Source organism: Silene latifolia, chromosome Y, assembly GCF_048544455.1.
Source record: "Silene latifolia isolate original U9 population chromosome Y, ASM4854445v1, whole genome shotgun sequence".
Lineage (NCBI taxonomy): Eukaryota > Viridiplantae > Streptophyta > Magnoliopsida > Caryophyllales > Caryophyllaceae > Silene > Silene latifolia.
The window spans coordinates 299,553,527-299,625,615 of NC_133538.1; the positions used below are offsets into that span (position 1 = coordinate 299,553,527).

The 72,089-nt window shown below is 41.5% G+C and overlaps 2 non-coding genes and 1 pseudogene across 2 annotated transcripts; 1 reads left to right on the top strand and 2 right to left on the bottom strand.

Annotated features, from left to right (window-relative positions):
* Positions 1-17,313: 17,313 nt before the first annotated feature.
* Positions 17,314-49,459, bottom strand: LOC141626683 (peroxidase 72-like; annotated as a pseudogene).
* LOC141635249 (small nucleolar RNA R71) lies at positions 28,211-28,319 on the top strand. Its single transcript, XR_012539948.1, has one exon. It is a non-coding gene; the product is annotated as a small nucleolar RNA R71 (small nucleolar RNA).
* Positions 49,460-52,995: 3,536 nt separating the features above from the next.
* On the bottom strand, positions 52,996-53,149 carry LOC141635394 (5.8S ribosomal RNA). The gene has a single exon (XR_012540087.1). It is a non-coding gene; the product is annotated as a 5.8S ribosomal RNA (ribosomal RNA).
* Positions 53,150-72,089: the final 18,940 nt, after the last annotated feature.

Sequence of the window (72,089 nt, forward strand, 5' to 3'; positions counted from 1 at the left end):
TTTTGGCGACTCCATAGATTAAAACTTGCTCTCCGCCTGCTTCAAGGAGACGGCCTTTCGGATATATAAGGCGGGGCCCTTGTAGCCATGATGTCAAGAAAGAAACTCATCTACAACTCCAAAATGTTGATGAGCAAACTGATTACATTCAGGCAGTATACCCTTCTTTTTCTTAGCCTGAACCTACCGATAAAAAGTCCTATTGTATGGAGGCAAACCCTGCCTTAGACAAACCACATAGCTCCGGTCAGGCACACAATAATGCGACCAGCCTTAATCTTTCGGATATGCTAGTATTGGATGACGAGTTTTCTAGTGCCGACTCCAAGAAATTTGAGGCTCAAGTGACAGTTGCCGGTTATAGGGTGAAACCAGAAGTTGGTCCCACTCTTAGAGGTATTCTTGCAAAGTATTAAGTATGGCGACATTGCTGCAAACTCCAAGGAATCGATTGAATTTCGGTCATTGTTGTTGGAGAATGTTTGTGAAATAGTCAAGAAACTAGAAGCTACGGAGTTTGTATGCCTCACAACAGTTGAAATCGAAAGTTTTCGGCTTTTGCTCAAGGATATGGAATTAGATGTAAATGTTGGATGGCTCCTTCAAAGACTCAATGAGCTTAATGGTGCAACGAAACTACTTAGAGAGTCATCCATGGTGAAACGGGGTAAGAAGTAGAAGGAGTCGGAAATAATAGTATACGAGATTGAGATTCAAAGGCTTCAAAAGAAGATCAAATGTGCACAAAATGCAATGGAATTAAGGAAGGAAGAGAAAAGGAAATTCGACAAAGTACTCTCCGACACCAAGTTCAAGTTGAAGAAGTATCATTGTGGAAGCATGGCTGAAGGTTTGATTTGAGTTCCAGCTCATAATTTATGAAGACTTACATCACTACATGACAATAGTAGCTTCAGTAAGGTGAGATCTTTTCTTTATGCTAGCTAATTAACAAAAAAAACATCTTTGATTTATGCTAATAGTACATCTCTGTGATATGCTCCGCCTAAGTTTGTCGCGGGAAGTTCGGATTTATTTACTTTCAGTACTGTATTACTGATTAATGAACGTCAGAAATATTCGACAATGGTCAGCTGTTAGAATGACGTTCCAAACTTTCCATAATTGTCTACCGTGAAAATTCCTCTTGCGACTAAGGCTTTATTGTTGTTGTGCTATATTTTCGAATGACGAGTTAAAAGGACATGAAACCTCACTGTTAGCTAAAAATGTAGCTATCCTTTAGTAATCAGCCACCTTTTTAACTACTGTTTCTGATGAGATTAGGAAAGATAACAATCCTTGTTTGATTCATAGGCGTCCCTTGTATATTTCCTACTCTCGTTTTCTTTAGTTAGGGGGTGTTTGGTTCACCCAATATAGGTATGAGGTATGGGTTTGGAATGAACCAAACCCATACCATGTGTTTGTTTGACAAAAATGAAGGTTTTATACCCATACCTCAAACCCATGACGTATGGGTTTCTCATATCCAGGGAGGGGAGTGAGTATGAGATTGATACCTATGGTATCAAATTAGAAATATTAAAAAGTGAAAAACAATTGTAAAAAAAATCTTTTTTATATATTTATTTGATTAAATTTTCTCTACATGATTTAATAGTATTAAAATTATTATTAAAAATATTGTATTTTGAATATTTTTTTAGCTTTGATTGATTTCTAACCCCATACCACTCAAAACATTTATTTATTGAAGTAACATTAAAGTTACAAAGCTTCGTATTATCTAACCGAAACATACCTTTTGTCACACATACATACTGTTTGGGCCAAATTCTGTATATTGGCCTAATAGGGAAGTAGGTCCATCAAGACTTATTTGATGAATTGGGCCGAGCAATCTAGTAACCACAAAAGGCTCGCGAGTAATAGAAGCCAGAAAGTTTCCAGGGAGATTTTAGGGAGATCAGGGAGAATAGATTCCAAGGTAGCGAATTAAGGAAAGAAGCCCAGTACGACCCGTATATTTTAGGGAGATCAGGGAGAATAGAGTCCAAGGTAGCGAATTAAGGAAAGAAGCCCAGTAAGACCCAGATACAAGGTTCCTTGATGTGCAAGGATTTGGACTTGACTAGGGTTTTTACCCTATAAATAGCCAAGAGGATAGAGAAGAAAGATCATTCAAGAAGAAGCATACAAACACAATACATCGTGCTAGCCATATTAATGCACCATCTCTCTTGTACTCATTCTCATATTAAAAGCTAGTGCAATCATTGGAAGGATAATGTCTCTTCTCGCGGTCGTTTCACACATTGGGTTTTCCGCATCACCAAAATCTCTTGTGTCATTCCGTCCTTGCATCTTTAATTTCCATATTTAGCATTCACGTAAACAATATCACTAAGATACAACGAATAAGACCGCATTAACCTTGCTTAACCTAATTCGGTAGAAAAATACCAAACAGTTTGGCGCCCACCGTGGGGCATTGTGGTCGTCATCGTTAGTTACTTAGATACATAATGGACAAGCAAACATCATCAGCCGGGTTAGGGAGCAGTCAGCCGCTGATACCACCAAATCCTATTCAGAATCCAGCATCAACGACTCAAACTCAAGCACCCGGACACACCTCAAGAGCCACACCCGTGGCAAAAGTAACCTTGCCCCTCAGGACTCCTGCTGTGGCGGCACACTCCAAATCAGACAAGGGACCTGGACGCTCAAATCTCACTCCACCACCGACTCCAACACAAACCTTGCTCAGTGGCATGGAACATCTATAGAAGGTGATGGAAAGCATGCGGGAAGATCAAAGGAAGGCAAAAGCTAAGGCGAAAAGGAGGAATAGGGAACTTTGGGCGCAGATCGACGTCCTGAGACAGCAGTCCAGCACACCAGCAAGCACGGAGGGTGAGAACCAGGCTCCAATGGTGGATCTCACCCAGGGAGCGTCAGGCAGCAGGAGTCGACCTCGGCAGATTCTAGCCGAGCTAGTGACCAGATTAGATCTAACAGCAGTACCGACAAGAGAAAGGATAGTCCCACATGGACTAGGATACCTCACACCGGATAGCTGGCAGCCTGCCAGCCATACAGAAATACAACCAGGTAACATCCCAGTTCGTAACCTCGTAATAACTAACCAAACACCAGGTGCAGGATCTGCAGATAATCCGCAAGTAAGCTGGCACCAGGGAACGCTCGTGACATCAGTCCCATTAGGCAGCACGCCGCATCAAAGTCCTTTGGAGTTCAGGTCAGGGAGCAGCATCCAGAATCAGCAGACGACAGAGAGACGCAACCCAGATTCAGGAAACCTAACCAACAAGCAGTATCTGGAGCTAAGGGAGATGCTGAGCAGGGTCCCAGAAATGCCACACTTGAGAAGGCATCACCCGATAGTTATGCTGACTCGCCATTGGTAGATGTAAAATCCATTGTTGCCATGCCAAAGGGATTCACAAACCTAAACATGACTCTCTTCGATGACACAACAGATCCCTTTGATCACGTGAGCCAGCACAAACAAAAGATGATGACAGTAACAGCCGTTGGACTTGTAAAAGAAGCCTGTATGTGTAAGGGGTTCGGTTCCACACTGTCGGGACCAGAACTCCAATGGCTTGTAAGTCTACCTAACAGGCCGATATCCACATTTGCCGATCTGGTGAATACGTTTACTCAGCAATTCGCAAGCAGCCGGAAGCCACAAAAGCACGCTGGCGACTTATACCGGATTGTTCAAGGTGCCAACGAGACCATTGGGGAATACAACACTAGATTCAATAATGAAAAGGTGGCAGTACGGGATTGCGACGTGTCAACAGTTATGGAAGCGTTCATAAGGGGTTTAGACAATGAGTCAGACCTATACAAGCAGCTGACTGTGCACCCTTGTCATAGCTTTGAATCGGTACAAGAAAAGGCAGCAGCTGCAATCAAACTGGAAGAAGACATCCTAGCTAGAGCCAGCATACTAAGTACGCCAAGCGTATCCAGCACGTCGGCCATGGAGAAGTCAAGAAGAAAACGGTCCACCAGAAAGAAGAAGGAGAGATATAGGCCATATGGTAGGGGAGTCAACAGAATCGACAACAGAGAAGAGAATCAACAACTCCCCACACTGGCAGAATATGGATTCACAACTGGCGTCGGAGGAATCCTAAAAGCACTCAGGGAGATGGGAGACGGGGTAAGGTGGCCTAGGCCACCGGTAGAGGGACAGTTATGGCGAAAAGACAGTAAGAAAAAATGCGAGTTCCATCGCGACATTGTGCATAACACGGAAGATTGCTACACTCTACGCAGGGAGATTAGGCGCATGTACGAGTAGGGGGAACTGAGCCACCTATTACCACGTGGGAGCAAGCAGCGGATAAGGTGGGCTCCGTAAAGCCCGCATCACCACCTACAAGCACCAAGATAATAAACGTGATAACAGGCGGCTCAAACTTAAGCGGATTGACATATTCGGCAGCCAAGAGGCGTGCTACTGAAACTAAGGGAGACAGATTAGAGACTTCCTGCAGAGTTTCCCACAGCGACCTGCCTGCTGTCGCCTTTGACGAAGAGGATATACATGACAGCCAGGAACATCATGATGCACTTATCATAACGTTGTCAATGGCCAATTGCACGGTTAGAAAGGTCCTGGTAGATACCGGTAGCTCGGTCAACCTAATCACGCTGAAAACCATAGAAAACATGGGGTTCAACGAGAAAGACTGGCAGAAGAAGACCATCCCGCTAGTGAGGTTCAGTGGAGAAACAACTAACTCATTGGGATAAATCGTGATCCCAACCTATGTAGGCGGAATCAACAAGCAAGTGAGATACTTGGTCATAGATGGACCATCTACTTACAATGTTATTCTTGGAAGACCATGGTTGCATCTGATGAAGGCAGTCCCCTCAAAGTATCATCAATGTGTGAAGTTCCCCACACCCTGGGGAGTAGAAACAATATGAGGAGACCAAGTGGAAGCCATGTGCTGCTACAAGAAGGCATTAAAGTGCACAACCAACCCCCCAGCATAACAATCACAGAAGCAGCACATCTAAGATGAATACATCGAGCCCCCAGCTGAGGAGCTAGATCAAATCAACCTGGACAAGCTGCACCCAGAAAGAACTGTGCTAATAGGGGAAGGATGCACGGGAGATCTCAGACAGCGCCTAATCAAGTTTTTACAAGCCAATACGGACTGTTTCGCGTGGTCCCATGATGGCATGATAAGAATAGATCCATCTATCATAACACACAAACTCAGCGTAGGCCCAGGATGCAAGTCCATCCAGCAGAGACGAAGAAAATTCGCAGTTGAAAGGAATAAGGTGATCAACCAGGAAGTGGATAGCCTGCTAGCAGCAAACAAGATAAGAGAGGTAAAATATCCAGAATGGCTATCAAACGTGGTAGTAGTACCCAAGAAGAATTGAAAATGGAGAGTATGTGTGGACTTCATTGTTCTTAACAAAGCATGTCCAAATGACCCCTTCCCACTGCCACACATTGACGCAATGGTGGATGCGACAGCTGGACATGAAATGTTAACATTCTTGGACGCCTGGAGTGGTTACAATCAAATCAAAATGGATCCAGCAGATCAGGAGAAAACAACATTCATGTCTGAGAGGGGGATATACTGCTACAACGTCATGCCCTCCGGCCTGAAAAACGAGGGAGTCCACGTATCAGAGGCTGGTCAACCGGATGTTCAAAGAGCAAATAGGAAGAACTATGGAGGTATATATTGACGATATGGTACTAAAGTCGGAGAAGGCTAAGGATCACATGCAGCATCTGGCAGAAACATTCAGCACCCTCAAAGAATATAAAATGAAGCTGAACCCTTCCAAATGCACTTTTGGAGTATCATCCCGAAAATTCTTAGACTACATCGTAACTCAAAGAGGAATAGAGGCCAGCACAGAGCAGATTAAGGCAGTATTGCAGCTAGAGTCACCAGAGAAGCCAAAAGATGTGCAAAGGCTAGCAGGCAAGGTGACAGCTTTGAGCAGGTTCATCTCGAGATCCTCAGACAAATGCAGGCTATTCTATGATATATTGAGGAAGAGCCAGAAATTCGAGTGGACCGCTGACCATGAGCAGGCATTCAGGGAGCTGAAACATCACCTCAGAACCCCACCGCCATTATCAAAGCCAGAACAGGGAAAACCACTCTTCCTTTATCTAGCTGTCACGGAGGTAGCTGTAAGCATGATCCTAGTCAGAGAGCAGAACAAGGAGAAAAAGCCAGTCTACTATATAAGCAAGTCTCTGCTGCCAGTAGAGACCAGGTACACATCTCTTGAAAAGTTGGTACTAGCACTTGTAATTGCGTCTTACAAACTGCGCCCTTACTTTGAGTCCCACACCATACATGTTGTGACCAATTACCCACTAAACTCTATAATGAGAAAGCCTGAGCTGTCAGGCATAATGTCAAAATGGTCCATACACCTTAGTGGGCACGACATCAGGTATGATCCAAGAACGCAAGTCGTAGGCACTGGCAGATTTCATGTCAGACTTCAGCCCAGCTATCCAAAACCTGGCAGACAAAGAAATCCTAACCCTCAAAGGGAACAAGGAGGTAGAAGTCTGGCAGATGCACATTGATGAAGCCTCCAACCAAAGGGGGGCAGGTGTAGGACTGATCTTGCGATCTCCACATGGAGATCTGATAGCACAAGCAGTGCGTTGTGAGTTTAAGGCAACTAACAATGAAACAGAATATGAAGCCTTAATATTAGGAATGCAGCTAGCTCTGGAGTTAGGAGTCAGAAACCTGCATGTATTCAGCGACTCCTTACTTGTAGTTAACCATGTGAATGATGAGTATTGATACCGTCGTTTAGTATCAAAAATAATATTTATAAAACCAAATTACTAAAAGGTAGTAATAAGGGTCGATCCGCAGGGAGGCAAGATATCTGTTTTAACAGTTCGTTTATTAATGTCACAAATTGGGTTGATTCGATTTCTAAGTTTAAACTACAGCAAGGTAATGGATGAGAGAAAAGCAAGGGAAAGGGATAGCTAGGACAATCGGTTCTCCGCGATTAATTAGTCTAGTAATCTAAGTTTAAGGTCAAGCAAATAGATCTAAGGAGTAACGAACGTCACCTTTCGGTCCTTAATTCGCCCTAAAGCACAAATAGCTTAGCTTTCGCCCTCACTACCACGCTCTAATGTATCGCTACGAGTCTCATCCTTTCCAATCTTTCGATCTAGGTCAAGGTTTACTACGATTTATAATCTAATTGCGTCGACTCAAAAAGACTATAACAATTAATTGTAACGAAAACAACATGGATCATATGAGCATTATCATAATAGATCGATTACTAATCTAACATAATTACGGTTCCCCTAATATCCTAGCAAGAGAATTAGCAATGCATAATTAATGAATAAAACATAAAAGAAGGGGAAGAAAATACGGAAATGAATTAAGAATAGAATAGAGTTTCAAGATCCGGAATAAGAAAGGGTCGAAACTGGAGAAGAGCTCCAGTCCCGTCTGATGTCTCCCATGTGTTTGGCGTGCAAGCCTATTTATAACAAAATAATGACTTGCTAAACCTAAATAACAAAACAGGCCAAGCCCGTCAAAGATTGTTGCTCGATCGAACACTTAAGGCTCTCGATCGAGTGATATTCCTTAGCATTCCTCTCGATCGAGAACAATTCCTCTCGATCGAGGACTTCTTTCCCTTTAATCACTCGATCGAGAAGAAGTAGCTCTCGATCGAGCAAATGGGCTCTCGATCGAATAGAAATAGTTCTCGATCGAGCACTTCTCAGCGCGTAATTCCTGCTTCGCGCACTAAACTTCAAACGGCTGCCATTTCTTCGTTACTTGTCCGAATCAAGCGATTTTTGGTGGCGTTGGAAAGCTAAGAGGATAAGCTTTCATCTCCAATTCGAATCACCTGAATATCCGTTGTAGAACTCGAGATATGGCTCTTTGAATTAAGCACTCGTAATTTGGAGTTCTTGTTTTGCTCGCCTAGCTTCTTTACTTCCGCGCACATCTCAAATCAATAGTTCCCAAGCTCCAATTCAACTCATATCCTAAATGCATGCCTATGGACATGTTTTAGGCTTGATTTACTCCTTTCTGGCTCATACCTGCAAATATGACAAGAGAACCCAAAGTAGATTATTCAGGGCATATTCGTAGCAAATTACTACTAAAATAGCATAGAAATGTGTGCATAAATGGTCTATAAAGACTATGTAAAATGCACACATCAAGTATGTAGCCAGGGATTCAAAGATGATAGCCTACCTAAAAGTGGCAAAGGTGCTTAAATAGAAATTCAGAGATTGCAAGCTCAAGCAGGTTCCCAGAGACCAGAATATGGAGGCTGATGCCCTAGCAACCCTGGGGGCAACCTTCAAGCCAACAGAGCTAGATAACATCCCCATCTCACATGTATTGGAGCCGTCAATCGAAAAATTAGAAGAAGTAGATAAAGGAGAACTGGAAGATCAGCATGATGGGACAACAGTTGTATCAAGCACATATGGCCAGCTAGCTGACCAGTCAAACGACTAGTCTGCTGATCAGGTAGATAACTGGGACTGACGAACGCCTTACTTGGATTAGTTGAGGCACGACAAGCTGCCAGATGACAAGAAGGAGGTAAGGGGTTTTAAAATGAAAGCCTCCAGATTCACACTAATTGACAATGTGGTTTTTAGAAAGTCACTAGCAGGACCCTACTTACGGTGCCTGGATAAAAAAGAAGCACATACCGTATTGCATGCCCTCCACAGTGGCAAATATGGAAACCATGCAGGGGGCAAGAGTATGTCAAACAAAACCGTCAGACAAGGCTACTTCTGGCCCACAATGAGGGTAGACTCAGCTGAATATGCCCGGAAATGCGACGCCTGCCAGCGCTCAGCGCCAATGATCCATCAGCCAGCAGAACCCTTGCATCCCATCATTTCCCCCGGCCATTCACGACATGGGGAATGGACATCGTGGGCCCTATACCTAGAGCCCCAGGGAACATACTATGGATGCTACCAATGACAGACTATTTTTCAAAATGGATAGAAGTAGAAGCATTCACGGAGGTAAAAGACAAACATGTCATCTCTTTTATCAAACGTAATATCATCTGCAGGTTTAGTATCCCGTCATAAATTATATGTGATAATAGATCACAATTCATCTCAAACGACACGAAAGGATACTGTGCTAGATGGAACATCTCTCTGAAAAAGTCAGCACCTAGGACTCCAAAGTCCAATGGGCAAGCTTAACGAATAACGAAATAAATCGCCCCTCCTCGAGGCTTTTGACTGAAAGCAGTTATTTCAGCCATCGACAGCTTCACTTCCGTCCTCCATAGTATAGCAGCAGCAAGGCAGCGGCCTATCATAGCATCCATCACGACTCTATCAGCTCTTTGTCGTGCTTTCTTCCTAGGCGGGATAGAATCTTTCGATCCCTTTCCCGGGTCACAACTCGTTAGACCTGCATAAGAAGAAATATAGCGATTTTCTTCCAAATTGCTCCCGAGTTGGGGCGGAGGCGTCAATTCAAAGGCGGTATATGAATTAACGGAAGGATGAAAAGTAGTCGTACTAATGTCAACAAAAGGAGTGATACTACCTTTCATTGAAGCGGTATGGTCTTCGTTCACCTTCTCATCGCCAATCTGGGCCAGTCGGATGCTAACTCAATCTTTGCCCGCGACTATCGTGCTCGATCGAGCAACTAAATCACTCGATCGAGACTCATCTTCACCAAATCCACTCGATCGAGCAATGGTAACAGCTCGATCGACCAAATTTTCCCCAACAGCAGTCGATCGAGAGCTTTGAGGAGCTCGATCGACCAGTTCTTCATAATATTCAGTCGATCGAGAGCTTTGAGGAGCTCGATCGACCAGTTGTTCATCAAAATCAGTCGATCGAGAGCTTTGAGGAACTTGATCGACCAATTTTTTGCTGGGATTTCCTTGTCAAATGTCGCAATAAAGTAATCGTCCTCGAAGTCCGAGTTGTACACATCAAAATCCGTCTCGACTGTTACCTGAGCGACCTGGTGCGTAAGACTTTCAATTGAGGCATTCCTCGATTGTTCCATTTGTTGCGATTGAAGAGTGAGTGACGCTAATAGCGATTTCAACTCGTCAAACTCTTCTTTGTTGACAGCGGGAGGGGTTGGTTGTTGCGGTGGTGAAAAAGAATAGGAGGGCTCTCGGAAGCCTCGTTGATAGTACGGATGCGGTGGTGCATAACTGCGAGGTGGGGACGAAACATAGTGACTTTGTTTATACTGTCGATAAGCATAAACCTGGTCACGATCTGCAAGGCAGTGAACTGCATCGTGTCCCACAGTACCACATCTCTCACAAAATACCTCCTGAAGCATCGCCATAGGACCTGTAGGACCTATCAAACAACACTAGCAAGGAAGATAAGAACTGTCTCAGGAAATAAAATTCCCTGAGACGGAGGGGAAATAAACGAAACAAAAAAAACAAATAGGGCAATTGCCTCCTCGACAACGGCGCCAAAATTTGATACCGTCGTTTTAGTATCAAAAATAATATTTATAAAACCAAATTACTAAAAGGTAGTAATAAGGGTCGATCCGCAGGGAGGCAAGATATCTGTTTTAACAGTTCGTTTATTAATGTCACAAATTGGGTTGATTCGATTTCTAAGTCTAAACTACAGCAAGGTAAGGGATGAGAGAAAAGCAAGGGAAAGGGATAGCTAGGACAATCGGTTCACCGCGGTTAATTAGTCTAGTAATCTAAGTTTAAGGTCAAGCAAATAGATCTAAGGGGTAACGAACGTCACCTTTCGGTCCTTAATTCGCCCTAAAGCACAAATAGCTTAGCTTTCGCCCTCACTACCACGCTCTAATGTATCGCTACGAGTCTCATCCTTTCCAATCTCTCGATCTAGGTCGAGGTTTACTACGATTTATAATCTAATTGCGTCGACTCAAAAAGATTATAACAATTAATTGTAACGAAAACAACATGGATCATATGAGCATTATCATAATAGATCGATTACTAATCTAACATAATTACGGTTCCCCTAATATCCTAGCAAGAGAATTAGCAATGCATAATTAATGAATAAAGCATAAAAGAAGGGGAAGAAAATACCGAAATGAATTAAGAATAGAATAGAGTTTCAAGATCCGGAATAAGAAAGGGTCGAAACTGGAGAAGAGCTCCAGTCCCGTCTGATGTCTCCCATGTGTTTGGCGTTCAAGCCTATTTATAACAAAATAATGACTTGCTAAACCTAAATAACAAAACAGGCCAAGCCCGTCAAAGATTGTTGCTCGATCGAACACTTAAGGCTCTCGATCGAGTGATATTCCTTAGCATTCTTCTCGATCAAGAACAATTCCTCTCGATCGAGGACTTCTTTCCCTTTAATCACTCGATCGAGAAGTAGCTCTCGATCGAGCAAATGGGCTCTCGATCGAATAGAAATAGTTCTCGATCGAGCACTTCTCAGCGCGTAATTCCTGCTTCGCGCACTAAACTTCAAACGGCTGCCATTTCTTCGTTACTTGTCCGAATCAAGCGATTTTTGGTGGCGTTGGAAAGCTAAGAGGATAAGCTTTCATCTCCAATTCGAATCACCTGAATATCCGTTGTAGAACTCGAGATATGGCTCTTTGAATTAAGCACTCGTAATTTGGAGTTCTTGTTTTGCTCGCCTAGCTTCTTTACTTCCGCGCACATCTCAAATCAATAGTTCCCAAGCTCCAATTCAACTCATATCCTAAATGCATGCCTATGGACATGTTTTAGGCTTGATTTACTCCTTTCTGGCTCATACCTGCAAATATGACAAGAGAACCCAAAGTAGATTATTCAGGGCATATTCGTAGCAAATTACTACTAAAATAGCATAGAAATGTGTGCATAAATGGTCTATAAAGACTATGTAAAATGCACACATCAAGTATGTAGCCAGGGATTCAAAGATGATAGCCTACCTAAAAGTGGCAAAGGTGCTTAAATAGAAATTCAGAGATTGCAAGCTCAAGCAGGTTCCCAGAGACCAGAATATGGAGGCTGATGCCCTAGCAACCCTGGGGGCAACCTTCAAGCCAACGGAGCTAGATAACTGGGACTGACGAACGCCTTACTTGGATTAGTTGAGGCAAGACAAGCTGCCAGGCGACAACAAGGAGGTAAGGGGTTTTAAAATGAAAGCCTCCAGATTCACACTAATTGACAATGTGGTTTTTAGAAAGTCACTAGCAGGACCCTACTTACGGTGCCTGGATAAAAAAGAAGCACATACCGTATTGCATGCCCTCCACAGTGGCAAATATGGAAACCATGCAGGGGGCAGGAGTATGTCAAACAAAACCCTCAGACAAGGCTACTTCTGGCCCACAATGAGGGCAGACTCGGCTGAATATGTCCGGAAATGCGACGCCTGCCAGCGCTCAGCGCCAATGATCCATCAGCCAGCAGAACCCTTGCATCCCATCATTCCCCCGGCCATTCACGACATGGGGAATGGACATCGTGGGCCCTATACCTAGAGCCCCAGGGAACATACTATGGATGCTACCAATGACAGACTATTTTTCAAAATGGATAGAAGTAGAAGCATTCACGGAGGTAAAAGACAAACATGTCATCTCTTTTATCAAACGTAATATCATCTGCAGGTTTAGTATCCCGTCATAAATTATATGTGATAATAGATCACAATTCATCTCAAACGACACGAAAGGATACTGTGCTAGATGGAACATCTCTCTGAAAAAGTCAGCACCTAGGACTCCAAAGTCCAATGGGCAAGCTGAATCTAGTAATAAGATCATCATGTATAACTTAAGAAGGAGATTGCAGGAGTTAGGAGGAAAGTGGCCAGATGAGTTACCACTAGTGCTATGGTTAGACAGGACTACGCCAAAGACGGCAACAGGCCAAACGCCCTTCAGCCTGGTGTTTGGCGCGGAAGCAATAATTCCATCCGAAGTTCTAGTTCCAACCCACTGGTATGGATGTATGACACGGGAACTGAACAATACAGAGATGATCAGGAGCCTGTACATGATAGATGAGCTGCGAGCAAGTGCAAAGATACGTCTGGCTGCCTATAAACAGCCAGTCGCCAAAAGCTACAACAAAAATGTAAAAATCAGGCTCCTGGAGGTAGGAGACCTGGTTCTCCGTGAAGTGTTCCAAAACACCAAGAATCGCAAGGCAGACAAATTCGCCTATAAATGGGAAGGACCATACCAGGTTGAAGGCGTTGTTGGCCATGGGGCATACAGATTGATGACCATGGATGGTCAAATTATACACAAACCATGGAACATACTTCACCTGAAGAGGTATCACTTTTGATAACAACTAGAATTTAGTGTACAGAGTTTTGTATTCAAAAACGCAAAAAAAAAAAAAAAGGCAGTAGGCATACTACCAACTTTGTTCTATTTCTTTTATGTTTCTTTGAACTCTAAAACTACTATTTGAGCCGTGTGGTCTGTAGCTTCCTGGGACCACAATTGCTCTGGCACCCCATGAGATAACGCCAGGTACTTCACATCACTCTGATGGACTTTTCTATTTTTAGGCTTCTTTGAAAACACCACTCTGCACTCTAACATCTATGGTACGTTGAAAGTGTTGCTAGCAGGACTGTCAACTGCAAACGCGGGATGACAAGACAAATGGCACTCCAACATGCCTAACCTAATTCTCCAATAGGAACACCCTTACCAGGCGGCTTATGGAACATACGAAAGGGAGCCTGGCTGACAGCTTAAAGCTCACCCAGCTACCCTAGATACCACCCCCAAATGTAGCTCTCAATACCGAGTACTCGATGAAATCAGGGCCCCAGCATGCATTCACAAACATATGGAGCGCAGGGATCTCTAAGCTACCCGAATCCTGCAACTTTCCATTGGTCCTAGAATGACGATAAACTTGCCAAAGGTACGCCCCTGTTGGCTTTAAACGTGATGAACACACCTTGCGTCATGAACAAGGTTAAGTAGACAGAATGCGGCATATGCCTATATCAGTCATTAGACTGACACGGCAGCTAGCTGAGTTTAAATCAGCCTTCTCAGGCGGACACGACTGGTCAAATAAACCTCCTAGGTTGACACGGCCACTACCAACTAAAACCAGCCAGTAGGCTGACACGACAGCTCCCTAAAGCTAAGTACATAAAATCAACAACTCATGATGTGAATAAAACTTGCTAAAACTGGGCAAAGATTATTTCAAAATACGGCCAAACACGCCACTAAGGCATGCATGGCCCTGAGTTCAGACAACCGCCGCCACGGCTGAAAACACAAAGCAAAAATGTCTAAAAGTTCTTACAAATCTGTGCCGCACAAGGCCAGACTACCAGTAAAAAAAAAAGAGACTTAAAAGAAAAAACTTTTAACTAGAGGCCAGGTCAATGACCTCCCTCTCAGACACCTCCTGCCTCCTCTTGCTGACCCTCCATTTCAGGTACAGGACCAGGTTACACGCCCTCAGTAACAGCTGTCTCTTGAACCTCCTCAGGAATAGCAGCCTCCTGAAAAGAATCAGCTTCCTCAGCAGCAGTCTGCTCCATCAACGCAGGGGAGTTCACCTCGCCGACCTCAAGCATCAGCACGCTCAAGTCAGGCTGAACAGGGTAGAGGGTCTCCAGTTGCCTCTCTTCTTCCTCTATGGACTGCAGGGTAGGAGGCTCAGCAAGCGCAACACGCATCGCGCTGATCTTGCCCCGTTAGGTAGCATAAGCAACAATGTTGGTGGCAAGGGAGATCAACTCACTGATCTTTTTGTCAGAGCGCTTGAGGGCATCAGAAAAGGTACTTCACACCTCTTGAGTGCATGCCAACTAATCAGCTTCCTCCTTTAACTTCTTCTTGGCTCCACTGAGCTCAGCCTTCAGCTCCGCCACACGCTTCCTCAGGTCAAGGCGCTGCTGCTCCAAGTCAGCAATGGTCCCAGAGAGCTGTTGATTCTTAGCGTTGGTAGCCCGACTAGTGGTTTGCACCACATTGATCATCTTCCTATTATAAAGGGATGACTAGAAAGCCCGTTAACAAAAAAGAAAGAGTTAGCAGATTTGGCATGGAAAGATCCAGAATAGGCAACAGAAGAGGAGTACGCACCATAAAGGCATTATGCACGTCATTCTCCGCCATCTCCTCAGGGGAGAATTCCTTAAACGCTTCCACTAGAGAAGGAAAAAGGATCTGGTCGATCTCAGGCCAGTATGGCACCCTGTCTATATTCCCAAAACCATCGGGAAAATGGGCAATGATACCGCCGCTAGCAGTGGCAGCAGGACTCGCTGGAGGGGTAGGAGGATGACGAGACAGAGGATTGACCTCCAGAGGCTCAGGACAAACAATTCTAGAATAGGTGGGAGGAGACTGAAAGGAAGCAGCAGGGGCACTCCTCTTGGATGTAGAAGGCACGTCAGGGCTCCCAGCGGCTCTCTTTCTCTTAGCACTCTGAAGGATAGCCTCTAGAGGATCAACTTTGGCACCTACAATCGGCGATACGTCAGGCATCAGAGGTGTCAAATAAGACAGTTAGCACGCCAATGTTAAATGACATACCAGAAGACATGTTGTGAGCTGATTGTCGAGGGTTGGAGGAGGAGGCAGGGAGCAGATCAGGAAACTTCCTGTCTGAAAGAGAGATGCACAATAATTTGTTGCGGGCAGATGCTAAATCACCCAGACGGATCAAGTTGCGGGGGCCTGCACAGAAATAGGAAGTAAGCCGCTAAGCATTGGAAAAACAAAAAGGACGCCAGGAGAGCTACTTACTCGAAGTTATGACCCAGTCTTCGAAAATATAATCGGCAGGTGGCTGAATGGAGGCCTTCCTCAGATAGAAGAATTCTTTGCACCATTTTTCATCCCTCGACTTCGACACATGCCTGAAAGGGGTCTCGCCACGACCGCGGAAGGAAAACTGGCCCCTTCCCAGCTTTCAAATCTCATACATGTGAGCCAGCACACCAAGACTGATATTGCTGCTCGTATTCTGACTGGCCGACAAGGAGTAGAGGAGAACCCTTCAAACGTTGGCGGCGATTTGGGCCATAGCAAAGCCGTTGGTTCGAAAAAATTTTTGCATAAGCTTAGGGAATGGGAAGCGGAGACCGTATCTAAAGGGGTAAAGGCATAAACAGACCCATCCCACACGGACCGCATCCGCCTTTTGGCCGGGCTCTGGGATGTCAATATCCACCCCGTCACCAAGCCCCAACATTTCTTTGATTATGGGGATGTCGGCGGTGGTCAGGGAAGAGTCACAGTTGTGGGGATGAACGAAAATATTGCGGGACGGAAAGGTGGGGTCTGGGTTTAAGTCAGCTGGAGTGGAGGATGAGGTGGTGTATCGAGTTTTGCCCATGGATAAAGGTGGAGAGAAAGGAAATTAAAAGAGAGAAGGGAGTACCTGATGAAGCGAAGCTCCAGTGGGATGGCGGAAGTCCGGCGAGAAAGCGGGGAGAAGAGGAAGGGTTTTAGAGAGAGTAAGGGTTTTAAATTTTGGAGTTAATAGAAGAGGTAGGTGGAGTGGTTGGGATTATAAAGGAAGAGGGAGAGATAAGGTCCGGGAAACGAGGAGAAGGAGTATGGGCAATGATCAGTGTTTGGGAAGCTGTGCAAACGACGAAGCGAGTTTTGAAGATTAATAATTCCTTATTCGATGTACCGAGGTGTATCTCACAAGGAATTAGGGGCAAACTGTTTAGGCCAAATTCTGTATATTGGCCTAATAGGGAAGTAGGTCCATCAAGACTTATTTGATGAATTGGGCCGAGAAATCTAGTAACCACAAAAGGCTCGCGAGTAAAAGAAGCCAGGAAGATCTCAGGGAGATTTTAGGAAGATCAGGGAGATTAGAGTCCAAGGTAGCGAATTAAGGAAAGAAGCCCAGTAAGACCCGGATACAAGGTTTCTTGCCGTGCAAGGAATTGGACTTGACTAGGGTTTTTACCTTATAAATAGCCAAGGAGATGGAGAAGAAAGATCATTCAAGAAAAAGAATACAAACACAATACATCGTGCTAGCCATATTAATGCACCATCTCTATTGTACTCATTCTCATATTAAAAGCTAGTGCAATCATTGGAAGGGTACAGTTCCTTCCCGCGGTTATTTCCCACGTTGGGTTTTCCGTGTCACCAAAATCTCTTGTGTCATTCTGTCCTTGCATCTTTAATTTCCATATTTAGCATTCACGTAAACAATATCACTAAGATACAGCGAATAAGACCGCATTGACCTTGCTTAACCTAATTCGGTAGAAAAATACCAAAACACATACAAACATGATAATATTAATCAAGGGATACCAAACCTTCAATAACCACAATGATGAGTAACTTTAAAAAAAAATACAAGAAATAATTGTTTTTTTAACAAAAAGGAAAACACAAGGATGCACAAAATCAGCAGTCTGAACTGTCTTTATCTTCAATTACAAATTAGTAATTGACCCTTCTACAGATCTTCCTGATTTCACCACTTGAACCTGTTTTAGGAGTAATATTTCCCATCTTTACCATAGAATTTGAAAAATGCTGGAAGAAACTCTCGATATTATCAGCGTATAGTTTCACCAATTTGGCAGCTTCAGCATTTTGGGTTAACAGGACTTGATAGAACTTAAAAGACCCTTGAAAGCCAGTATGTTTTTGTAGTAGTGGTTGTCGAACTTGGCAGGTGTTATAACAAAAGCAAGAAAGAACAAATAAAGAACAATAAAAGACAAACGCACAGATTTACGTGCTTCACTAACGGTGTGTTAGCTACGTCCACACATGGCAGAAGGGAGAGAGTTTTATTGATATGTGAAGAGTATTCAGATTACAGATTCAGACGGTATGATAAGCATGACTGCTAGGTAGAGACTTAGAGAGTTTATATAATACTCTCTAAGAGCTAATACAGAATGATAAGCATGACTGCTAGGTCAGCGAGTGATACCGTCGTTTTGTATCAAAATTAAATTTATAATTCCAAACTAAAACTATAGCTAGTGATAGTAAGGGTCGAACCACAGAGAGACAAGGTTGATTTTGTTTGCTATTTTTCAGTCTATAAAAGTAACAATTAATTGAGAGGTTTTGAGATTGATTGACTAAATTGACTAATTGCTAAAATGAATTTTCTCAACAAGATAAAAGGAAGATCGGGAACTTCGGTTCGCCATGGCAAGGTCAGGCTAGTAAAGTAGCAGAGGTCTTATAATACGGTCTCAGGGAATACAAGATGGCCTTTCAATCGATGCTTAAATAACCTTACGGTCTATTAATTCCCTAGAATTTCTCAAAGCTTTCGCTCAAGAGAAATTGCAAATCTAACGATAATTCAAATTACTAATCTTTCAACCTAGCAAAAAGGTTTATCAAAGACAACAAGACCAACACGGAAGGGTTCATACTACAAAACAATCCTAATTTACGCCATGGCTCACCTAGTTCCCAATCAATGAAATTACCTACGCATAATTAAAACTATACTAACTTCAAAATTAATAGCAAAGGATAAATTTGACATAATTGAATTGAACTAAAAACAAAAGGGTAGGAGCTCAATTGTTGAAATTAAATTGATGAAAACAAGAATTGAAACAACAAGGAATTAAGGAAGAAAGAATTCGCATAAAAAACTTACTAATTGAATTAATGAACAAAGTATCGAATTCCCCGGTTTTCTGTTTCCAAAGCTAGATCTAAAAACTGAGTTCTTCAATAATGAAAAGCATAACCTAATAATTGCTGCGTTCTACTGATAAAAGATGCCAAAAGTTCAATTACAAGTTGGGCTTTTAAAAGTCTAACACGAAGAAATAAATCTCATTTCAGATGGTCGGTCGATCGGCCAAAGCATGGTCGATCGATCGGTAAATGCGTAAATGCGAGCTTTTGACTTCAACGGTCGATCGGCCAAAGGAGTGGTCGATCGACTGGTGGTCTTTGTGCGGTGGCTCTTCCTCTCTTCAATTCAGCTCTTCACTCCTTTGCACGCATCCCAAGGTGGGTGAATCCAAACTTCCTTCTTCCAAGCTTACCTGAAGTTGCCTCCGGAGGACGATTTAGGCTTGATTTAGCTTACTTCCACTCATTCCAACAATAAATCATAGAAAATGCAAAGTAAACCGTTTCGGGAGAAATAGTAGCTTAAGGCTAACAAATACGCATGGAAATACGTGCCAAAACCGCTGATAAAGTGTATAGAATATGCACGTATCAAATATCCCCAAACCAAACCTTGCTTGTCCCCAAGCAAGCACTATGACCCATATAAAAACTAAATAGAAATGAGTATATCTCAGAGCTAGCTACAAGTCAATGCCAAACCGTTTAATGCACATATTCAACTACTGCAAAGCTTAAATCAAGTGAACATATTTATGCATATCATGGAATTAAATCGGGCGTTCGACCTTGCAAGACTCATAGATTCGGACTCTCCCGGGTCACTCTTCCCTCAGCAAAGCAAATGGTAAGATTATATGTAAAAGAGAGGAAAGAAAATACAGTCTCTCACCTAAACTGCGACCGACAAAACATGTATGCTTGACTAGTATGAATAATGATTCTAACTACCGTACATACACATAACCACCGTCAAGGACTATTACATGCCGAACTATTGCAAAATTTGGATATGTGAGGCCAAGTGGGAAATAAGGGCAAAACAAGTATGGAATTGTGAAGGTAAGAGCCAAGCTAGTACCTAACGAACCATTAAAAACCGCGTCCCATTCCTCCAACTCGAAATATAAACCATGCCTTTAATGACTAGGCAACACAATATCCCAAACAAACGCCTCCAGTTCATGAAGTAGGCACATGAGGCGTGTTCTCTATTCAACCAAATCATTATTATTTTCAAATTCCTCTTTTTTTTTCTTCTTCTCTCTGTTTTTCTTTTTCATTTTTTTTTCTTCACTTCTCAAAATTTTTTTCTTTTTGGAATGGGCAGTCGATCGACCAACATCACCAGTCGATCGACCACCCTGTCACAGCCAGTGCTCTTTGCCTAGGTATATGTCCTCTCTCTTTTTTTTTTCATTTTCTGAATTTTTTCTTTCTTTCTATTTTCAGGCTGAAATATTTTCCTTCACTTCTCAAAAATACTCGCTCCAACATTACAAAAGCGAACCAAAACAGCTTAAATCGACAAATTCCTCTACTACTTCCTAGCTTGGCACAATGGTAGGCTAAGTATGGGATGTAGTTGAGGGCAACTGGCAGTTATGGCTTATAGTGGAGTTAATGGGGTAAAATGGGAAAGGGGAGGATGCAATAGTTCTCAAAACATGCAATACCGACCACAAACCAATGCGTATAGGCAATAAGCAATCAAAACTCATACACGTGCAAAACATGAAATGAAGGGAGTACTACTCTCAATCCTAAATTAACCGGTCATGAATGTCACCAATTATGGGCTCTATATCTCAGAAAGTATAAGTAGTTTGCCAAAAATAATGAGTCAAGTCTAATTACCCGAAATGAATTCCATAAAAAAATTTGAAAAGTCACTTTTAATTCTTGCTAAACAGTTGTCAAAAGGCAAGGAATGGCATATTTGACTAATAGTGCAAAATCATCATTAATAACTCCAATCCGACTCAACTATATGCAAAAGTAAACGTGATATTTTTGATTTTTATGAATTTTTCATTTTTTTTTTTTAAGGAAGAAAAACAAATGCAAACAGAAATGCACTAAACATGTGACTGAAATGCAATAAAAAACAAATGCAGATGCAAAACAAAAGGCATATGCAAATACCCTCCCCAAACCAAAACGCACAATGCCCTCATTGTGCTCATCAACAAATCACCAGCAGAAATATGGGAGAATAAAAGCATAACAAAATAAAAGGAAACTAATAAAGAAAGGAGGGAACTCACAAAATACGACCTCCCCAAACCAGCCAAAAACGGGGAGGTCACCAGCATCTAATCACCACCGTCGTACTCCTCACCACTAGACTCACCGGACCCCGAGTCGCTCTCCTCGTCCGCCTCAGCAGTAGCGGCAGTGGCTCTCCTGGAAGTGGAGGCACCAGCAGTAGTAGTAGGAGGTGGTCTCTTGGCAGGCTGAGGGTAGCCGCCCACAGGGGGAACAAAGTAGGAAAGGTGAGTCCAAGCACCCTGTGGGAGCATCCCCCCCGGGCTAACTCCTCGTAGACTGGGTACAGGGCTAGAGCCGTGTCTAGCCTGTGCTGGTCAAAGCTCCTGCACAAATCACCCAGTACACGTGACATTGCTCTTTGGTCCATGACCGGAGGGACGACCAAAGGTGTGGGTGGTCGAAAGGTGGCTGGGTAGCCAGTGGGAGCAGGAGTGGAGGAAGAGGGTGTCTGCGAAGAGGAGGCACGAGCTCTCCTCGAGGTGGTAGCAGTAGCAGTGGCCGCCACAATAGGAAGCCTGTAACTAGGCAAGGGCGGCCGAGCTGCCCCCTGAACAGTGGTAAGGGGCAGGATAGAAGGGTAGCCAAGAACAGGAATGCGGTCACAGATGAAAGAATCAATCTTCCACCGCATTTGTCTATCGACCCAATGGACAGCCCTCGCGTAAGCAAGGTCCATGAAGCGCAGGTCAGGGTCTATAGGGTCCTCCTGTCGAGGGAAAAGTAAAACAAGACGGTTGGCGATACGCGTCACCAATCCGCCACAAGCAATAGTGGTCAATGTGCCCTCACTAACAGTCTGAAAGTGAGCGGCAGTAAAAAAAGCGATGTTATAGATACGGGCTATCCGACTTTCAATGTTCAGATAGCCCGCTAAAATAGACAGTTCGATGTTATTCACATTGTTTAACTCTTTACGGCCGAAAATGGTATTACCCATTAGCCGTAGAAAATAACGAAGAGGGGGCAAGTGGACGGAAGTGCCCGTTCTTTTAGGTCCGTAAAAGTCACTAATGCAAGACCACATGACCCGGTGAACATCAGAGGTATCCGTGGTTCTGCCCTCGAAGTAAAGACCCAAAAATCTAGCGAAATCGGCTAATGTCAAGGAGTAATTGACATTGAATAGCCGGAAGGAGATGCAAGCACTAGTCTTATTTTCCGCAAAAGCAGCTGAGTTAAAAGCATAAGACGAAAAGAACTCGAGGGTCAAAATGTAATACGTGAACTCAGCCATGTCCACTAGACCCATCATACCTGTCCCGTTTAGCGAGGGGACACAACCGACTCATAATGACCTAATTTCTCCAAAGTAGGTTTATGAAGAAATCGGGTAGCTGTAACTTTCATTCTCGAAACAAAAAGAGAAAACTTAGCACGCTGAGTAGAATTAGCAAAGATAACCTGCGGATAGTCAGGTAGACTATCCGTGGTAGCCTCAATCATCAGTGGCGGTCCTCTTGGCCGCTTGGCAGCTCCTTGACTCGACTGCCCTTCAAATATGTGTTCCTTGCCTTTTGACATTGTTGTTGCCTGCAAAAGAATCCCTATTAGCAACAAAAATCCCCTAACATTTTCGAATTACGAAAACCCGAACAAAATCAGAATTTGAAAATCCAAATTAGGGTTCGAAATTTGGGGAAAACGGTTTTAAACACATCCTAGTTGCTAATTAGGTTCGAAAATCAGGGGGGAAAGGGTAGAACAAGCAATCAAAGCACAAAAATGGCAAGAAAACAATCCCCAAAATCGATTTCCCCAAATCAATTTTTCCGTCTCAATGACACAATGCTCGAAAATCTGGCATGGAACTTGCATAAAAATCAAATAAGAAGGATGGAAGCAAGATTAAGGGCATACCTTAGACGAGAACTTGAAGGATTAAGCAAGAAATTCGAGATTAAAGGGGGATTTGTAGTTGGAAATCGCAAAGGGAAGAAGAACAAGGGTTTCTATCCTCTGATTTTTTTTTGATTAAGTGTGAAGTGAAAGAATGAATGAAAATAGAAAAGAACTTCCCTTATTATTACGCGTTCTGAACCCGCGAAATGGTCGATCGACCACTTGACTCAGTCGATCGACCGGTCTTCCATTTACACAGCTTCTGGATTCCCGTGTGGTGGTCGATCGACTATATGACCAAGTCGATCAACCACTCCCCTATACACAGTAGCTTCTGCTTTCTCCACCTCAGTCGATCGAATGAATCACTTAGTCGATCGACTGCCTACGCTGGCAATTAAGCTTTAGTTCGTCAAAAATTCATTTTGCCATCATAATTTCCCGTCTTTCTCTCACAAACAACCAGTAAACCACCTACGCACTTTGCATAAAAATAAATTCCTGCAAAAATTATCAAAGCCGCACAAAATTTCCAAACCAAGAAATGCTAATTAAAAGGAAATAAACAAATAAATAAAGCTCAAAATGCAAATTAAAAGAAATAACAAAATAAACTTCCTAATTACAAAAAGTTACAACCCGGGTTGCCTCCGGGTTAGCGCTGGTTTAAAAGGTCCCGCACGACCTTTTTACCTCACTTTGCATCATCCGATAACGGGTCGAAGTACAATACCTCGACCTTCCCAACATATGCATCTGATCCGTGATAATGCTTCACATATTGGCCATTAACTTTGAACCTTTCTCCAGCAGAGGTCTCCAATTCAACTGATCCGAACTTTGTGACCGCTGTGACCGTGTAAGGGCCAGTCCACCTGGATTTCAGCTTACCAGGAAATAAACGGATACGAGCGTTAAAAAGGAGTACCTTATCGCCAATATGGAACTCGCGCTTGATGATTCTCTTATCGTGCCAGCGCTTTGTTTTCTCCTTGTAGATCCTAGCATTGTCATAGGCCAGCAGCCTAAATTCCTCTAGCTCATTCAGCTGTGTCATGCGTTTCTCACGAGAGAGGTTAGGATCCAAATTCAAATCACATATAGCCCACCAAGACTTACGCTCTAACTCAACAGGCAGATGACATGTCTTACCATAAATCAATCGGTATGGTGACATCCCGATTGGCGTCTTGAACGCAGTTTTATAAGCCCATAAGACATCATCTAACTTAAGACTCCAATCTTTCCGTGATTTAGAAACAACTTTAGCTAAGACTTCTTTCAATTCTCTGTTAGAAACCTCAACCTGACCACTAGTTTGGGGATGATACCCCAAACCTCTATGATGTTAGACATCGAATTTATTCAATAAAGCACTAAGTTGTTTCTCTTTAAAATGCATTCCCCCATCGCTAATGACAACTCGAGGGACACCAAAACGAGGGAAAATAATCTTTTTAAACAGTTTAATCACGGCTTTTGCATCGCAATGGGGAGTAGCAATAGCTTCCACCTATTTGGATACATAATCTACAGCTACGAGGATATATTTATTACCTTGACTGCTCGGAAAAGGTCCTTGATAATCAATGCCCCAGACATCGAAAATCTCAACCTCAAGAATGCCTACATGTGGCATCTCATGTCTCTTGGAAATATTCCCCGATCTTTGACAAGCATCGCACTCAGCAACAAAATTGCGACAATCTGCATGCAAAGTTGGCCAATAGAAACCAGATTGGAGTACCTTAGCCACAGTCCTGGATGGACCGTGATGACCACCATAAGCAGAAGATTGACAAGCCTCTAGGATATCCTTCACCTCCCATTGAGGCACGCATCTCCGGATGAGACCGTCTGCGCATTCTTTGAAAACATAAGGATCACCCTAAAAATATTGTCTAACATCATAAGCAAACCGCTTCTTCTGCAGCCATGAAAGCTCGGGTGGTATCTTACCTGTCACAGCAAAATTAGCAAAATCAGCAAACCACGGAGGTGGATAAGACCCTGAAGTAGTAATAGCTAACAGACTCTCATCAGGAAAAGAATCATTAATGGGCAACGAATCCTCCCTTTCTGTCAGCTGCAGACGAGATAGGTGGTCAGCTACCACATTCTCTGCTCCTTTCTTATCTTTGATCTCCAAATCAAACTCCTGCAAAAGGAGTATCCACCTCAAAAGCCTCGGCTTCGCATCTTTCTTAACAAAGAGAGTCTTCAACGCTGCATGGTCAGTATAAACAATAACCTTAGAACCTAACAAATAAGACCGAAATTTGTCTAAGGCAAAAACTATAGCTAGAAACTCCTTCTCAGTGGTAAAATAATTAATTTGAGCCTCATCCAGAGTTTGGCTCACATAATATATGGCATTCAAAGCTTTATTCTTCCGCTGTCCCAAAACTGCACCGACCGTATAATCGCTGGCATCACACATGATCTCAAATGGGAGGTCCCAATCAGGCGGCTGAATGATTGGCGCGAGAAACTAGGGACTCCTTTAACCTGTTAAAAGCGGTAAGGCACTCATCAGTAAATTCAAAGACAGCATCCTTAAGGAGCAAATGTGTAAGTGGTTTAGCAATTTTTGAAAAATCCTTAATGAAACGCCGGTAAAAACCAGCCTGACCAAGGAAACTCCTCACTCTTTTAACATTCACGGGAGGAGGTAATTGCTCAATCACCTGCATCTTTGCCTTATCAACATGTATACCTTTATCAGAAATTAGATGCCCTAACACAACTCCCTCATTGACCATAAACTGACACTTTTCCCAGTTTAAAACAAGATTAACATCTACACAACGCTGCATGACTTTATCAAGGTTAGCTAAACAACGATCAAAGTCACTACCATAAACTGAGAAATCATCCATGAATACCTCCATAATATTCTCTATATAATCAGAAAAAATCCCCATCATGCACCTCTGAAAGGTAGCAGGGGCGTTACACAATCCGAAAAGCATTCTACGATATGCAAAAACACCCTGTGGACAGGTAAAAGTGGTCTTACTCTGATCGTCCGGATGAATAGGGATCTGAAAGAACCCTGAATATCCGTCTAGAAAACAGAAAAATTTGTTAGAAGCAAGTATTTCAGTCATTTGGTCAACAAAAGGGAGGGGGAAGTGGTCTTTCTTGGTGGCGGCATTTAACTGTCTATAATCAATGCACATCCGCCACCCTGTCACTACTCGAGTTGGTATTAATTCATTTTTCTCATTTTTAACCACGGTAGTCCCTCCTTTCTTCGGGACTAACTGAACCAGGCTAACCCACTTGGAGTTGCCATCGTATAAATAATACCGCATCGAGTAGTTTCATCACCTCGGCCATAACAACTTCCTCGCATCTTCGGGTTCAACTTGCGTTGACACATGCCTCGTAAGGCTTGTGGCCTTCCTCCACTCTATCATGTGCATACAAACATCGGGGTGATGCCCTTAATGTCATCCAAAGAGTAACCTAGAGCTTTCTTGTTTTTCTTAAGCACACACATCAAAGGACAATGGTCATCATTAAGCTTAGCACTAACAATAGTGAGTCTTGCTCCGTATCATCTAGAAAGACATACTTAAGATTAGGAGGAAGTGTCTTACGACCGGCACCTTTACCTCTCAAGCATAGACAGAATCAGCTTCAATGGTGTAGCAAGTGTTGACCAAGTTCTCGTTGGCCAAGCTTAAAAGCATCTCATCTTCTTCCTCATTGAGCTCGTAGCTCTCCATTGAGGCTACCAAAGCATCTGGCTCCTCAGCATTCTCCACTGTATTACCTGCACACTCATCTAAACGAGTTAGATCAGCTAAGGGATCCTTGGCTAAGGATTCCCTCCAATTACAAGTAACAGTCCTGTCAACAATATCAATGGAATAACACGTATCCTCATCAGAAGGTTCAGTCGCCTTGTGAGCAAGACTAAACTCAATGGTGTCATCCCCTACCTCTAAGGTTATGGTTCCGCGTTTGACATCTATTACGATTTGTTGTATGTAAAAACGGTCTACCTAAAATAATAGGTATCATTGTCCTCAGCAATGTCCAAAACAACGAAATCGACAGGGATAAAAAACTTACCCATTCGAACGGGTACATCCTCTAGAACTCCTATAGGTCTCTGAGTCGATCTATTTGCCATTTGAACGGTAATATCGGTCACCTTAAGTCTACCAATATTTAACCTTTCGCAAACGAGAATACGGCATGACACGACTTTGGCCCCTAAGTCACAAAAGGGCCTTTCCAATTTCGTGGTTACCTATAGTGCAAGGAATTGAAAAGCTACCCGGGTCCTTTAATTTAGGTGGTACATTAATTTGCGAAAGAGCATTACATTCTTCCACAAAAGCAACATTACCATCATCACGAAAATTTCTCTTACGATTTAAAATATCTTTCATAAATTTAGCGTAAGAGGGTACCTGGGTAATTAAATCAGTGAACGGAACCGTTACCTCGAGATTCTGGACCATCTCCAAAAACTTACCAAACTTACGCTCCAGCTTAGTATTCTTTAAACGCTCCGGATACGGGACTGCAACACTGGCCGTAGGATCAGTAACCTTCGGCTTTCGTAAGTTTAAAACCTCCGTCAAATCTTCAATAAGTGTAAAATCATGCAAACTAGTTGACGGAATTGCGTCTTGCACTGAAGACCCAGTCGATCGACTGGTATGAGTGGTCGATCGACCAACTTGACTGGGCGTGAACAGTTCTTGTTCGGAATTAATCTCGTCAGGTGACTCAGTCGATCGACTGACAATGTTGGTCGATCGACTTCCTGTGCTGGGTGTGAATAGTTTTTGATCAGAAACTATTTTATCGACGACTATGATCGATCGATCGTCGACAATGGTGGTCGATCGACGGAAATCCGGAGTTGAGCTCATTTTTGTACCAGAAATTAGACTAGCCTCTTCATCATTTTCCGAGTCTCCTCTTGGCTTGTCGGGACCTTCATAAGAGAGGCCACTTCTGAGATTAATGGCATTAATCGTTTCAATTGGCCCTTCACATTTGTTTGAAGAATTTGCGACTTGCTTAGCCTCTATTTTTTCCAACTGCTTCACAAAATTCTTTGAGGACTCAATCCCGGCTGCTTCCATATTCGCCACTTGAATCAAAAGAGTTTGGACCATTTCTCTCAACTTTGCGGTCTCATCTGAATTATGGATATGAATTTCAACTCTTTCCTTGGAAGCTTCAGAGGCCTCGAGCCTCTCAAGACGGGCAGTAATAGAAGTAATGAGTGTCACGACGGTACTCATTTCATCACTTTGCTTAGTGAATTCCCACGTGAACTCCCAAACTCGGCTCTATGGACCGCCATCTCCTCAATAGTGTTCCAACCTCTATTCTGACCGGTATTGTTTTGAAACCTACCATTCGCAGCTGCGTCCAGGATGACCTTATAATCATCATATAAAGCATTGTAGAATAAGTTGCAAAGATACCACTGCTGGAAGCCATGATGAGGGACAGCTCGGACCAAACTTTTGAAACGTCCCCATGCTTCACAAAAATCCTCATCAACTCCTTGCCGGAAACTTGTGATTTTGTTTCTCAAGGCGTCAGTCTTTGAAAGTGGGAAGTACTTCTTGTAGAAGGCTAATGCTAGAGATGTCCAATCCGTGACTCCAGCTGCTACCCTATCAAGGTAGCGGTACCAATCTCGCGCCGAATCCTTCCAGGAGTATAAGAACATCAACCCCTTTACTTCATCCTGAGTCACCCCAGCTGGTATTGGTATAGAACAGCAGTAGTCTGTGAAACTTTCCATATGCTTCAAGGGGTCCTCATCTGGTAGACCAGCAAATTGATTTCGCTCCACTAAATCGATATAAGAGGAACGAAATTTAAAGTTACCGGTATTAGGGGTAGGTAACTGGTGCCCCTTTGGAAGGTGGTGCTCCTTCGGCTGAAGATTATCATATATTGTAGCCATAATTGCCAAAACGAGAGTACTCAAGTCTTCCTCTCAAAAACCTGTCTTCTAACTGTGCAAAAGCAAAACTAGAAGCAAAGGTAAGCAACGCCTCAAGGAACCAAAGTTCCTTGAGACAAGAAAAATAAACTAAAATAAAGCAAACAGAATTACACCGTCTTCCCGGCAACGGCGCCAAATTTGCTACCGTCGTTTTGTATCAAAATTAAATTTATAATTCCAAACTAAAACTATAGCTAGTGATAGTAAGGGTCGAACCACAGAGAGACAAGGTTGATTTTGTTTGCTATTTTTCAGTCTATTAAAGTAACAATTAATTGAGGGGTTTTGAGATTGATTGACTAAATTGACTAATTGCTAAAATGAATTTTCTCAACAAGATAAAAGGAAGATCGGGAACTTCGGTTCACCAGGGCATGGTCAGGCCAGTAAAGTAGTAGAGGTCTTATAATACGGTCTTAGGGAATACAAGCTGGCCTTTCGATCGATGCTTAAATAACCTTACGGTCTATTAATTCTCTAGAATTTCTCAAAGCTTTCGCTCAAGAGAAATTGCAAATCTAACGATAATTCAAATTACTAATCTTTTATTCTAGCAAAAAGGTTTTTCAAAGATAACAAGACCAACACGGAAGGGTTCATACTACAAAACAATCCTAATTTACGCCATGGCTCACCTAGTTCCCAATCAATGAAATTACCTACGCATAATTAAAACTATACTAACTTCAAAATTAATAGCAAAGGATAAATTTGACATAATTGAATTGAACTAAAAACAAAAGGGTAGGAACTCAATTGCTGAAATTAAATTGATGAAAACAAGAATTGAAACAACAAGGAATTAAGGAAGAAAGAATTCGCATAAAAAACTTACTAATTGAATTAATGAACAAAGTATCGAATTCCCCGGTTTTCTGTTTCCAAAGCTAGATCTAAAAACTGAGTTCTTCAATAATGAATAGCATAACCTAATAATTGCTGCGTTCTACTGATAAAAGATGCCAAAAGTTCAATTACAAGTTGGGCTTTTAAAAGTCTAACATGAAGAAATAAATCTCAGCTCGCAGACTGGTCGATCGACCGGTCAGCATGGTCGATCGACTGGTAAATGCAGAACAACTTTTACGCTGACTTCAACGGTCGATCGACTGAAAGGAGTGGTCGATCGACTGGTGGTGCTGTGCAGTGGCTCTTCCTCTCTTCAATTCAGCTCTTCACTCCTTTGCACGCATCCCAAGGTGGGTGAATCCGAACTTCCTTCTTCCAAGCTTACCTGAAGTTGCCTCCGGAGGACGATTTAGGCTTGATTTAGCTTACTTCCATTCATTCCTACAATAAATCATAGAAAATTCAAAGTAAATCGTTTCGGGAGAAATAATAGCTTAAGGCTAACAAATACGCATGGAAATACGTGCCAAAACCGCAGATAAAGTGTATAGAATATGCACGTATCAGCGAGACCCCGCATAGTCGTTCGAAGCGGCGACTAAAAGAATCATGGCACAAACCCAACAAATCTCCACCTTGACTTGAATTCTCTCACAAATAGACAGATGTACCAGATGCACCCCCATAGATGCCAGATGTACCAGAAAACTCTTCTCCCTTCCCCCTTAGATATTGCCCACAAAGGGGCAATTATAGACTTCGGATATTTAGCAAGTCCAAACAGTGTTGGAACTTGCTATGCGGAAGTGGCTTGGTAAACATGTCAGCTGGGTTATCAGCCGTACCCACTTTGTTCATCTTAATCCTCTTCTCATTTCTCAGAAAGTGATATCTCACATCTATATGCTTAGTCCTCTCATGATGGACTTGATCTTTAGCCAAGCATATTGCACTAAGATTGTCATAGAGTACAATAGCTTGCTCCTGATATAGACATAGATCACTGACCAACCCTTTTAACCAGATACCCTCTTTAGCTGCTGCACTCAAGGCCATATACCCTGTTTCAGTTGTAGACAAAGTAACTGTAGGTTGTAATGTAGCCTTCCAACTGACGACTGAACCACTAAGAGTGAAAACATAACCAGTCGTTGATCATCTGCTGTCAATATCTCCTGCATAATCAGAATATGAGTACCCTGACACAAGGAACTCTCTATCACCTCCATAAATGAGACCAACATCAGATGTACCCTTAATTTACCGAAAAATTCTCTTCACAGCTTGCTAGTGCTCTTTACCTGGATCACCACACTGACTGACTGCGCTAGATCAGGTCTAGTGCAGACCATAACATACATCAAGCTACCCACTGCACTAGCGTACGGAACTCGGGACATGTACTCCCTTTCTTCCGCTGATTTGGGTGTAAAAGCAATAGACAAATGTGCATTTGATGTACTAGAAGTATTTATGGATTTAGCAGTAGACATGCCAAATCTTGAAAGTACCTTATGAATATAGCCTTTCTGAGATAAGAAAAGCTTCTTCTTGCTCATATCCCTGTAGATCTCCATTTCCAGAATTTTTCTTGCTGCACCCAAATCTTTCATCTCAAACTCAGCACTGAGAAGACCCTTTAATTTCTGAACATCAGATTTGCTCTCTGCAGGTATCAACATATCGTCTACATATAGGATCAGATAAATGAGAGACTCATTCTTCACCTTGTTGAAATAAACACAACAATCATACGGACTCCTATTGTAGCCAATTTTTAACATGTAGCTGTCGAACCTTTTATACCACTGCCTCGGTGATTGTTTTAGCCCATATAAGGACTTCTTCAGTTTACAAACGTAGTCTTCTTTACTCGGAATCTGGAAACCGTCCGGTTGAGTCATGTATATCTCTTCTTACAACTCTCCACGTAGGAAAGTTGTCTTCACATCTAGCTGTTCGAGTTCTAAATCCGGATGTGCATCTATTGCTAGTAACACTCTGATGGAAGTATGTCTGAACACTGGTGAAAAAATCTCATTGTAGTCTACCCCCTCTTTCCGACTGAACCCATGAGCTACCAATCGAGCTTTATACCTTATACCCTCAGCAACAGTTTCTCCTTCTTTCTTCTTGAAGACCCATTTACAAGTAACAATCTTTCTGCCTTGAGGCTTCTTGGATAATTCCCAGGTCTAATTCTTTTGAAGTGAGTCCATCTCATCTCCCATGGCACCATTGGGCAGATTCAAAACAAGTAGCTGCTTCTTTGAAAGGTTATGGCTCATGTAAGTCAGGATCCACCTCCTCAGCAACCTGAAGTGCATAACCCACCATATCTTCAAAACCAAATCTATTCGGAGGTTTACCAAAATTAGGCCTGATTGACCGCTTAAGGACCAAACTCTGCTGATTCGGAACTGGTAATAAAGAACCTGATGGTACAGATTCGGATTCGGATTCGAGCTATAGTGGTTTATCTTCTTCATGTGGTACACTCTCATCAAGAGTGTCTTGCTGCTCCACCTGTTTATCAACACTACTACTACTATTTGACAAAGTAATAGAGTTCACAGTAGGATTAACCATAGAATTTTCATCAAAGACAACATTTCTACTCAAAATAACCCTACCCTCAGATGGAGACCAGATGCGGTATCCTTTGACACCATCCCCATAGCCCATGAATACTCCCCTTTTAGCTCGTGGCTCAAGCTTGCCCTCACTAACATGATAATAAGCAGTACTATCAAAAGCTCTTAAAATAGAATAGTCAGCAGACTTACCAAACCACATCTCAAATGGGCTTTTGAGATTCAGACTCGTGTGAGGTCCCCAATTTATCAGATAGCATGCTGTACTAACTGCTTCTGCCCAGAATCTTCTTGTTAGTCCAGCATTAGAGAGCATGCACCTTGCCCTCTCCAGAAGTATCGGGTTCATTCGCTCAGTTGCACCATTTTGCTGAGGTGTATCTCGAACTGTACGATGTCTAGCACTCCCTTTATTCTTGTAGAACTCATCGAACTCAGAACAACAAAACTCTAGGCCGTTACCAGTTCGCAGCCTCTTGACCTTCTTCCCAGTTTGATTCTCCATTAATGCCTTCCACTACTTAAAGTGAGTGAAGGCTTCGTTTTTGTCCTTCATCAAATAAATCCAAGTCTCCTTGAATAATCATCAATAATTGACACAAAATACCTGTGACCTCCCAAAGACTCCACTTTAGAAGGACCCCAACAATCAGAATGGATGTAATCAAGTGTGCCCTTGGTCATATGCATTGTTTTAGGAAACTTGCTGCGATGTAGCTTTCCAAATACACAATGCTCACAGAAATCCAGATTCTTGACCTTGTGACCACACAGAAGATCTTCTTTTGACAGAGTCTGCATTCCCCTTTTACTCATATGACCAAGCCTCATATGCCACAACTTAGTCAAATCTTCTTTATCAACATCTGAGGATGCAACAGCAATAGAACCTAACAGAGTAGATCCCTGAAGATAATATAGAGTACCATGCTTGATACCTCTCAGAACCACATTCGAACCTATGCAGACGTTCAGAGCTCCATCTACACCTTGAAAACTGAAACCCTTACTGTCTAATGTACTTAAGGAGATCAAATTCTTTGTCATCAGTGGAACATGTCTAACTTCTTTTAATGTGCAGAATTTACCATCATGTGTCCTTACCCTGGCTGAGCCTATTCCAACTATCCTACAAACAACACTGTTGGCCATAGAAATAGTGCCTTCATCTATCTGTTCATAAGTTGTAAACCACTCTCTGCATGGACATATATGGTAAGATGCTCCAGAATCTAGAATCCACACATCAGTGTGATGCGTGACCCTATCAGTAACTAGAGCATAATCATCTTCCTCGGAATCTGCATTTGCTACACTAGCAGTAGCCATACCAGACTTGTTCTGTTTATCTTTCTTGGGGCAATCTAATTTCCAATGCATCTTTCCTTTACAGTAATTACAAAAATCAGTAGGTTTAGGACCCTTAGAAACAGAAGTACCAGCAGAATTAGAAGAACCCGAATAAGAAGGCTTCTTATACTTTTTCTTCCCCGAATTTCCGTGTCCATAGCTCCCGCGGGCTACTAAACCTGTAGCCTGATTGTCTGTACCTGTACCAGCCGCCTTATGGCACAATTCTCTAGTATGAAGAGACGACCTATCATCTTCTAGAGACACAGTATCTTTACCCACAATAAAAGACTGTACGAAATTCTCATACGACAACGGTAAAGAAACTAACAGAATTAATGCGGCATCCTCGTCTTCTACCTTAACATCAATATTACGCAGTTCAAGTAAAATTGTGTTTAACTGATCTAAATGATCTCGAAGAGGCGTACCTTCCTGCATTCTCAGACTGAACAGACGTTGCTTCAGAAGCAACTTATTGGTCAAAGACTTGATCATATAAAGACTCTCAAGCTTTTTCCACAGACACACGACAGAAGTTTCCTCCGCGATTTCAGTGATGATATCATCAGCAAGACACAATATAATCGTTGAATGTGCCTTCTCCTCCAGACTAGCCATCTCAGCGGTAGCAGCGTCAATAGTAGCAGTTGCGCCTTCCGTCTTTTTTTCTGAAAGCGGCGCCTACAACCCCTGCTGCTTTAACAGAGCCTGCATCTTGATATGCCATAAACTAAAACTGTTTCTCCCAGTAAAGAGATCGATCTTTATGTTCATCGCCGACATCTTTCTCGCTGGTCAGGAACACGAAGGCTCTGATACTAGTTTGTTATAACAGAAGCAAGAAAGAACAACTAAAGAACAATAAAAGACAATAGCACAAATTTACGTGGTTCACTAACGGTGTGTTAGCTACGTCCACAGGGCAGAAGAGAGAGAGTTTTATTGATATGTGAGGAGTTTTCAGATTACAGATTCAGATGGTATGATAAGCATGACTGCTAGGTAGAGGCTTAGAGAGATTATATAATACTCTCTAAGACCTAATACAGAATGACACCCCCGCATAGTCATTCGAAGCGGTGACTAACAGAATCAAGGCACAAACCCAACATCAGGGGTTACAAAGTCTAGCACAAATAGGTTCTGGTCACCACCAGACTGTGGGCACTGGGTGCGTAACTGAGTAGCGTAGGCCTAGTTTAGGGTGTTTTCTGGTTGGCCGTTGCCACTTTGGTTGTATAGCCGTTGCCTGAAACTGGTTCACCTTGAATCACCTATAGTCTCAACCCCTGTACATGCCTTTCACACAACTTAAAGTTGATTACCTCTTTTAAGCTTATTATTAATGTGTTTTCAGTTTCTTATTAGTAAGCCCCTGTATATACATTAGCAAAGTAACCTGAAAGTGCAACAAGATCAACGATGTCGAGCCCCTTAAGCTTGAACTTGGTAAGAATGGTTTGGAAAGTATTGTTAGGAGCCAGAATGTTGTTGTTAGACCCACTCAAGCTTGCATCTATAGAGTCCCTCCTTCCAAGTTGAACCACCCAATTCGGTCCACCAGCCTACATATATATCATAGTAATTTATGAGTGTTCAATTATATAATCGTAGACTAAGAGATCATATGCTACCGACAGTAATTCGTGTAAGATGGTATAATATTATAGTCGTAAGTGTTATAATAGGCATAGGTACTTACAAAAAGAGTGGAGTCTAGCAGCCAAAGTTAAGATATCAGCACAAGAGACAGTCCCAGGGCATTCTTTCTCCACTGCAGCCTTGATTGCGTCAATGACCTCAAACCCTCTAGCCGAGTTTCTGTTAGGGTTCGATCTCTTCTCACTAATTATGGTACCACTACTGTCTAGCAAAACAGAGGCATCACATCCTGTAGATACCCAGTATCTGCACCTTCCAAAAACCACCCGATGATGATCGGACTATAACGTGTTTTAGATATGCGTGCGTGGATTGGCTATACATGAGACGGTTTAACGCACTACTAGGATATGAAAAATGATTTCAAAAGTTTTCTAACTTCATTTGCATTAAAATGGCCCTAATTAGAGTCAAAATCGTCTTCGGACCCAAAACCGACTCACAAACCCGCAACTCGAGTCAACCTGTGTCAACCCGAGTCAAACCAAATCTGGAATGTCGAAAATAATGCCGTGAATGTCTTTATCATGTCATTTCCATTAAAATGACCCTAATTATAGTCAAAACTGACACCGGGCCAAAATTGACTCCAAATTCAAATCCCGACTAAAGCAGGTGTCTGCTTAGCCTCTAAGCAAACTCAACCGACCTACCTCCTCACATTTCTCCATAAATACCACCCTTCACACACCAAAAAACTCACGGGAGTGTCCGCCCCCTCACCTCTCTCTTAAACTTCTAGACTCGACTTCTTAAGTCATAAAATCGACACGTGTTTCCGACCTACCGATCGTAGACACAAGCCTTACACATTTTGTTTCGTACCGTCGCCGTGCATTCGACCGACCCATTTGACCAACTCAATTCATCAATCAACATGTTTTTCAACAACATATTTTCAACATATTTTCAAAACAAAATCCTTTTTTAAGGCACTCTTTTAAACTTCTTTGATTGCGAGTAATCACAACGAGAAAACCGTCTCTAAAGTCGCCTACGTCGCAAACATCAATACACATAAGTTTGAGGGTGTAATATCTCATTTATTTCATGTCTTTACTGTTTTTATGAGTTTATATGCATGAACAATGCATGACACGATTCAAATATAGGTTAAACGAGCCAAAACCGAGTTTTGGCCCGAGACAGAAGCCCTTTGCTATGCAAAGAGGCTCGCGCCTCTTGTGGGTCTCGGGTCAGACTCAAACGTGTTTGTTCTCGCCTTTCCTCTTTATTTATTTTCTTATTTGTAATCGGTTTTTACCATTTCAAATGTTCCAAATCATTTTTATGACAAACTTTTTAACCATAAATCAAAATCATCCTTGGTTCCTTATACCATGACGGTTTATTTCGTGACTCGATGATATTGTTGGTTAATTACATTTTAATGGGTATTTTAACACCCTTTTATTTTACTTAACATCTTTCTCATTTATTTACATTTGCAAACATATTAGTCATAATCCAAAATCATCCTTGGTTCTTTATACCATGTCGGTTTAATCCGAGTACGATGATTAACTTGACTAATTACAAATAATTGAACTTAACGTAACTAGTTCAAATCAAACATTTTCCTTTTACACATTTAATTATGCTTTTCAAACTTGCAAATCCGACAACGAGTATTACTAACATAATAGTAATTATTCCGAGGCATGCGAACAATACTTGCAAACTATTCATTAAAACATACGGTTTTTTCATAACCTTTTTAACAACTAGAAGACGCCCCTTGAGTCAACTCATGGCTCGCGCCCCAAGAGGTCGTCTGTTTTCATGTTTCAAAACCTGAACAGGCCCCATTCTCTCGCCAATAGGCTCGCGCCCCAATGGGCTGCCTGACACTGTTCTGTCCCGTTTTAGTACTTGTCTAGGACGATTCCGATTATGGTTAATTCAAATATATGACGGATCAGATTGACAAGTTTATGTTTTTACACTTTATCCTTTAAACACACTTTTTCAAATAAATGGATCGTGTTAAGCACCATAACCCGAATTTGGTAAATGGATGTTTAATTTTCGTTTTCACATGCAAATCAATCTAAATCCAACTTTGACACCAATTTCTTGGTACATGCATAAACAACCGACTTAAGAAATCTTCACATGTTAGGTTAAGACATTTGGATGCGCATTCATGCATTTAAACCGTTTTATCAACTCTTGCACTTTAGCAACCGCGATCGATCAGTAGAGGCCGCTAACGCGGGCGAGATTGGGTGTTCGATTAAAGGGCTTCCCAATACGTACCCTCACCCCTTACTCAGAACCTTTGGATAGTGGATGACCTTATCCAGGGCGCACGAGAGTCATTTTAGGCATAGAATGCTAAAAGGGGGACGATTCCTTATCTTTAGTACCTATGTCAAACACCGCTTTTTGCCTTGGATAACCTAGGTATAAAGTGGATTTGAATGGGTTCCAAGCATCCCAAAAATGCTTGGTGGCGACTCCGAACATCTCTGTATCGTTTCGAGACCTTTACCGAGACGAAACCGACCGATCTAAAGCGATCCGGTCGAAAGCGTTTTTACGTCACCGAGCGTGGCTTTCAAAGGACCGCTGTATGTCCACAGATTGGCTTGGCGTGTTGGTGGCCCATGACTACGGACCGGTTGGTGGCTCTTGTCCGCAGACCGGCCTGTGGCCCATGTCCACAATTTGGCGACTCCGCTGGGGAAAACTAGGACACTTGTGTCTTTGTGATCCTTAGAGGTGAAACTTGAACGAGGTAGTGGTTAAAGTGCATTAATTGATATTACGGTCATAAGTCGGGTTCCTTGTCTGGACCCACAACCTAACCCTTTTCGACCAATTGGCTCCTCTCGTCGGCATGAGTTTTCTCATCCCCACGTTTCGAATCCCGATTGAGTCAAGCATGCCGTTGACGATACACATTTCTGTTTCGTCAAAGAGCTTTCATCTCCTTCAAGCACAGGGCTAGGGTACTCTGCTTACACATTTTGTTTGGATTGTTATCCCTCTCGCAAATCGGAGTTTGATTGCTTGGTGTGTAACCCACCCTCTTAAGCCAAAACCCGTGTCAGTATAATGCATAATATAATGAAACTGTGAGTGCTTATGTGCTATGTGATCATAAGTCCTTCCGTGTCATTTCAAACTTTCAAAACACCCTTTTGCGCCATTATAATGGCCATTTCAAACCTCGGTCTTTCGCCGATCGTTGCAAACCCTTTTTACGTCGTACGAATGACGACTTTCAAAACCGGTTTTCTACAACCGTTTCAAAAACACATTTTGCGCCGTTATAATGGCCGTTTCAAACCTTGGTCTTTCGCCGACCGTTGCACACCTTTTAGACCGTCGTAATGACGATTTTCAGACCCGGTTTTTTTTACAACCGTTTTAAAACAGCTTTTTATGTCGTTATAATGGCCATTTGAAAACCCGGTTTTTATAACTATTTCAAATGCCCTTTTTACGTCGTCGTAATGGCCATTTCAAAAACCGGTATTTATAACCATTTCAAACGCACATCTATCACGTCGTTGTAACGACGATTTCAAACCTTGGTTTTCACTAAACATTTCAAAATACTCTTTTACGTCGTCATAATGACCGTTTTAAACCTCGGTCCCTCGCCGATCGTTGCATTCTCAAAGCAGCCTTTTTACGCCGTCGTAATGACGAATTGTACCCGCGTATTTTCAAAATTTGAAATCAGTTTTCAAACAAAAACGTTTTTCAAATCTTCGTAATGACGATTTCAACCCGTGCAACTTTCCAAATTTCAAATCTCTTTTTCGAAATCAAATTTGGCTTTACAAAGCCGTCGTAATGACGATTTCAATTCTCACAATTTTTGATTTGCATACCGTCTTTCAAAGGTTAAAACGGTTTCTAACTCGTCGTAATGACGAACTCAATCCTCATACTTTCCAATTTCAAATCGTTTGAAAACGAATTTAACCGTTTTCAAATTTCAATTTAAAAATCAAATCTTTGAAAACAAATTTAAGCGTTTTCAGATTTCAAATCAAATTTCAAATCTTTGAAAACAAATCTAACCGTTTTCAAATTTCAAATCCAACTCCAAACCCTTTGGAGACAAATTTAACCGTTTTCAAATTTCAAATCTTTGAAAATAAATCTAACCGTTTTCAAATTTCAAATCCAACTTCAAACCCTTTGAAAACAAATGTAACCGTTTTCAAATTTCAAATCAAACCTTTGAAAACAAATTTAACCGTTTTCAAATTTCAATCCGAAATCAAATCTTTGAAAACAAATTTAACCGTTTTCAAGTTTCAAATCAAAATCAAATCTTTGAAAATAGATTTAACCGTTTTCAAATTTTCAACCCAAATTCAAATTCTTTGAAAATAAATTTAACCGTTTTCATGGCCATTGTGATGACAATTCCAAATTCTTCAATTCTCGATTTTCAAATCCGTGATTTGGAATTTCAAAAACCGTCTTCGGAAACAATAAATTGTTTTCAGAGCCGCCGCAAACTCAAGCTCAAACCGTCTTTTGAAAACAAACTTAAGACAACTCTTCAACTGATCAACTTTCAGAGATCCCTATTCTTCGGAAACCGTCCATAAAACGACAAATGAACCTTTTTGAAAATTTCTATTTTTGAAAATTTCAGTCCACCTTTCCGATTCAGCCTCGAGTCGATTAGAGTCCAGTCGATTTCAAGTCAAGTCGTCTTGATGACGTCGAGTCTCTGCCGAAGTTAGTACCTATCTTCTGGTCTAGGTCGTGTCGCCTAATTGTCGAGACATCTTCAAATGACATTAGCAGAGTCAAAACCTGTCAGGTTTTAAACCCCCATTTCCCTTACATTACGGGTCAAAGGTCAAATTTTGTCACATGTCTTGTCCAACGACGACACGTCAGCAACAAACCTCCAAATCTCGTCAGAAGTCATCCGTCTAGGCATCACTATGCCAAAGGTGACACTCGAGTCTAATTTCAAAGTCATGCACCAAGAGTTCAAACACAAGAGGTCATTCACGATCTTTAATGAACTTCTAACCTGGTCACACCGTCGTGTCTTCACGATATAACTGCCTTTTTTACATATGTGTCTTACTTGCCTTTGTTTGTGCAATACCTTGCCAAGACAAGTTATAACGCCTATCGTTATGTCAGATAGGAATCCCTTGGGTGCCATCGATCGTCAACAAGGAACTCAAGAAGCTGGTCAACCTTCGTCCGCCATGACTCCTGCCGAAACCAACAACATGGTCCTTCGACTCCTAGCTACCGCGTTAAACTTGAGCACTCGTCTCTCCTAAGTTGAGGACAAGATGATAACCGGGAATTTTCCCTCTTCTGATATTGAGCAAAGGGTTAAGCTACTTGAAAGCCGACTATATGCCAACGACAAAACCAACCCTAGTTGGAAGGCTTCCAAAACCAGATGACCTCATAGGTCCTTCCCTGATTTGGGTATGCCTTATGCCACTGCCTTGGAAAGGCTAATCTCCAAAGGAAAGCTCAAACCAATTGGCCCAACTCCGGACCCTCTACCAAACAAGCGAGGTCGAAGATGGGATAGAAACCTGTTTTGTTAATGTCACCAAGGTCGCGGACATGACACCGAGATGTGTCTCCCTCTAAAAGGTGCCATCGTTGATATGATCGAAAAGGGAAAATTACCATTACCTCCCTTAACAAACAACAAAAACAGCCCCCCAGAAAACCCAATTGGACACAGTCAAGAATCTTTCCTAAACTGCTCTCACCTCCTCTCTCCGGATGATGAGAAAATTCATGAAATTGATGAAGATGGCATACAAAGTGCTATAATTATGCTCCCCGTCTCTATCAACAACATATTCTCAAAGCTGCAAGTGGCTATCGATGATTTGAACACTCGGTTAGCTAATTTGGAGAAGAGGTTTGGTAGTACCAAAAATGAACTTAACCATCAAGGAGAAGACCAAACCTTTATTCACCAACCAACAGCTATTGAAAATGAGGAGTCATCTAATGGTTCGCACACCCATGAACCCACCAAAAAAGAACATGAAATTGTCTCGCCAAATACCCTTTCAAAATATCAAGCAACATCCCAAAAACTTCCCATCAACAACAACCCAATCCTGCTTCCGCTCAGGATTGACAAAAACAAAAACAAAACTCACAAAAACATCCCCAAAAACACCAATGTTGGAACCATGGGAAAACATCAAAGGGTATTCACAGATCTAGGAATAACATATGGCACCGCTCTGGAGATACTTGCTTCAGAAGGAATGCTCCAACCCATTGGCCCGACTCCGGACAAACCCGAACACAAAAGAGCTCGATCCTGGGATGGTAATGCCTATTGCCAATACCATCAAGGCAAGAGCCATGACACTGAAACCTGTTTCAAACTCAGGCATGCCATTTAAGATATGATTGAAGCTGGCAAAATCATAGTCGCACCTCTCAGTCAAGACAATCCTCATGGATGACTCAAGTCAAACAACAAGGTTGAACGTTCTCAAAGGACATTCACCAACCTCAACACAACCTATGCCGCAGCTCTCCAAAAGCTTATGACTGAAGGGAAGCTACAACCAATTGGGCCCACTCCGGACCCGTCTGAACAGAGGAAAACCCGATTCTGGGACGGCAATGCCTATTGCCAATATCATCAAGGAAAAGGTCATGACACTAAAACATGCTTCAAATTGAAACATGTTATTCAAGATATGATCGACAATCATGAACTGATGGCTTCATCCCTATGCCAACCAAGTGATGAAGACAACCCTAATGAACATCTTTTTCTGCAAGGGGATGAAACCCTCATCGACTATTGTCCTCATATCATCCCAAACAACGAGAGTGAAGTGCTCAAGTGGGTCAATGCTCAAGACCAGACATTCAAGCCACTGGATGCCGCGAAGGAGATCTTCTAGGAGGAAAGTGATGATTAGGAGTTTGTAACTAAGATCGAGTCGAAGTCCGAGTCCGAGTCTTAGGCTCTCTCATATCCATCTTAGTGTCTGCCCTTTTATTCCTAAGTGACAAACTGGGGGCTGTCCCCATGAGTCACATGTATTCATTGAGTCTGTGCTAACCTCTTATTTATATAAATAAAAGCACGATTTTCAACCATCATATATTCTTCCCTTTACCATTTCCCGTTGACAACGAGAATTGATTTGAGAATTGATTTAAAACAAACAACATTCCAATTCATGTGAATACACTCGAGTGACGTTCCGTACCGAGTAAGCAGAGGATTCGAAACTTCGTGTCCATTTTCTTTACCTATTCCATGTCTGGCAATAGAAACCTTTCATTAGCACCCGATCTAGAATGAGCTCTTATCAGAGGGATTCTACGACGAACCCATATAACAAACCAGAACATCTCCTTGTTCATGATCAATGACGGAAGGCAAGGCCATTCCCCACAAGATCATCCCATCACCAAATATCAACCTCTCACCGACGGGTACATCCCCGTCTGCACCTCTACCTTCCTCGAACGAAGGACGGAAATAAACCAATATATCCAAAGCAAAAACAAAGCAAAAGGCGAAAATCAATGGCCCAAGCCAATATCCATTCACCCAAAGCCAAAGCGAAAGGCCAAAATCAAAAGCCTAAGCCAATAGCCATTCACCCGAAGCCAAAGCAAAATGCCAAAATCAAAGGCCCAAGACAATAGCCATTCACCAAAAGTCAAAGCCAAAGGCCAAAATCAAAGGCCTAAGCCAATATCCATTCACCTAAAGCCAAAGCTCAAGGCTAAAGCAAAAACCAAAGCCAAAAGCAATTCACTCAAGGCCAAAGCCAAAGCCAAAGTCAAAGCAAAAACCAAAGTTAATTCACTCAAAGCAAAAGTCAAAGACAAAGGCTACTCACCCAACGTCAAGGCCAAGACCCAAGCCAAAATAAAAAAAAACAAGATTGAAACCCTTTTCTCAAAAAGGCCAAAATCCAAAGAAAACATTCAACACGCAAAATCCTGGACAAGTGAGTACAAAATACCAAGTCGAGGACCAACAAGTCCAAAACCCAGGACCAACGAGTCCAACACACCAAATCCCGGACCGACAAGTCAAAAACACCAAACAAGTCAGTCCAAAACACCAAGTCTAGGACCGACAAGTCCAAAGCCCATGACCAACGTTTCTTCCCTCCAAACTCCGGGATCAACAAGTACAAAACACAAATACCAAAACCTAATGTCAAATAGCTAAAATAAGAGTTCAAGACTCGTCAACTAACAACAAAACCAACACTGCTTCACCCTTAAGTCCTTCTAGAGACTATAGGATCCTGGGGATTCCCCTCAAGATCATAATCAAAACTGCTTCACCCCTAAGTCCTTCTGGAGACTGCTACAGGGAGACCTATCTAGGCTTATGAGGATTTCCCTCAAGCTCGTAATATCACACCTTAACCTTTAAGGTCCAGACATGGGATTCTGATCCCACACTATTTACCAACCATTTCGTGCTCGAGCCACATCAAGCTTGAGACCCCATTCTGCACCACATTACAAGCCGTAACCCAACGGCCTAAACACCACGAAATACAAACTTCGGATTTTTATTTGTCAAACAAACCTATTATTACCAGGCTCCACATTCCATAATGTCAAAGCCATTTTCACGCTGACCCAGATACGTAGTCTTCAAAAAACATTGCCCCCTGGAACGGGACATGCCCATTTCATTCTTAGAGTCCACTTTTTAGTGTGCTCACGTAACAAGAAACATTTTCACAAACTATGCCTCTTCGATTCATGATCAAGAGGTATTTCTCTCCAATCAACTTTCGAGTCACCAAACGGAATTCATCGTCGTGACCCTCAACTCAAGATATTTATCTGTAAAAAAAACCTATTATTACCAAGCTCCACATTCATAATGTCGAAGCCATTTTCTCCCTGACCCAGATACGGAGTCTTCGAATGCTTTGCTACCGAGAACGGGACATACCTAATCTACCCTTCGGGTCCACTTTTTAGTGTGCTCACATGATAAGGAACATTTTCACAAATTACACCTCTTCGATTCATGATCAAGGAGGAATTATCTCAAATCAATTTCTCGAGTCACCAAACAGAATTTACCGACGTGACCCTCACACTTTAAGGTCCTAACATCTCGCTTAGGCACACGTTTAGAACTACGATCTGGTTTGATTTCACTTCACGTGAATACGTAGGCAGTCCTTCAAGGACACAATCATACCCCTCAAAATCACCTTAAGGTCCTAACAACTCGCTTAGGCACACACCCTGAACTACGATCTGGTTTGATTTCACATCACGTGATACGTAGGCAATCCTATTACAAGGGCAGAACCACATCTCGACACACATTCAATTTTCAAACCTTCAATTTGCAAACCATTGCACACACACTCAGAACTATAACCTGGTTTGATTTCGCACACACGCGAATACGTAGGCAGTCCTATTACAAGGGCACAACCGCACATCCCTTTCAAAACAATTCCAATTTTCAATTCTTAATAACCAGCTCAGAACTAGGATCTGGTTTGTTTTCGCAAACACGCGAATACATAGGCAGTCCTCTAACAAGAACACAACCGCGCACCCATCTCAATCTCAACCATCAACATCAATCCTCAAAACCAGCCCACTCAGCTGCAGAAAATTAATCTCATACCTCTCTGCTGGGGGCTTCTTCCTTAAGACGTCGCCCATTCCTTGTTTTGTCAAATTCCCACCTTCTCACTCTGGGGGCTTCTCTTTCAAGACGCCAGCCATCCTTTACCCTCAAACATATTTCGAGTCTCAACTACAGTCCAAAAAAAAAAAACGGCCATAGCCTAGTGCTCGGTTCGGACGATGACAAGGTCTTGGTTCCGCTCTCTGAATCATCATACCTTGAGAAGGGATCTCAAACAAGCAAAAGGAGGCAAAGATGTCTGGAGAAGATAATCAATTCATGTTCCCCAGCCGAGCGAACCTTCTACTCCAGGGATTTGATATGCGTTATCACCCTTTCTTGGCTAGGAGTTGCACTTAAATGTGCAAAGTCTGTCAGAGTCACCCCCGTGTCGTGTCGATACTGAGTTGACATCACGTTCACGACTGCCCATTTGTCAGTCTGTCAGTATGCGTCTGTGTGAGTCAGTGTCCCAACAGCCACGTGTCTCCAATCTATTAAATCACAGATCTACGAGTAACAAGACTCTCCTTTAAGCTTCACAACATTCAAAACTTCTATCTCCCTTCGCGTGAGATATTACATGATAGTTGCTTATATGCTAACTGCTCACATGCCTATGTTCCTACGTGCTAGTTGCTTATATGCTAACTGCTCATATGCTTATGTACTTACGTGCTTATATGCTTGCATTCAACGTGTTTGTCTATGAGACTATGGTTTTATGTAGTCACTAACCATGCAGGTAATCTTGAGAAGACAAACTCACTCCAATTGAGTACTGGGTTCTTCCCAACAAACGGCGACCCATCAAGTCCAAGAGCTTTAACCCCGCCGATTACATGGCATACACTACCTCCCACTGAGCAGCAACTCATTTCCCCGGTGAGTCCTGAGATGTTTCTAACTCCCCAGCGAGTGCCGATTTTTAAATGGATGTCACACATGCTATTTTCCACAGTCGATCATTCGATCATAGATGGCTGGCTAGTCTTATAACGCATATGGCTGGCGAGCCTTTGTCCGAAAACAAGATACAACTCAAGGACGTATCCTGAAGATGCCTCGGGTATGACTCATTTTCACAAGCTGGCGAGCCTTTGTCCGCAAACAAGGTACAACTCAAGGACGTATCCCGAAGATGCCTCGGGTACGACTCCTTATCGCAGCTGGTGAGCCTTTGCACGCACACAAGATACGACTCAAGGACATATCCCGAAGATGCCTCAGGTATGACTCCTTCCTATGGCTGGCGAGCCTCAAAACGCACTGCCTTCAACACCGGCTGGTGAGCCTTTGCGCGCAAAAGATTCAAGGACGTATCCCAAAGATGCCTCAGGTATGACTCCTTCTTATGGGTGGCGAGCCTTTATACGTAGTCTAATGGACTTTAAACGACCCGCATCGGAAGTCGACAGACTCTAAAATGTTCCTGACGGCAGGTCCTTGACTCAAATCCACGAGTCGCCTCGACGTCGCCCTTTCCGACGGTAGGTCCTTGGCTCAAAACACTTTTGAGTCGCCTCGACGTCGCAATGGTCTTCAGGTTGTAATGTTAGATTGACCTGGAGATCATACTTTGACTTTCGCCCTGTCCAAGCCTCAGTCAAAGTGGGGGCTCTGTAGATACCCAGTATCTGCACCTTCCAAAAACCACCCGATGATGATTGGACTATAACGTGTTTTTGATATGCGTGCATGGATTGGCTATACATGAGACGGTTTAATGCACTGCTTGGATATGAAAAATGATTTCAAAAGTTTTCTAACTTCATTTGCATTAAAATGACGTTAATTAGAGTCAAAATCGTCTTCGGACCCAAAACTGACTCAGAAACCCGCAACTCGAGTCAACCTGAGTCAAACCAAATCTCGAATGTCGAAAATAATGCCATGAATGTCTTTATCATGTCATTTCCATTAAAATGACCCTAATTAGACTCAAAACTGACACCGGACCAAAACCGACTCCAAATTCAAATCCCGACTCACACGGGTCAAACCTGAGTCAAGCACACATACCTACCCCAAGTAACACCAAAATCATCTTATTAGATGCCCATATTGTTACACGACATATTATATAAACACCACATATCAAACCAACCAAACAAGGGATAAAGCAAAGTCCACGTCCAAATTGAAAAGGACAATACACCCATTTGTATCACAAGGTAGCTCGCGCCTAAATCAGGTGTCTGCTTAGCCTCTAAGAAAACTCAACCGACCTACCTCCCCACATTTCTCTATAAATACCACCCTTCACACACCAAAAAACTCACGCGAGTGTCCGCCCCCTCACCTCTCTCTTAAACTTCTAGACTCGACTTCCTAAGTCACAAAATCGACACGTGTTTACGACCTACCGATCGTAAACACAAGCCTTACACATTTTGTTTGGTACCATCGCCGTGCATTCGACCGACCCATTTGACCAACTCAATTCATCAATCAACATGTTTTTCAACAACATATTTTCAACATATTTTCAAAACAAAATCCTTTTTTAAGGCACTCTTTTAAACTTCTTTGATCGCGAGCAGTCACAACGAGAAAACCGTCTCTAAAGTCGTCTACGTCGCAAACATCAATACATATAAGTTTTAGGGTGTAAATATATCATTTATTTCATGTCTTTACTATTTTTATGAGTTTATATGTATGAACAATGCATGACACGATTCAAATAAAGGTTAGACGAGCCAAAACCGAGTTTTTTTGGCCTGAGACAGAAGCCCTTTGCTATGCAAAGAGGCTCGCGCCTTTTGTGGGTCTCGGTTCATACTCAAACATGTTTGTTCTCGCCTTTCCTCTTTATTTCATTTCTTATTTGTAATCGATTTTTACCATTTAAAATGTTTCAAATCCATTTTATGACAAACTTTTTAACCATAAATCATAATCATCCTTGGTTCCTTATACCATGCCGGTTTATTCCGTGACTCGATGATATTATTGGTTAATTACATTTTAATGGGTTTTAACACCCTTTTATTTTACTTAGCATCTTTCTCATTTTTTTACATTTGCAAAAATATTAGTCATAATCCAAAATCATCCTTGGTTCTTTATACCATGTCGGTTTAATCCGAGTACGATGATTAACTTGACTAATTACAAATAATTGAACTTAACATAATTAGTTCAAATCAAACATTTTCCTTTTACACATTTTATTATGCTTTTCAAACTTGCAAATCCGACAACGAGTATTAGTAACATAATTGTAATTATTTCGAGGCATGCAAACAATACTTGCAAATCATTCATTACAAAATACGGTTTTTTCATAACCTTTTTAACAACCAGAAGACGCCCCTTGGGTCGACTCATGGCTCGCGCCCCAAGAGGTCGCATGTTTTCATGTTTCAAAACCTGGACAGGCCCCATTCTCTCGCCAATAGGCTCGCGCTCCAATGGGGCTGCCTGGCACTGTTCTGTCCCATTTTAGTACTTGTCTAAGACGATCCCGATTATGGTTAATCTAAATACGTGACGGATCAGATTGACAAGTTTATGTTTTTACACTTTATCCTTTAAACACACTTTTTCAAATAAATCGATCATGTTAAGCACCATAACCCGAATATGGTAAATGGATGTTTAATTTTCGTTTTCACATGCAAATCAATCTAAATCCAACTTTGACACCAATTTCTTGGTACATGCATAAAAAACCGACTTAGAAAATCTTCATATCTTAGGTTAAGACATTTGGATGTGCATTCATGCATTTAAACCGTTTTATCAACTCTTGCACTTAAGCAACCACGATTGATCAGTAGAGGCCGCTAACGCGGGTGGGATTGGGTGTCCGATTAAAGGGCTTCCCAATACGTACCCTCACCCCTTACTCAAAACCTTTGGATAGTGGATGGCCTTATCCAGGGCGCACGAGAGTCATTTTAGGCATAGAATGCTATAAGGGGGACGATTCCTTATCTTTAGTACCTATGTCAAACACCGCTTTTTGCCTTGGTAGACATAGGAATAAAGTGGATTCGAATGGGTTCCAAGCATCCCACAAATGCTTGGTGGTGACTCCGAACATCTCTGCATCATTTCGAGACCTTTACCGAGACGAAACCGACCAATCTAAAGCGATCCGGTTGAAAGCATTTTTACGTCACTGAGTGTGGCTTTTAAAAGATCGCTGTATGTCCACAGATTGTCTTGGCATGCAGGTGGCCTCTGACTATGGACCGATAGGTTGCTCTTGCCCGCAGACCGGCCTGTGGCCCATATCTGGCCCATGTCCACACATCCCTGCAATCACCACAAATTATACACACCATTAATTATTTACAGTGAATCTATTGTAAAAACGTTGTATGATTACAACAAGTTGTTAGCATGAAACAAGGACGGGTAATATGCAACAACTATACCATTGTTATGCATGATTTATTAAAGTTATATTTAATACCTTGACAAAGCAATCATGGAAAAAAGCAAAGAAGCAGCCATCCTCGGTTCTTTAGCAACCGCATTTGCGACTACAGACCAAACAATCTCTTGAAGTTTAGGACATGAATGATCATAGAAAGACGGATAAAGGGGACCGCCATTGTTCTCCATGGAGAGACAGAGGAGCTAATGTAAGAAGAGAAAGAAAAAAAAAGTTGATAGACTTAGCCATCTTTGAAATGAATGATGAGAAGAATATGAACTGTTGGTGAAGTATTCTTAAGCTGGTTAGTAATATTTATAGTATAAAAACTAGTATGGAAGGATAAAGATGATATAAAGATGATGGAGTTGGTAGGAACTGCAAGTGATCTTATATTATGCATAATATGTTTCTAGAGAAAAAAGTTGCCATGCCATATAAAAGTATAACAAAGATAGGAAGAAGAAATTGAGGTCTTTCGTGGGTCAGATAATACCTACTATTCTACTATATAGATTCACAATTATTAGGTGCTCTCTTATTTCACTATTTTTTTTTTTTGCATCATGTGAAATTTTTTTTATTTTTGTAAAGAATGTAGAACCTCTATTAATGGTGATGATAAGTAAGCTAAAGTATGAGGAAGTTTGTTATAGAGAGATAAGTGAGCTGTTATAAAGAGAGAATTGATATTGAATATATGAATAAATCTGTTACATATGTTGTCTTATATAGTGGTTATCATAACTACTTTCTATAACTAAGTAAGTCAATATTGACTTCCTCATACTTTCACATCCCCTCCTCAAGCTGGAGTCAAGTCATTATATCTGAGTCCAAGCTTGGAGATAAGAAACTTATGTTGTTGACCACCCAATGCCTTGGTCATCAAGTCTACTAATTGTAAGCCTGTCCTGATATGACGCGTAGACAAAAATCCTTCTTGCAGTTTGTCATGTACATAATGACAATATATTTCTAGATGCTTGGTACGTTCATGGAAAACTGGATTATGAGCTATGTGCTGTGCTGCCTGATTATCACAGTGCAATGGAATTGGTTTTGGCACTTGAACTTGTAAATCTGCCAATTATTGGTCAATCCAAACCATCTCTGAAGTTGTAAATGATATTGAACGATATTCTGCCTCTGCTGAGCTCTTGCTCACAGTCTTTTGTTTCTTCGTCTTCCAAGAAACTAATGAATCTCCTATAAAAATGCAGTAGCCACTGAGTGACATCCCTGAAAATGCGCATTGTCCCCAATCTGAGTCACTATATGCACTGACATCCAGAACTGTATTTGCAGGATAGAATAAGCCTGTGTTAACTGTCTTCTTCAGATATCTAACAATATGTATAGCAACCTTCATGTGTGGTACTCGAGGTTGTTGAAGAAACTGGCTAAGATGTTGAGTAGAGTAGGAAATATCTGGTCTTGTCATATTCAGATATAACAATCTCCCAACTAGACGTCTATATTGCTCAGGATTATCAAGCAACTCTCCTGAATCAGGTGACAACTTCAAGCACCTGGACATTGGAAAATCTGCAGGCAAGCAATCTTCCATATGCATATCCTTCAATATAACCAATGTAAACTTCCTCTGATTCACCAACAATCCAGTATCATTCCTTGTAATTTCCAGACCTAGGAAATATCTCATAGTTCCCAAATCCTTTATTGTAAATGCTATATGCAAGTCCTTCTTAAGTTGATCTATTTCATGTACTGACTCCCCTGTCAGCAAGACATCATCCACATAGACTAATGCAACTGTGAACTTCTGTGTAAGAGGATTATACCTTGTAAACAAGGAGTAATCGTGTTTGGACTGCACAAATTGATGCTTAAGTAAGAACTTTGTCAACTCAATGTTCCATTGCCTTCTGGCCTGTTTCAAGCAATACAAAGACGTCTTCAGTTTGCATACTTGTTCTGGTCCTGCTTTATCATGCCCTTATGGTGGAGTCATATAGACTTCTTCAGTAATAAATCCATGTAGAAAGGCATTATTAATATCCAATTGAAATAAGGGCCAATTTCTAGCGGCTGCAATAACATGTAGTATCCTGACAGTTGCAAACTTAGCAACTGGGGAAAAAGTGTGAGTATAATCTTTATACATGACTTGATTATATCCCTTGGCAACTAAACATGCCTTAAATATTTCAACGGTTACATCTGCTTTATGTTTAATTTTATACACTCATCTACAACCAATAGGTTTTTGTCCCTTAGGCAAGTCTGTTAACTCCCATGTTTTATTTTCATCCAAAGCCTGTAATTCTTTGTGCATTGCAACTACCCATCTAGGATCATCTGTAGCCTGAGCAAAGGTTACTGGCTCAGTTTCACTTATAATATTGGCTAAGGATTGTATATACTCTTCAGAGAAATCAACTAGGTCTTTAAATACAGCAGTGCACACAAGATTTGATTTATGTAAATTCTGCTGTGGTATTCCTGATTGTACAGGCAGATGAAACCCTATGAGCCTAGAAGACAACTGTCTTGGCCTATCAGATTGCTTGATGTTACCAGGAGGAATTTGAGGTTTCGTGGTTACAGTTGGGACATTATTTGGAATGTTCTGGTTTGAGTTTGGAAAACAGTTGTTGTATCAGTAGTAGAAATGTCAGTAATAGACCTTCTTTCTTTTATAATAATGCCATTATTTGGAGGAGCTTCAGTATTATTAGGATCTTGATTGCTGAGAGATGAATTCTGAGAAGTAGTCTGGTTATTGAGTGTACACGTTTTTGGTTTGGTTAACGCATCTAGTAAACCTGCTTCATTATGAAATATATCCACCAAGGAATCCTCTTCAGTAGTTTTATATGTCTGCTGTTTAAAAGGAAAGACATCTTCTTGAAAGATGACATCTCTAGCCACAATGGTAACGTGTTAATCCATATCATACAACTGGTGCATAACATAAGCAACCAAAAACCTTTAATTCATTATAAACTGGTTGTTTGCCAAACAAGACTTCAAATGGAGTTTTCGATCCCCAAATAGCTGTTGGCATTTTATTAATAAGGGAAGTAGCAGTAAGAACACTGTCTCCCCAAAATTTAATTGGCGGACCAGCTTAACACCGTTCCACATCCGACCAGGGCGCATCGCCGGCCCTCATCCGCTTCCCTCCTGACAATTTAAATTACTCTTTGACTCTCTTTTCAAAGTCCTTTTCATCTTCCCTCGCGGTACTTGTTCGCTATCGGTCACTTGCCTGTATTTAGCCTTAGACGGAATTTACCGCCCGTTTGGGGCTGCATTCTCAAACAACCCGACTAGGTGATAACGCCTCGTCGAGCGACAGGGTCCGGGCACAACGAGGCTCTCACCCTCTCTGGCGCCCCTTTCCAGGGGACTTGAGACCGGTCCTCCGCAGAGGACACTTCTCTAGACTACAATTCAGATGGCAAAGCCGCCCGATTTTAAAGCTGGGCTATTCCCGGTTCACTCGCCGTTACTAGGGGTATCCTTGTAAGTTTATTTTCCTCTACTTATTGATATGCTTAAATTCAGCGGGTAGCCCCGCCTGAACTGGGGTCGCAACGATTTGGTTGCAACAAGACAACGTCAAAGGGTCCTTTGAGCTCACGTTGGCACCGCGACACGCGACGTGTTGCTTGCTCGGCCAAGGCCTTGTTCACCACCTATCGCTGCGGCATCCCGATGCCGAGGACTCCGATTTTAGGCCAGCCGCGACCGGGGAGTCACGGGAGACCATCCTTCATCCCCTCCACTCGGGGTGTATTTGGGAGAGACGCGATGCATGATGCCCAGGCAGACGTGCCCTCAGCTGAAGTTTCGGGCGCAACTTGAGTTCAAAAACTCGGTGGTTCACGGGATTCTGCAATTCACACCAAGTATCGCATTTCGATACGTTCTTCATCGATGCGAGAGCCGAGATATCCATTGCCGAGAGTCATTTATTTTTAAGACATGACACCGCTCCAACGCCCGGCTCACCGGGCAGCAGGAGAACACATATATAAAGTTTGTATTCCTTGACTCATTACGCGACGGGGTTCGTTGTTTTGCCGGGAAACAGGCCACAGGTGAGCTCTCCCCGGCTTGGGTTAGGGACGGGCCGGCACACGAGGCACTGAGCGACGCCTCAACACCCACGAGGTTGAACATTTTCACGTGTCACTCTGCTGGGCAGGTTTCGACAATGATACTTCCGCAGGTTCACCTACGAAAAACTTGTTACGACTTCTCCTTCCTCTAAATGATAAGGTTCAGTGAACTACTCGCGACGTCTTCGGTGGCGAACCGCCCACATCGCCGCGATCCGAACACTTCACTGGACCATTCAATCGGCAGAAGCGACGGGCGGTGTGTACAAAGGCAGGGACGTAGTCAACGCGATATAATGACTCGCGCTTACTAGAAATTCCTCGTTGAAGACCAACAATTGCAATGATCTATCCCCATCACGATGAAATTTAAAAGATTACTCGGGCCTATCGGCCAAGGTTATAGACTCGTTAAATACAACAGTGTAGCGCGAGTGCGGCCCAGAACATCTAAGGGCATCACAGACCTATTATTGCCTCAAACTTCCGTGGCCTGGAAGGCCATAGTCTCTTTAAGAAGCTAGCTGTGAAGGAGGCCCTCCGCATAGTTAGTTAGCAGGCTGAGGTCTCGTACGTTAACGGAATTAACCAGACAAATCGCTCCACCAACTAAGAACGGCCATGCATCACCACCCATAGAATCAAGAAATTGCTCTCAATCTGTCAATGCTTACTATGTCTGGACCTGGTAAGTTTCCCCGTTGACACGGCTGTTGCAACTCTATCAAAAATAAACCAACCGGCTCTAACTAATGTAGCAGAGGGAAGTCGGGTATCGTACTCTACATAGAGGCGGTCACTATCTACTTGTTATCTAGTCTGTCTACGGTCACAAAATGGGGGTTTCATTGACTTGTTTTGACTAAACTAATGAACGAAATTAAAGGCAATAAAAGAAGTAACAATTAAAATTAAAAGGAATAAAGTAAGATGTGATCAAATAAAGAGAAAGATGCCAGGGTGTTGGTTCACCATGATATTACACAAATCAGCTAAAGGTAAGGTCAGTCAGTCTGATGTGAGAAGGGTAGTAGAAAGGTCCTTCCGGTCCCCTATCCGCCCTAGATTCTTCCTAAATAGCTTCCGCTCTGATTACGGTTGTCTATTGTTTATAACAGGTCTGTTCATTCCAATCTTCCGATCTAGGTATGAATTTAACCGGGTAAATTAATTCAGTTGCGTTCACTCAACTTAATAAGTACTGTTATATTGCTATAAAACAATTCTCACAACAGAAACCTCCTAAACTAATTAAAGCATCATTGTTTTACTATCACGTGGCTCCCCTAATCCTAGCATTAAGTAATTTAGCTACTCATAACGATAACTAAAACAATAACGATTAATAAAGCAACAATAAACATGGTATTAAGACGAATAAAAGGAAATTGCATAAACAAAATATGAATTCTAATAACTACAACAATTAAGAGACAATGAAATTGAGTATTGCAAAAGAGAATTGAATTAAATGAGAAGAGAGTAAAGAAATTACACAATTCAAGATCTGGAAAAATGAAAGCAAAGCAACGTTGACAAGAGTAATTAAATTCTGAAGTTAATGAAAAATTGAATGATTTAAAAAAAATCCTAAAACCTAATTAAGTCTCTCCTATTTATAGGAGAGATATTTTATTAACCTAAATACGATACTTAAGATATTAAATAAACAAGTTCACGCAAAAAAATCCCGCGTCAGATCTCAAAGTGTTCGATCGAGCACTTTTATACTTCTCGATCGAGCAACTCCCAGCAAAAACATCTCGATCGAGTATAAAAACTACTCGATCGAGGACCACCAAAAAGGAACCTCTCTATCGAACACAGCAGGGGTTCGATCGAGGACTTCTCACCATCACAAAGTACTGGATCAAGGAACTAAGCTAGCAAAACCTCTTGATCGAGTTAACTGCCACTGAACCAGCCATAGGAAGTTTGATTTAGCTTCCAGAGCGACTTCACGCATCCCAAGACAGTAATATTCTCGCTCTAATTCCTTCCATCTCCTAAATGCGAGCTAAAGGGACAGTAAAAGGCCCAATTCTGCTTCTTTCAGGTCCATTCCTGCAATTAAATATAAACGAACCAAAGTAGACTATTCGGGGCATTTCGTAGCCTAAAACTATGAGAATTGCATAGAAATGCGTGCAAATAAGGCTTAAAAAGACTATATAAAATGCACGCATCAAATCTCACCAAACCAAACCTTTGCTTGTCCCCAAGCAAACTATATGCAACTAACTAATGGAATGGAATAAAAACTCAGAGCTAGCTACAAATCGTCCACTCAAACCAATTCAATGCAAGTAAACTAACACTTATAGCAAAAACTGTCAAATGCAAATGAGTTGTAAGATGTTTATAATAATGCTGAACCGTCGACCTTGCAAGACCTTTAAAAATGGACTCTTACGGGCCACTCTTCTCTCATGAAGCAAAGGGTAAGCAAGTATATGTAAGAGAAGAAGGAAAGTATAGTCGCTCACCTAACTACGACCCACATAAGCATGCATGCAATATAGTATGATAGACAATTATAGCTACCGTACACATACATTCCAACCAAACAAGGTCCCGTCACAGCCGAGTGCTTACAAAAATATGGAAAAGTGAGGCAATGGGTACGAAGGGGCAAAACATTTTTGGCAATGTGATGGTATAAGCCAAGCTAGTATCCTAACAAAACCAGTGAACCATATCCGCTTCTAATCCATCAAAATTAAGCACAAATGCCTTTGATTTGGCATAAAAACTCACTAAACCAAATAACCGCTCCTTATAAGATAGAATAAGAACATAGGAGTAAAACCGACATCATCATAATTCTTTTTTATTTTTTTCTTTTCTTTTCTTTCTCGGTTTTTTTTTTGCTATTTTTTCTTTTCTTTTTCATTTCTCTTTTCATTTTTCACTTTTTTTTTTTAATTCTCCTTCTCCAAAATACCAACTCCCGACTTTCAATACAAACCAAATTGGGCACTATACACAATATACCCGCAAAAACAAACTAAACTAGCTTGACAAGGCAGGCTAAGTTTAGATGTAGTTAAGGGGTCAAAAAGGCAAATTTGGCTAAATGTGGAGTTAATGGGTAAAATGGAAGAAAAGGGAAAGTAAGCGCCTCACTGCATGTGACACCAACCACTAACCCAAATATATGCAGGCAATAAGCAATTGAATTTCATACTTGTGCAAATTAATGTTACATGTTATGCAAGGAGTAACTATTCATAATCCTACATGAAACTGGTCATAAATGACACCAGTTTTAAGGCTCTAAAATCTTAGAAATTATGAGTAGGTTGGCAAAATTTCAGGTCAAGTCTATACGTTCAGCTAAATTTTAACATAAACTCGTAGACTATGCAAATGACTATGCTAAAAAGATATTTAGTTTTTTTGTAAGGCTTAAGTAAAAGGACTAAATGTAGTGCAATTTCATCATTGAAAAACACCGTTCCGACTCAACCTAAATGCAAAAATAAACGTGAAATTTTTTGATTTTTTCTAATTTTTTTTGAATTTTCAATTTTTTGAAATAAAGAAAACAATGCAAGCTGAAATGCAATAAACGTGAATGCAAAACAAATGTAAATGCAGACTCAAAGTGTGCATTATCCTCCCAAACCAAAACGGACAATGCCCTCATTGTCCTCCAGCATACACCAGTAGAATAATAGGGGAAAGGGAAAAATACAACACAAATGCAAAATAAATGAAATAAAATGAAAGGAACGAAAAATACTTACAATATATAAAATTTCCCCAAACCAGTCAGCAAACTGGGGAAGTGAGTAGCTAGCTGCTACTCGTCAACACCCTCCTTAGCCAGCCACCCGAAAGGTGGGGTCCTCCTCCTCATCTCCTCTCCTCCTAGCACGACCTCTAGCGTCTAAGTCAGCTCTAAACCTCTCCTCCCTCTCGGTTGTGTCCTCCTCGCTCTCAAGCTGAGGGTACCCCTCCGCCGGGTACCGGTAAAAGGAAGGGTGTGGCCAGCCACCTGGAACCAGACGACCTCGAAGCATGTAATACTCGTAAAGAGGGAATAAGGCTAGAGCCTGATCTCGCTCCATCCGAGGAACCCTCCTGCACATATCAAACAACAAAGCATCTCGACGCCCTTGGTCCATGACCTCGGGCGCCTCAAAAATAAGAGCTGGTACAAAATTACCCGGTAAATCCGGCTGAGGGATAGAGGGTGTAGGTGTATAGGCATGGACATGTACGCGGCCGAGGGTGTGAGCCCAGCCTCTGTAGGTTGAGACCCCTCTCCGACTTCCCTACCAGCAGGGGAAGCCCTCTTCAGCTTCCTAGAAGCGGTAGGAGTGAAGTCAAATAGGTAAGAAGGTGGAGGTGGTGGTAGTCTATTCGTCACAGTAGTCAAAGGTGAAAGACGGGCGGTAGAGAGGGTGTAGGTAAAGTCACGGATGGGGAAGTGCCTATCTTCCACGTCCTATGGTCAGCAGCTAACCAGTTCATTAAAAACATAACTGAAATATCAATGACATTATCCTTATCCAAATAATGAAGACCACGGGGAAAGTCAGGGAAAAGACGGCGGGCAATGCGAGACACTAGCCCACCACACGCTATTGTACCCGATACTTTTAACCCGATAGTGTTAAAATGCTGAGTTGTCAAGTAGGCGATGTTAAAAACAAATTGGGTACCGCTATCAATGTTCAGTTACCCGGCAATAGATAGATCAGTATTATTAATATTGTTAGGCTCATGACGACCAAAAATGATTTCTCTAAGCAGACGGAGAAAGTAACGGGCTGGGGGTAAGTGGACGTGAGAACCACGTCGCCGACCGTAGGGGATGTGTGACAATGTAGTCCAAAGCTGATGCGTGAGCTTACTAGGAGGCTCAATGCAACCACCACTAACTAAACCTAACCGTTCCCCGAACTCAGCTAAAGTCCAAGAGAAGATGGTGTTAAACAGACGGAAAGTGATGCACTTGCTCCCATGGTCAGTCGCATAGGCCGCAGGGTGAAATTCGAAAGAGCTAAAAAATTCAAAGGTCAGTGTCCTATAGGTGAGCTCTTTCAAAGTAGCTAATCCCGACATTCTCGTCCCATTGAGCAGGTCAACAACGGGCGCTAAAACTCCTAGTTTCTCTAGAAAAAGTCGACAAAGGAAACGGGTCGAGGTCATGTGATATTTCATCAAATTTAAAAAACGAGTGCGGTGGGACGGGGACAAAAATCATACCTGCGGAAACTCAGGTAGAGCTTCCGTACAAGTGTCAGCAACGTGCCTCGCAGGGGCCCGTAAAGCAGCAGCACGAAAACCCGTGTCCATCCCAGAACGTGAACCAGCAGCTGCAGTGACAGTAACGAGGGCAACAACAGTAACAACATGAGCAGTGACAGCAACGGGTGTCGACACAACATGGGTCGACACCGTAGTAGTGGTAGCAGCAGCAGTAGCCGTGGTGGCAGACGCAGCGATAGAAGCGGCAGCAAGGGCCACTGTCTGAGAAAGGGTCGAAGTCGACACAGAAACCGTCTACATTGGCTTTTCGACTCCGGTTTCTTTACTGCTATCCATAACTACACAAAAAGCAAGTTCCAATTCACGTTCAATCAACAAAATTAAATTTCCCCAAACCAATTTTCGATACCCTAATTTGTATAAAACTAAGGGAAAAATCGCATTTAAACAATAAAGAGGGGGAAAGGAACTTACTTGAGAGATCACCCAACAAAATAATCAATAAAAACCAAATAGGACTTCAAATTAATCGAATTATTTCGACTTTTTCGCAAACCCTAATGTCGAAAATCCCCCAAATTAATCAAAATTTTGAGAAGCAAATAAGGGGCAAATGGCACTAGTACAAAAAGTGCCATTGGCTTTGGTTATTTAGGCCCATTTATATCGGTTTTTGGGCGATGCTTCTGGGGGCGTTGTTTATTGCATTTATAAGAAAACATCGGTTATAAAACCGATGTTAATGGTAAAATATTACATCGGTTACAAGGTAAAACCGATGTTAATTGCATTTAAATTACATCGGTTCTGAACCAAAACCGATGTAAATATAAAATTATTTATATCAGTTATGACTAAAACCGTTGTATTTTTAATGATATTAGCATCGGTTGTACTTAGTAACCGATGTAACGTATATTAACATGCATTTCCGTTAACATCGGTTCATTTCTAAAACTGATGTAAATACTTCCTGTAATTCATTTGGGCAATACGGATTGAATAATTTACACCCGCAACTAAATATTGCATATAATAAAGCAGGCAACCCATAAAGTTTACGTTCTCATGCTATTAAAGACCTGCAAAATCAATAACAATAAATAACCCCAAGAAACATGAGCTTTGCTTCCAACAATTCAAACACAATTATTTATTATATACCAAAAAATATCATGTGTATTACAATTATTCCATCCATTCATAAAAGTAGTTTAAAACACAAATAACTACTACGATACAAAATGTTAAATGTTTTCAATTGCAATTTCTACGAATCAAAACCATACATTAGACGTTCTTTACACAATAAAGCGACCAAAGCTCTCGAACATCGTTCATTTGTTTAGTTGTCATTTCCGTATCTGAAATACACTACATAAAAAACATAGGATTAGGAAGAGGTAGGCACTTAAAAAAAATACGAACAATATCTATACTTACAAATTCAAATAACGTCATTACATAATAATAGTAATAATATATATAAAGACAACAAAGTAACAAATATTAGGAACTACACTTTTTGAGGGTGTAACTATTACTACTACTACTGCTACTATAACTACTGTTTTTCAGTTTTTTACTTTGTTAGTATGTCGCTAAGTTCTTAAAGAGCTTCAGCCTGTGCAAATATTACTACTACTACTACTACTACTACTACTACTACTACTACTATTGCTACTATTTTTCAGTTTTTGACGTTGTACGTGTTGTTCAGCTAGAACTGATTTATGTCGTGCTTGCTTGATGGGACTTTGTTAGTGTTCGGGGTAGTTACCTACCAAATGTATGACTCCAACTCTCAGAGTACGTTATTACATATAAAACCAAAATATACTAGTACGTAACCATGCCGTTAACAAAATACATATAATTTAGGGTTCAGTATTTGGGGAAAACCAAAACAGTTTGAGAGAATAATCGAGATACCTAAAACACACTACATAGAAATGGAGGATAATGGTTATACAAAAGTGCAAATGGTACAAGAAACTAAAAAAAAATTTATTGAGAGAATAGATCGAGATACCTTTTCAATGTCTTGCTTTGATTATGTGTACTGTACAGTAGTATCATACATCCACTTCATAACATAATAGATCCTAGCTTTACCAACAACCAACAAGCGTCCAAGCATTTATCTCTTTGATATGCGCTCCATATAGGCTCGATTCCTACAACAAGATACTCTTGTGAATGAGAGTCGCAAACTATAATAAGAACCAAGGAGTACTTAATTAGATGTAGATAACATAAAAATAAATCTTGGAAGACCACACTTATACCTGCTTTCCTCTTCAAAATATTAACATTAGAAAATGGAATAGATGACATGACTTCGTGATAAACGAAAGTAAATACTTGTCTACATTAGGACTGAAACAATGTCTGCGTCATTTGCAACTTGCAATTATAATAAAATTTTGTATATGAGAATTGGATAAGTAGATCATACATACTCGATACGGTAAAAAAATGTGGTCTTTATGCAGTTTTATTCTGATTTTACACTTAATTGCAACTTGTCATACTCTGTAAAAATTTAGAGAATCTATTACAAGCTAACCTTATATTAAAGCTAACAGCAAACTAACTGTAACACCCCATACTCCAAGTGTCTTACCAGGACCACTTAAAGCATGGGAATGCTACCATCTCGGTTACCCGAGGCAATGTATATCAAATAGACAATAAAGAAACATACTTTATTAAATATGTTTAAAGTGAAACAAGACCAAAACCAGAACAGATAAAGTAAAATACAACTGTTCCCAAAAATACTAATCCAAATAATGTAAATGAATGTTTAAGACACAGCGGAAGACTTCTAGACATGTCGTGGCAACTCAACCCAGCTATCCCATGCGCATCATCTCATACCTGATCAATAAGTGCTCACCATCCCCGAATGGATCACCACAATTTTCAAAACATTTAAACCGGGGTCAGTTACTATTTACATAAAACAATACAACAAAAGCAATACAACAATCATCCAATTTAATCATCCAATCTCCATCAAAATTCCACACACCTGACTACGCACTAAGGTGTGTAGTCCTGCCAGAATACCCATCGCAACAAGTATTCCACACCGCCAGTGGGGGACCCCAGCCGTTCCCACCTAAACCCCACTCATCTCATCCGAGCGATAACCCATGTTCCTTAATGTGCACATCCCCTCTGCGGTGGGTTCCACAGAGGGCAAATCAAGGGCGTGAAGCCACTCCCGCAAGTGACTCCACTAAGTCGAGGACGCACCTCGAGAACCACAGACAAACAATCACAGCCAAACACAAAACCAACAATCACCAATTCCAATACGATATTGACAAATGTTAATAATCAACAACCACCAACAATCCATCAACCAACCAACATGTATGTAACCAATAATGGAATAAGAAATCCTACCTGGAATAGCAATCATCAAGATCGTCACAATCAGCTAATCAACATCGTTCTTCAATAAAATCATATCTTATCAAACATACAATCATACAATCACTATCTAATAAACACAATACTCCCCAAACCCCCAATTTACCCAATTAGGGTTTCAACCAAAATCAATGAAACAACATAAAAACTATACTAGGATCTTACCCACAATACGATGGTCTCAACGGCATAAAGAACACAACGATCCGACGACTCTAGCCCTTAGGATTTGATAGCAATGAGAGAGAGAGAAGCAACGTAACTTTGTTTTATTATTGTGAAGTTTAGAAAAGTGTAAAAATGAAAAGAAATTGACGGATTAAGTTTATGTATCCTTCTCACGTTCCTATCAAAACCCGTAATAAACAACCCGTAAAACCAACTTACTCGATCGAGTAAGTAACTTACTCGATCGAGTGACCCTTACTCGATCAAGTCCCCAACTTACTCGATTGAGTACCCATTAACAGAACAATGTTTCGTAAACCAAACATACTTACTCGACATAGTAAGCCCCACTCGATAGTGTACCCAAAGACATAGAAAACCGTAGTATTACAGTCTTCCCTCCTTAAAACGAACTTCGTCCCCGAAGTTCAAACCCAACCTATAAAACATGGACTCTTAACACCAGCTCCACCAACTATGCCTACCTCCACAACATGGGTCACGATATTGTATCCACCATATTATAGTCTATCAACACTAACTCCATACTTTTCCAAATATCATCCACCAACATCGCTAGCTTCGTCTCACTACATATTATCCACTAGAAAATCCAATATCAAGACACTCATAAACATTAAACGGAATGTTACATTCTACCACCCTTAAAAGGAACTTCGTCCTCGAAGTTTACTCCCACTCATAACATCATCATCCAACTGTCAACACTATCGAACTCATAATCATTTTCATCCAACTGTCAACACTATCGAAGTATTCTCACACTCCTAAACATCACACTACTACAAGCACGTCTATTACCTTTAACGATATCAACCACAATACAAATCCATTCTTTATTCTCCACTAAGACTCAAACTTTTAAATCTACTACAACATGTACAACCATTAAACTCTCTTTGTCGTATCCTACTCCTCTTAAGATAAATGTTTCGTCCTCGTAACTCACTAATACTAAATCTTTTGCTATACTTTCCAAAATCCTCATCACCACCGCATGTCAACGATAACCGACTATAACCTGAACACCTACAACCATTCTTATGTACAGGTCTTTCTTCCTCTAACAGTCATCATTCCTCAATTCATTTTGCACCCCATCTAATCTATACCATAAAATCTTCCGCAAAATCACCACACCAACTCTTCAACATTACCGCAAATCGACATACTCTTCTATTGTGACACACACTCTCACTAGACCCACTCACTAGACCCTTATGCTCTCTCTTGTATTACCACAAGCTCATCAAAAACTTAACATGATACTAATTTCCAACCACCTGTAGCTTCTAGATCAGTACAACACATGTTCCAGAATCACTTACCATTACTATGTCAACCAATGCCTCCTCTAAAAGAAGATCACAAGTACTCCAACATCCTCTCGCAATTGTGTCCCATCAACGAGATATCACTATACCATGACAACAACGGAAACATACACAACTCTCTTCCATATCATAGTCTACCCTCACTCCCAAGATGAAACTGGTAAGATACATCAATAAACAAAACAACCGTCTATCTGTCCAAACCGGAACTCGGAGGAAACAACAGTAAACAAAACAACAATCTATGTATAACTGGTATGTACTTTCGAAAACTCGTATCATAAACATCCCGCCTACTCCACCACAACCGATGACGGCATCGAAACACCGCCACCAACAGCCGCACCGCAGCGCGAAAATATCCGCATCACAACACGAAGTACCGTTCCCGAATCACTACCCGAGGCACAACAACAACACCGATAGTCATCGCAACTTATACAATCCCATAAACACTAACTCAGTATAACTTCCAGGATAAGAAAACTTACTCAAAACCGCTTTACTAGATCACAACGCAACATATTATACAGAATAAACAGATAAGAACCTCATGAATATCATCCACACCATTTCACGGAATAAACATATATCATGAATACACATACAAGTATAACTAGCCATGCTAGATCACCCAAACTATCACTTTTTGAATATCATTCCATTAGGTTACCGTACCCAACATACATTACAGAACATTCAGATAACAATTGTATAACTATCACACCATACCACTTCTCGTGAGGTCAGAACCTCACACAAACATTTATACACATCATAGACCCGTAATCACATCCAACTAGTCAATCCTGATCACGTAAGTTACCACTAGATAAAGGTTATCTCTCGCCCGAGCTTAAACTCGCATGTCCTTCATAAGACATTCTCCCATTCGTATAACTATCACCTCCTGACAGATGTAACCATACCACTAATACTCAACTACTAGCAACGACCTCCTATAACCACATCTTATACCCCCTCACAACTATATATATCAATTAGGTCTCTATAAAATCAACCTCTTTAGAATGGCTATCTTTCCTGCTGTAGATACCCGTATCCGTCGATATTGGAATTTATAGAGAACCCGACAAACACCCGATGATGATAGGACACATGTATTCTTTAGTTGTCACTGTCATTATTTGGAGCTCGTTTTACGATGTAGAATGGGCGTCGTCGATGAAGTATTTTATTAATTTAAATGATATTTAAATTAATGTTTTTAAGTGAATTCATTCTGTTAATTTAAATGATATTTAAATTAATGTTTTTTTAGTGAGTTCATTTTATTATTTTAAATGATATTTAAATTATGGTTTTTTGAGGTGAATTCAATTTATTTTATTTTATTTTGAATTTATTTTCTTAAGTTTATTTTATTGAAAATAAAATAAATAATTGATTTGAAAAATCATTTTATGAGTATATTTGGTTTGAAAAATAATTTATTTTAATGTGTTATTTGATTTGAAAAATCGATTTGAAAATCGAAAAGAACTCGTTTTGAACATGTGTTTTTGAGCTCGATTTTAGCTCGGTTTTTGAGCCCGTTTTCTTTACGAGTTGGCACGAATGTCGAGTACACTAACCAACCTAAGCCTCTACCCATCCAACCCAGTTCGAACCCCCATATCCACGGCCCAAACCATGCCCCAAATCACCCCCAACCAGCCCGCAAAACACGAAACAGCCCCCCTGTTTTGCAGCTCAATCCCGAGCCCAAAACCCGCTCCAAATACCACCAAAACCCGTACCCATTAACCCTAACCCATACCCTAGTATCCTACCCATATTACCCTAGCTTAATCACCAAGAAAACCCCTCTCAAACCCTCACAAAAGCTGCTGGACAGCAGCTATGCGTGAGCAGGCCCGACTGCCTCTCCCTCTCTTTTACCCTACTTTAACTCCTTATAAATACCACCCCTTCACCATACATTCATTCCTCTAAGTTCTCCATACATACTACCTTCACTCACAAGCTTAAAACCTCAGAAACAAACCCTAATTGCCTCTCAAAAACCCTCCACAAAACCGACATCCAAACTGGAACAGTTTGTGTGTCCTCTTCGAAAAACAATTCGTTCCTCCTTCAAACCTCCGTCAAAACTCGAGTTTCTTGTTCCTAATTAACCACATAACATCCATATACATATTAGACAAAGATTTACGAGCCAAATTGCCCTTGAGAGTACACGAAATCCCTCGAAAAACAGAGTGTTATACACTCTGTTTTCGCGGTTTGTTCTTGTCTGTCCAGTTCTGTTTGTGCTCGTTTTTCGTGCCCAATAACCCAAAACGAGCAGGGGTTGCTTTAAGATCTCTGTTCTCCTCTCTTTCTAGTTTTCAAAACATCTTTTAAATCGAATTTTCATCGTGAAACGAGGGAGAAATCATCGTTTGAAAGTTGCTGTCCAGATTTGCCAAAAACGCGTGTTTGCTTTGATTCTTCGTCGACGACGGCCTCTCGAGATAAAATCTACCATCGATTACGACCCAAGACGGTGTCAACGATACATGTAGGTTGAGGGTGCATCAAATCCTCCTCTTTCTCCTCTTTTATTTCGTTTTTTATGTTTGTTTTTCTTATAGTTTATTTTTGTTTGTTTATCGCTTTTATTTATCGTTTAAATTAACTATGAAACTAGTTTAGTCCGAGTATGAGTTAAAGTACAACCATGAACACCCGCGTTGACTTGAGATGGGAAAATAAACCGCTACTTCAGTCGGTCGTACACCCCCGTCTCATTTACATATCCTCGTGTTCAAGGTAGGGCATTAATAAAACGAGTTCTAACTTCGCTCTTCGCTTTTGACCCCTCTTTTGTTTAGTGTGATTCGACCCACCTTAGGACCCGTCACATGTTAGTATGACCTCTGATTGTTAACATATAACTCATTTAGATGACATTAGATCAATTTGATAACCTAATTAGACACATTAGGGTACATCGACATAGCTTTAAAAACCGATTAACAATTTCAGAACTTAATTGAATTCATCTTCCCTTTCACTAATTTTTCTCGCTAGCATGGAAGTGCGTGCTTAACACCTTTCCATTTGCACTCGTTGACGATTTAGAATTGTACCTAACCTAGTTCGTATTTATTTAATTCAATTTGTAATTAATTAACCTTTAATTTGTTTTATTTATTTCTAATTTTTTTAAAAGTCGTTTTAATTATCTTTTATGGTTCAAAATCTGTAAATTTAATTTAATGAATTTTTTCGTAATTTATTTTACTGATTTCGTAATTAAAACATAATTAACTTTGCTTTTCTCCAAAAACCGTGCCTTGCACGGGTCTGTCTGACTTCTGATCCGTGCACTGCACGGGTCTGCCAGTTTTAGTTTCTTTTCTTCTTTTGTTTCTTTAATTGTTTACTAATCCTATTTTAATAAATATGGATTGGTGAATAATTTTAATAAGTTGGGTTCAATTTAATTAATAAGTTGTACCTAATTTATTTCAAGCCTTTGTACTTATTTATTTTAATTTAATTAGTTTAATTCTAATCTAATTTGTTTATTAACTAATAATTCGGCTAACATCTTTAATTAGTCTAACTTAGCTTTAGCTTTTTTGTTTACATTTGTTTCGGTTATTAAGACTTAATAATTTAAGTTGTATTTTGTTAGTTTGTATTGTAATCTGAGTCAAAGTAATTACGATAGTTGTTGTAATTAGATTGAGTTGTAATTTATTTCTCGTTGTGTCGGCATGAAATGCCCGGGTTGTAATAGGATAGATCCCAATGGCTCCCCCATTCCTCCTAAGCCGTGTTTGCGCATCTTTTATTTCAAATCAACCAACATGCTAAAACAACTTTGACAAAGTTAGTATTCATGCATTAAACGACATAGAAATTGTTGTCACATGTTAGGGTTTTAAAACGATGTTTGCATATCATATATCGTAGTAGCTATGACCTTGTTTGAACTCCGACACTTGACTTAGTAGAGGCCGTTATCGACGGGCGGGGTTAGGTGTCCTTGTGGGCTTCCTAACACGTACCCTCACCCCTTACTCAAGATCTATGGTTTGTGGATCCGTCTAAATACCATTGGATTACGAGAGTCATTCAAATCGAGTGATATAGGGTACAAGTCTTTATCTTTAATCACTCGTAGTCGATTGGCTTTATGCTTTTCGATGAAAGGTGTAAAGTTGACTTGAACGGTTCCAAGTTCCCAAAAAACTTGGTGGCGACTCTAATATGTCTTAATTCGATTCGAAAGAACCTCGAGTCGATTATGCCTAGTGTGGATCCCGCGGACGCAGTTCCCGAGGGCCTTGTCCACGATTTGGCGAATCCATTTGGGAAAAGAGGACTAGTTACACTTTGTTTCTAGGGTCTTTTCCTCCGAGGTGAAACTTGAAAAGAAAGTGTCGGAAAGTAAAACATTACTCATAGTGCTACGATTCATGCATAAACCCTTAAGGACTTGCCCGGGCCGTCCCAGCGTTTCTTCGTGATGCGTGGGGGGCGACGTCCCACTATGCTAGGAAGCTGCACATTGCTCGCTTCCACTTCACCTCGCGTGGTTCTTGATGGTGGGGACGATCTTCTAGGTACTCTACCTTAAGACACCTTGCTCTATAAGACCGCAAAAGGATGGAGGGCATAGACCTTCTTGTAGAAGACTTGCCGAGACTTAGAGATGTCTAGGAGCATACATCCTTATAACATGAGAATGACAATGTGCAAATTGTTTTCCCGAGTCTTTTCGAAATTTTCCATGTCCTTTTCGAAACCGAACTTTTGAACAACTTACTTTCAAAATAGCATGGTTTTAAAAAACGCGGAATGCTGCCCAAATAGGACTAGAATTTTCGGCCCCAAAACAAGCTTTTATAGCCGGCATGCTGCCCATTTCAAAACTCACTTTCAAATCAATCCTTCGTTTTTCAAAATCAATCCAAAATGCCTCTCGAACCTTAACCAAGCATGAAATGCGTCGAGTCGTGTCCAGGTCCTGGCCGTGTTTGGCTAGTTGTGTCTCGTCTCAAGTGTCTAGAACACGACCTTGTTGGGTCGCCCAAGCTCACCTCTTGGGCTTTGAGGCATGTGGGTCGACCTTTTGGTCTAGTATAGTCCACAAAAACGCCCAAGCTAGGCCATTTAGGGCGTTTCACCCGAACCTATGGGCTATGTTAGTCCAATCACGGGTTTGGCCACACCGAGTCCGGTTTATAACCGATTTATGACAGTTTGAGTCATGTCGTTTTGTCGCGTCTAAAATGAACCAAGGTCTAGATCCAACCGTGAGTCGAACCTTTGGTTAGTCAATCTCAAGTCGAGTCTTTGTTTGAGTCAAGTTGGTGTCGTGTCCTTAAGTGTGCAGGGGCTCGACTTTTAAATATTGATCGGTTCCGGGGTTTTCTTGTAGAAAGGCCGCCAAAAACCCGACGTCAAGCAATGGAAGATGCTATCAACAAGCTCACCGAGGCCGTGAACCTCATGATGACCCGAATGGATGCAATCGAATCTAAGCTGGGTGAAGATTCCCCTCCATCTACCCCACCTCGATCGATCCGGAGAAACGGTTCAAGTTCATCGAAGACCGTTTGAAACTCTCCAAGGGGAAGAACATTCACTATGAGAATGCTAGGGCCTATGCCCCGATTCGGGATAAGTTGCCCACGAACATGGTACTCACCGACATCCCAAAGTTCAAGGGCACCGAAGATCCGGTCCACCATGTTAAGGCCTATAAAGGGTACTTAGCATTGAAGGGAGTACCGCCGACATGCTCTCCGAAATTTTTGCCCAATCTCTCGGATGAACACCGAAGGCGTGGTTCTATAATCTTGACCTTAAGAACTTCCCCACTTTTGAAGATATTACGGTGGAGTTCTCGTAAGCACTATCCGACAATGTTGAGATTCAAACCAACATAAGGACTTTGGAAGTAATGACAAAGAAGGAAAAAGAGGGCTTTCTTGAATTCCTCGCAAGATGGCGCCAACGAAAGCGTGAAATTAGCCAAGAAGCCTGACGAAGTCGAAATGGTAGATAAGTTCATAAAGAATCTACGACCTATTTACCGCAATGCTCTGAAATACCAGAATTTCGGCTCTTTCAAAGAATTGATAAGAATCGGGATAAAGGTAGAAGATGATGTCATAAGGGCAGAGGCTGAAAAGCCGAAAGGGTACCAAGGGGCCTCATCGTCTAAGGGCAAGGCCCCAGCAACGACCCATATTGATGAAGCCATCAATCTCTTAGAAGGGCAATCGAAGAAGTCGCAACGCCACATACCTAGGGCATTCACCGATATCGGATGCACTTATACATACGCTCTCTAAAGGCTCATAGCCCAAGGAAAGCTGAAGCCTATTGGTCCAACTCCGGACCCTCCTGCTGATCAACAAGGTAAATGGTATAAACCAAATGCCTACTGTGCCTTTCATCAAGGGAAAGGCCATGATACTGAAAGGTGCTATCGACTAAAGCACGAAATTCAAGACATGATTGAGAACGGAACGCTCCCAATCCCAGCCATTAAACCCAATAACATCACCAATCCATTTGGCGATCACGCCAACTTTGTTTCTGTCGAAGACAATGTCGATTATTCTCATCTTATCCGCCCATGTCACTTGAAAGGAGTGTTTATCGGGAAGATATTTGTGGATTGCTTTGAATTCTTGCCAAACCCGAAGAATGAAATTCAAGTCGGGAGTCTTGCTCTAGAATGTACTCCTCTCGTTAACGAAGTTAATAAAAGATAATTCGATTCACCAACCTTCATCACTGGCGTAGATCCTCAGAGGATTACTTCGGGATGGAGGCCGACCATCACAGGGATCAAGGACAAGAGCCGAGCATCTAAGCTGACAGCTGAACAAGAGAAAGCTCATGACCAGATTTGAAATTATGAGTCGGGATCTGTTTTCTTATTTTAGGCGAGTCGAGTCTAGGACTTTCTTTTCCTGAAGTTGAGTCGTTTGTTCCGCGATGACCTAGGGTGTGTCTTAGGAATCGTTCTTTCGAGCCTGTTAAGCTTTTGCCATTCCAATAAAAGGTTGCAGTTTCGTTTCCCAACATGTCTTGTTTTCAATCCTCAATCATTCCGAAACATGATAAAACGCACAACACACTCAAAGGCATCCCTGGGGTAGAAATATGTCCCGTTTCAAAATGTAAGGTACAATAGGATTCCGTGTTTGATTCCTTTACCTATTCCATGTCTGGTGGTAGAAAACCTCCATCTGAACCAATGTTTATGACAAGCTTTTAGATGATTCTATGACAAACCCGGACTAGCTCCTTGTTTCCCCTATCGATGACGGAAGGCAAGCCTTTTCCCCACAAAATCATCCCATCTCGAAGAGAGAAGATATCAACCCGTTCTAACAAGGAATTGTTAGTTCTTACCCAAATTAGTTGGCGAAGCCCAGTTTTTAAGGTGTATCCGTTTATGACTAAGAGAATGAATAGAAGATCATTTTCAAAGAGAGAAAAAGATGAAAAAGAGTGAAAAAATGAAAAAAACGAAAAATGGAAAAAGATGAAAGAAAAAGAAAAAAGAAAAAAGATGTTGAAGTTTTTGCGGAATGCTTTTTGGTTGAATGTCGAAGTTACGGAAGCCAAAATCAAGTCAAGTACCCATAGTTGAGGTTCAATGGACGAAGCCCAAAAGAGTAAGTAGTGACCTCTTTACCCTCTAAGTCCTTCCTGAGACAGTTACAAGGGGATAGTCAGGAATTTTGAGAATCATTCCGCTTATTCTGTTAGTACACCCAAGCCTTTAGGATCCAGACATGGAAATTTGAACCCACATCGATTCCCAACCCATTTTTTACTCGGGTTTCATCAAACCTGAGACACCATTTCCAACCACGTTATAAGCCATAGCCCTTGGCCTTAACACCACAAAACGAACCTTCAGAATGATGGTTTACCTTGCGAACCTATTTTCACCAAGCTCCACATCCCAAAGAACTACAACCTTTTGTACCAACCCTAGACACGGGATACAACGGTACTTTACAGGCTAGAATGGGATATGACATGATACCTTAGGTGAAACCTTCGAGTGTGTACACACAATCAAAATGCCAATTTAATGCACCTTGATCGAACTACGTCGGATTTGATTTCGCTCCACGCGAATACGTAGGCAGTCCTTCAGAATAAGGGATTCAATCCACCCATCATCCAAGTTGTCATCTTGTCGGTTTATTACGGGTCTTAACCAAGTCCAAATGAAGCCACCTTTGTTTGAGTCGGTCTTAGCACTCGATGTAAGCTAGGATAAGGATATAGGTTCAGATGAATAGTATCAAGTCTCAGAATGAGCTTTATCGAACGGTTTAGGCAAAGATGCTGAGTCATATAGATGTGGGTTTGTGTTGGGAACATAAAATATGAAAAACCCGCTGAAAAGAAAGAAGGCGTGGAAGAAAAAGTAATAAAAGCCCGCTGAAAAGAAAGAAGGCGGTGGCAAGAAATGATGAATACTCGCTGAAAAGAAAGGAGGCGAGGAGAAGAGTGGCAGAATGTTCCCAACAAGAGTGATGTGTGATGTCAAACTGTTCTCATAAAATCAGTCCGTGTTTAGTGTCTGGGCGAAGCCAACGTTGTTGC